The sequence below is a fragment of the Pleurodeles waltl genome, chromosome 7, assembly GCF_031143425.1.
Source record: "Pleurodeles waltl isolate 20211129_DDA chromosome 7, aPleWal1.hap1.20221129, whole genome shotgun sequence".
Lineage (NCBI taxonomy): Eukaryota > Metazoa > Chordata > Amphibia > Caudata > Salamandridae > Pleurodeles > Pleurodeles waltl.
Genome location: NC_090446.1, coordinates 503,808,300 through 503,880,388, shown reverse-complemented (window position 1 = coordinate 503,880,388; position 72,089 = coordinate 503,808,300).

Here is a 72,089-nt window from a genome sequence, read left to right as displayed (position 1 = left end):
AAGGCATCTCCTGCATACACCAAAACCCAGAAAATGACACACACACACACACACATATATATATATATATATATATATATAGCAACAAAGCCGCGGCGTCTTAGCCACAGCGTGTCAGACGGAGACGGAGACGGGGTCGCGACCCCCGCCTATTTCAAAACAGAACATCCGCAACGTTCAGGGCCTGGAACATCGGCGCCCCGAGCGTCGAGAGACAAATCTCCATCACTCCAGAGAGTAGAAATACACACGTTTATTTGGCGAAGTCCCATATATATATATAGTGGGGTGGCGGGTTGTGTAACATGCTGTACCCGACTGAAAAATCTCTTCCTCAGCAACACAGAATAAATGCAAACCCATACCCTTTACTGTAAATCCGCTGTGTTTATAAACAGAATATCAGCAAAGCTCAGCAACACGTTTCTGCAGACGCCTTTGTTCACGCTCACTGGCTCATGTGACAAATACCTCCATAAATGTGGATGATAAGTTTCAAAAGCGGACTAGTAACACAGTCTAGAATGGGCGACATAGTGGAAGGGTTTCATAATTATTCTAAGTATGTGGCTTGAATGATATAATGGCACACTAATTCCAACTAGTCTCATCAAGTCATTTCAAGCATACACCAAACATTGTTAATTTATTGTATATGATTATTTGGTCAAAGTTCTCCAGTCTATTTTAAAAAAAGAATCAATTCAGTAGTTATGTGTGCTAGAAAAATCATCACAGCTGCCTATATTTGGTATTCAAATCTAAAATGAGGCAGGACTCTCTTCTTAAATTAAGAAATCTGTCCCCTCCCCGGGGATCCACCTCAGTACTCTCTGTATCGAAAAAGCTAATGAGGTTCTTCCTATTGCTGAAATGGAACTGTTCAAAGTGTCTTGCCACTAGACTAGATAATATTTATAATTATTCTTTACTCCACGCATGTGTTCCAGCATAATTCTACGTACCCCATGGATCCTACTGTCCACATATATGAGACCACATGGGCATTGTACAACATAGATCATGAAATTAGTACAGGTTATAAATTGTGAACTTTTGTTAGGTTTCTTGGAGAAATGTTTTCATATTTTGGGAATTCAAACAGGGTTTGAATTTGCTACACGTACAAAATCCTTTCAAATCAGTACTGATCTTGTTTACCCCGGTGGTAATGTCACTCATTAACATGGTGTCTCTTAGGGCCAGATGTAGGAAAATCCTGAATTGTGACTTGCAAATTGAGAGTCAGAGAGGCTCGCAATTTGCGAGTCGCAATTCAGGATGCAGGATAGTGTCCCAGACACCATCTGCGACTCGCAAGGGGGTCGCAAAGGCCCACCTCATTAATATTAATGAGGTTGGTCGCTATTTGGGACCGCCTTGCGACTCACAGCACTCACAGGGATGGTGGCCTGCTGGAGACAGCAGACCACCATGTCTGTGACTGCTTTTAAATAAAGCAGTTTTTTTGTAATGCAGCTCGTTTTCCTTAAAGGAAAACGAGATGCATTACAAAATGAAAAAATGAAACGTTTTTGTTTCATTTTTTCAGAGCAGGCAGTGGTCCATTGGACCACTGCCTCTTCTGAAAAAATGTTTTCCATGCCATTCACAGAGGGGAAGGGGTCCCCTTTTACGAATGGGTTACCACCAGTGTGACACTGGTGGTAACTACGATTGCTTTGCGACCGCGTTCGCTGTCACAAAGCAATGCAGCATTGCGCTACAACTCGCAATTAGGAAGGTGAACACCCCTTCCTAATTGCGACTCGCAGTCCCATTTTTCGAGTCGGTAACCAGGTTACCGACTCGCAAAACGGGAATTGGGCATCGCGATGTGGGTTTTGCACGTCGCAAACAGCGAAATTCGCTGTTTGCGATGTTCAAAACCTTTCCTACATCTGGCTCTTAGTGACCTACTTCTGCGACATGTAAACGCAGGTTTGTCACTCACTATTTCTCCAATAACCTTGTCACATTTTAACAGTTTCCAATTTCCAGTCAAAATTCTATTTACGAAGCTGGAGTCTTTGCTGCAAATAGTAACCATCCTAAAGGACCCATCACCATCAGACTTGTCTACCTTGTTTTGGGCTATAATACTTAGAAAGAGATATAGATATATTGAAATCTAAAACTCAACAGCACAGTGCCAGTATCCACCGAGGCGGAAATGCAACAGTTTGAGCAGGGCTCCGGCTGCCCTTCTGATAATGCCAACAACTTTTCTCTCCACGGAAAAGAAGCTCCATCACTTCAGAAAGTGCCCACGTCAATTTATTGTGGCCGCTCCTGACCACAGCAAAAAAAGGTCTAGAGGGATCGAAACACGTCAGGAGAGGCCACAATAAATTACCGTTGGCATGTTCTGAAGAGTTGGAGCTTCTTTTCCTTGGAGGGCAAAGTTGTGAGCATTATATTGAAATATAAATGTAAATGCTTGTAGATATACATATACGAATAGGTATTATGCACACATACACACACACACACACACGTTTGCTTCAAATGTTTAAATCTGACTTTGTATTTATTTCCTACATGTAGATTTAGATATGAATACACACATACAATGTCAGGTTAAAACATTTTAACCAAACAACACTGCTTCGCAATGAAAGGTATCGGAGAAAATACTGTGTTTGCAAGGTTCAGTGTTTGCTTTTTCTGTCACTTCCTGGTTCAGAAGCAGCGGTGGTGGGCGCAAGACAGGGCAGGAAACACTGGGGCCTGATCCCCACCTGACCACGCTGGAGACACCAGAGAAGGCTTTGGAGACAATTAACACAATCTTGGGGGCTTGGGACTCAGGGTGAGAACCAGAGGCGCGAAGGGTAATGAGAGCTCAAGATGAAGATTAAAACTTTTCTAGCTATCGCGTCAAGAATTTTATATTCTATTAGGGACACGGAGGCAAGGATTATGCTTTCTCTTACTTTACTGACCAAAAAACAGCAGCCAATAATAAACCTTAAAACTTAAAACTACCATTCCCATGATGCTAAGTCCACCAATCACAGCCCCACCATGACCATAAATAGTCTGTGTGCCAAAGTCCGTCCTCTTTCTTTGCGAATCCGACCTGACGCTGAAATAGTTTGCCACCTTGAAATGAAACTCCTCGAAACCTGAGGGACCAACACTTCACTCCAACCTAGAACAGAACTGGAATCCGATTCTTGATCCGAAAAGATGACTTCTACACATTTGTGTTATTTGCTCCTGTGAATGTAAAAGAATAAACTAATATCCATGTACAGTTTAATATAATTGAAATATGTACAAAAATTAACTGTAAACATTGACAATATTCATTATAATGAATTAATGGGTGGGATAATCCTCGCCTCCGTGTCCTTAATAGAATCTAAAATTCTTGACGCGATAGCTAGAAATTTTTAAATTCTATGTCAGGACCGGAGGTTTCGGATTATGCTAGTTTAAAGTCTATCCACCACTTCTGAAACCACGTCAACAATAGGTTTATGATAGAATACCTTGAAGGTGGAATCATTTGACCAATCTGCTGCCGCCATAATATCTTCTAGTCTGGCTCCAGTATCAAAGCCTTCTGAAGCCATGGCTCCTCTCACAGAGTGAGCTCCAAATACAGTTATGTCAATACCTGCTTCAGCTAATAACCATTTAACCCACCGAGCTAAGGTTGCTGCAGTGACTGGACGAAATGGTTTTTGCACAGAAATCAATAATTGACCAAAAACATTCTACCTGAATTTGCATGTACAGTCTTCATACACTTTCAAACATTGAACAACACAGAGTTTCTTATTATGAGGAAAATATGGATAAGAAATGCATTTCAATAGGGTTTTAGTGCGTCTGGTAATAGAAAAAGATACTCCCTCTGGAGTAAATACTCTACCTGACAAATCCAGAGCTTTAACATCTGCCACCCTTCTGCATGACAGTAGGCATAGTAACATTGTCAATTTAGCCGATAATTGCTTGCAAGATAATCCCTCATTATCTGGCCAATTTCTGAGGAAACGTAAGACAATATTGACATCCCATAAGGAAGTATATTTTGGTTGAGGAGGTTTAACCATACGTGTACCCCTAAGTAGCTTACAAATCAAAGGGTGCTTACCTACTGGTTTCCCTTGAATATGCGGGTGCCCAGCAGAAAGAGCGGAACAACAGTTATTAATTGTCCTGTATGCCAAACCTTGGGAAGCCAATTCCGAAAGAAAATTGGCTATGACATGAATTTCTGACCCCAGGGGATCCACACTCCTTGTATTGCAGCAACATATCCACTTTCTCCAGGCCTGCTCGTATCTTTTCTGAGTGGAAGGGGCCCAATATTGGGATAAGAAAAACAATGCCGATTCCGAAACTCCATGCACCTGCCATCGTCGCCTGAAAGTTTCCACGCCATCAGGGACAACAACCCCTGCAGAATTAATGGGTGAAAATTGTTCAACGGATCCGTGAGAAGGTCCACAGTCAGTGGAACTCTCCCCGGAAAATCGCAAGACAGAACCATCGCAGAAGGGAACCAAGGCTGAGCACTCCAACACAGAGTTATCAGAATGACCTCTGAGCGTTGGTGACGAACTTGTGCCAAGACGCGAGGAATCATCACAAAAGGAGGGAAGGCATAAAGGAGCCCCTTCAGCCATATTTGTAGAAAGGCATCTGTCCCCTTCCACTGAGGATCCGGTTTCCAACTGAAAAATCAAGGAACCTGACTGTTCAATCAGGAGGCAAATAAATCCAGTCGATGCCGTCCCGAAGGAAACGAGAATTCCAGTCTGCTGTCGTGTTGACCCGACCTGGAATATATTCCGCTATTACCGAAATTTGCTGACTGAGGCAATAATGCCAGAATTCTTTCGCTATCTCCGCTAGGAGACGTGATCTAGTCCCCACCAGGCGATTGATGTATCTGACCGCGGAGACATTGTCCATCCGCAGGAGAATACAACAATGAGCCCGATGAGGGGCAAGAGATCTGATGGCAAAAGCTCCTGCTAGGAGTTCTAGGCAATTGATATGGTATGTCAGTTCTCCCGGGGACCATTGTCCCCCCGTCTCCACCGGACCGCAACGAGCACCCCAGCCCCATAGGCTGGCATCCGACTCTATGACAACATCTGGACTGGAGGGAAAAATCGCTCTGCCGTTCCAGGCGTCCATGTGAGAGAGCCACCATGACATCTCTGTCTTGGCTTCTTCTGACAGGGGAACCAACTCTGAGTATTGAAGACCCTTCTGAAGATGGACAATCTTCAATCTCTGAAAGGCTCTGTAATGTAAAGGGCCTAGGAAAATCACCTGAATGGACGATGCCAAGAGCCCGACTAGGCAAGCTAACGTCCTCAATGATATAGTCGGAGAGGCAAGCACTCTCCTCAACTCTTTCTTGATCAAACTGCGTTTGTTGGCCGGAAGAATTAACCAGGTCCTTATTGAATCTATTTGAAATCCTAAGAATTCTATATTCTAAGTCGGGATTAAACAAGATTTCTCGGAATTGATTACAAATCATAGATCCTGTAACAATTGTATTGTCCAATTTAGGTGAAGGAGAACTAACTGTTTGTCCTGAGCCATGATAAGTATATAGTCTAGATAAATAATCAGACGCACCCCTCGCTCTCTCAAGAACTGGACCATTGGGCGCAAAAGTTTGGTGAAACACCAGGGAGCTGAGGAGAGACCAAAGGGAAGGACTTTGAACTTAAACCATTGGGAGCCCCATTGGAATTGCAGGAATCGCCTGTGAGGAGCAAAAATCGGGACTGAGAGGTAAGCATCTTTGAGGTCTAGACGTACCATTCAGTCTTTGTTTCTTAGAAGATCTCTGAGAAGGTGAATACCTTCCATCTTGAAATGGCGATATATCATCCAAGAATTGAAAAACTTGAGGTTTAGGACTAACCTGGAACCCCGCCTTTCTTTTGGACTAAGAATATTGTGCTGGCGAACCCCGAGGGTGCGGAGAAGATTGCACGATTGCCCCATTTTTTTATAGAGAGATAATCTCTTTTTCTATGAAATCGCGATCTGTGAGGGAAAAAAGGAGAAGCATAGGAGGAGTCTTCTGAATGGGGGAGGCGTAGAACTCCAGCTGAAAACCCTGAATAGTCTGAAGAACCCAAGGATCCTGAGAGATTTGCTGCCAGGCTGGAAAAAACTATTGTATCCCGCCCCTCAAAATGACCTCCAAAGGGGAAATAATTCTCACCTGAGTTTGAGGTATCTTGGTTGGAACCACCTCCGCGATAACCTCTGGAGGAGCGACCAGGCCCTCTGTAGCGGTTGGGGTAGAAGTTTTGTTGATCTGCCGAACCACCTTGGTGAACCTGAGAGGCGTATCTGGAAGCCTGTTACCTGTGGCCTCACGCTCGGCCTCTGAAGCGCCCGGCCCGGGCAAAAAGAGCGTTGTTGAAAACTTTCTTGATATTGGACTGGGCCTTGTCTAGAGCTGTAAATGTGCCCTCATATTTGCTTAAATTGGAAATAAATTTGTCTCCAAAGAGCATACCATTGGCTGAAAAGCCCACCTATTTGTAGCCAAATCCGCCAATTTTGGATCTAAGCGAATAAGGAAGGAGCATCTGCGCTCTGTTGACATGGCGCAATTGGCATTGCCAAGAAGACAGATAGCCCTCTGAGCCAATTGCAATACCGCCTCGGTATCTATGGGCATATCCTATTCTTTAGATTGGATAGCTAAATCCAAGATCTTAGTCAAAGGGCTGGAGACGTCCAGCAATTTGTCCTGGCAACGTCTCCAGGCCCGATCTAGACCTTTCTTAGGGTCCTTGGCAAATTTGCGAAGGAAGGTCGCCATGCTGGGATTTAGCTCAGGCGGATCCGCTACTTTACCCAGCAGAGAGGGACGAGGGCAATCGGATCTGAGGGTGTTGCACACCTCTTTCTCAAAACTTTTACGCAGTCTGTCTTGGACATAGTTGGCCACTTCCGGAATAGGCACCCATTCAGTGGAGCGTGGGTGAATAATATCTTCAGGTGTGAATAAGAGATTCTTACCCGCTGGAGGCGTGGCTTCGGACATAAAATGTTGGGACTTACGTTTCTTTTTACGTGGAAGGGAATCTGATTGAGATTCATCTGAATCTGATTTGGAAGAAGAGTGTTCTTGATAACTGGAATGGGAAAAAGAAGATTGTTGGAAATTTGAGGATGCATCTTGTGGAGGAGGAAAACCTCCATAAGCGTGGTCACGCAATACAGAGGTTGCAATTTGTGCCAATATCTCTGCAGAGGAAGAACCTACTGATCGTTGCAGAGGGAGTCGCAAATTCACTTTGGGATCTCCTGATTGTAAGCGAGGTTGTTGACTGTTCTCGCCCAAAAACTATCTTTTGGCAAAATTTGTCAAAGGTTGGGTAAAAGGCTTGAGGGCTTGAATCAGAGCCCAATTCACGGAGTCCTGCACATGATGATCAAGTGCCTCCACAAGTCTTTCCTCCATTTGATGCTCCACAGGCATCTCTTGCAGCTCTTGGTACTGCTCGTCTTTATTGGCGTAGTACGCCATGATATAGATCTAAAAGGTTGCTGGAGGAGTTAACTGGGGGGCAAAAAAAACCTGAGCAGGTGAATAGAGAATTCAACATAAACAGCTAAAGCTGTATAACCGGCAGAATTTTAGAGTGGAGGGAGCCACCTGCTAATCAAAATTCAATATCTGGTAATACACCAAGATTGGCCCCTGAGCAGAGCTCTAATAAGTATTATTTCAGTCCCTACGGGCGAACCCAGGCCATTCAGTAGAGATTAGACGCCGATCGGTGCACACGTGCTGAAAACCATCTGGAAAAACCTCCGATCGGCTTACTGCGCGTGTGCAAACATCGGCATAGGAAGAGGACAGTGTCCTCTTTATACCAAGGAAACTCTCGTTTACTGGCCTGCTCCCGCTCCACACCGGTAATTAGGTACAAGGAAATACAATAAAATTAGCAGAGCCGAAGCTTCGAATCGCGTTAAAATACACAGAAAACTGAAGCGCTAAGACTATGTGCGCTCGTTTAAATCAAATACAATAGCATTAAACATTTAAGCACTCAGCGCGCAACACCTAACTGGCTGCTGGAGCAGCAAAGAAAGAGGACGGACTTTGGCACACAGACTATTTATGGTCATGGTGGGGCTCCATGTCCTTTCTAGGTTACATCACAGCCGTGGCTGCAGCGTTACTGGAAGGCCAGTCTTTTCATCCAGATGCCTTGTGCCAGATGGAGAGAGAGCCTAGGTCTAGATGAGAAAGCACTGGGACCAGGAACCCAGGGGTACAGTTATCAGTGGTGCAGTCGCTGCAGTGACACTGCAGCCCAGAGGCAAGAGGTGGGCTTGGAGAGCATTGCACCAGCTGCAGTTTAAGAGTCTGCCCTTCTGATTCAGAATGTCTAATTTCATCCTGATTGTCTCCGGCTTGGATCGTTAAACTCTTTCTGGGGGTGGGGGGAGTAGAATACAGTTATGGAGAGTGAGACTGATATGGCTCTACACAACCACTTCAAAAGCCGGAAAGTAGAGCAGAGGTGGGCAGGCATTCAGAGATATGGGGCTCAGATTGAAACAGAAAGATGATTTTTATAGAGAAAAGAAGGCGAAATTAAAGTAGACAGGGTGATAGTAGAGAAATGAAAGAAAGCAACAGTGGGAAAGAAAAGGAAAACAGCAAATGATATACCATAAGCGAAGAGCACAAACAGCTAGAAAAATAGAGCAAAGGAAATTGGAAAAGCATAATAGAAAGATTGCGATGAGATGAGAGCGAAGAAGTAGAAGAGGTGAATGACAGGTAGAAAGGAAAGAAAAGGACAGTCTGGTTGCTGTGCTTGTATCAGGCTTTAACATGACAACCTTGCTACACCACTTCTCTGCATTGTAAGGAAACCACACCTTTCACTAGAGGAGACCCAAGCCCTGATCCCAGCTGGACTACATGCAAACAGAATGTGTTTAGGAAAAAAAATGCCTTAGAAGCTGTGGGATAACAATGGCCACAAGATGCAAAGACAAAAACTAACAGCCAAGCATGTATCAAAGTTTACACATGACAGAAGCTCAGCCTGCAAGGTGAACATGCGGGGGGTGTTCCAAAGTGAGTATGTCTTGGACTCACAGGGCAACTTGCTCTCTTACTGCATCTTTCTTACTACCTAACATCATTTTTAAGACCTACCATGGCACTCCTTACCGGGTTTATAGGCATAAGGTTCTAGGGCAATGTGCCAAGGCAGCAGAAAATTCACCGGCCTGCCAGCAAGGGGCAGTAGGGTGAAGAAAATCATGAAACATTGAATGTTCAACAGGGGAAGGGCTGGAGTCAGTAACAGAGAGGTCAGTTTCATCCAAAATGGACTGACCTTTATGAAAAACCCTAGGTTTTCCACAGCATGCTGGCATTTCTGAAAGGGTTGGAGTCGAGTCAGTCATATCTAATAGATACTTCCTACATATAACTTATTTTGCTCCTGCCCTAGCAGCACTTTAGGGTGCTAAATCTGCAATGTCCACAAAACCTATAGGAGAATTACCAGTAACGCTACAAGACAGTGTGGAATACAAATGCAAATAACATACATATCTCCAAACTTCAAGATATGCCAGACTTCTCCATCAATAGACTTGCCATGCTTCACACTCATTCTTCAGTAACTATAGGAAAGTGACCAAAGACCTGCTAACACTTTCTCTACCTCAGGTCTACAGGCAGCTGATTATGCTAAAATATTAAATCATTCCTCGTTGGCGAGTGATAATAGAACTGTGTCATCTGATGCATAATCAATGACTTTAAAATCCTAAAAGATAAGAGAGAGTGGGCACATTAAATACATTTCCATAAAATAAAGGTCACTATGTTGGAGATATTCATATAATATTCACAAACATTATTATTAAATGTCTCCATGGAAGATGTCATGTCTCCACACCCCCAGAAATGCATTTCAGGAGACTATCCTATACACATCTATTTACATGTTCTTATTGAAGTTAGTGAGAATAGCTGTGTGGTAACAATGATACTCATTTAGAACATGATTGTTCTTTTTACCCAATTAAAAAAAACAGTGAAATAAAAGCAGAAAAATACAAAATGTAAATAGATAAATGATGTTGTTTAATTCTTGGCCCTGACATCAAAGTCACAAGCTGTCTGGTCTGTTCCTCCTGTCCTCTTTCCAGGCTGGAGGAGCTTAACAGCTCCAGATCAGTCATAAGCAATACCTTCTCCATAAGTCCCCCCTTTCTCATGCAGTACAGAATGGATATGTCATCAATGTTGTTTGAGTCTCACTACAACAAGTGACTAGATTAGACAATCACTTGTTTCTGGGAGCCAAAAAACAATGACATCCACACAAAGAGAGTGTTTTCCTGTAAATGGAGGCCAATGTTGATTTTTCCTGTCTGGCATGACAGACCCTCGCAGAAGCCTGCATCAAGAAACCCACTTAAAATAGGGCTGACTTCCTTGATGTACTGACGACAGGGACAGTGTGGTGGATAGACCACCACCTAAAACACACTCCCAACAGACTGGAGCTCAACCTTTGGTACTCATAAAAGCTACCACTCATAGTTACTGGCAACACTTGCATTAGTAACTCAAGGATGTGGAATTATCTGCATTTTCAAGCGCGACACCCAGGCACTCAGAATAAGAGCTTAAATGGAAATTGGAACTGTCGGTTTCATCAAATGAAAGCTCCACAAATTAATGGTAAATTAACCTGCTCTGCCAAAGTATAAATGCCATGCTGAATTTTCACCTTTTGGTGGTTAAATGTAAGTTGTATCTGCACATCCCTACAAACCTACTCTCTTATTTAAGAGTCAGTGGTGGGAACAAACACTCAGCACCTAAAGTTCAATTTTGTTAATAAAAATAATAATAATACTTTTATTATAAAAATATTTTAAAATATGACACAACTTGGTTTTCACTGTACATGTATATTCAGCATTCTCATCCTACAAGGATAACTTTTTACTCTTTGAGCTAAAAACATCATGGAACACCTGTTGATGTAATGTTGATGGAGGTGGCAAAGGTGATATACTTCTATGGGGTAGTTGTCGACAGCAAGAGTATGGCATTGTGAGGAGCCCACTAAGGTTTTGTTACGACACTGATCCTTATGGTGAAGTGTCTTTTCCTTCAAACAAGGAGGGGATGGTGGAAGATCACCCAATGGATATTCATGATTTTCTTTAAATGTGGAGCATTTATAATGTCAAATTTGTTATATTTATTTTCTGATTAGCTCACTGTTATTCATTATGAAGCCTTTCATTCTTTGCATAACCAGATTTGTGGATGACATTATTACTTTAGTGGGATAGGGATAATATATTACACATTATAATGCTATATTGTGATTTGTTGATAAGTTGTTATATTTTCTCGTCTGATGCTGACTGTACTACTTCCACTGCTTTTGTGGTGTAATTCTCTGTACAAACACATAATTCTGAACATGAGCCAGACTTCTCTGGGTCTCTACCAGAAATGCTGCCCCTCTCTCTTGTCGATTTGCTGCACAATCTGGACTAGTTTAGTTTTCAGACGTTGCTCTTGCTGCATTTATTTAAATTCCAAGGGCCTTCATGGCAATTGATTTCAGAGCAATATGACTGATTTATTGAGACTATGTTTTGGCTTTCTGTATTGCACATGAATATTTTGATAAATATTCATGGTTTTCCTAATTTACCTGTTTCAAGTCCTTTTGAGTGAGTCCTTTTTACTGACTGTTTTTGATTTGCTGTTTTGAATCTTATCGTCAGGGACACATTGCCTCATCTATTGTTGAGGACAACACTGTCCTGGATGCGACACTGGGCGCTTTGTCTCAATCATGCAGACTTTCAGAGAAATAGTGGCCAAAAAATACAGAAACTCCTTGTGTTCTTCTATTTTCAATCAGAGTGCTATGAGTGCATGGGTAGTGGCTCCAGAAGTGATAGGAGAGACACTGACATTGTGTAGTTTTTTAGATATTGTTTCAATGGCATGGGGTGGAGTGTTACTGATCATAACCTTGGGCCCTATACTTACCAGTTTGGACCTTGAAGAATGTTGACGGCCACGGTTGCAGTAGCTCATACCAACTCACCCAAAAGAAACAAAGGAAGGAAGTAGCAGGTATGGTGCATTGGAGGACCTTCATTTCTTATTGAGGACAACAACCAACATCCTGGTTCATAGTTTGCAGATTAAAGGGCCTTAAAGCTCAACTACCAACCTGGGTTCTGAAAATGGGGCAGATGATGAGAGACGTATGTTACACAGTGGTGCTGGAACACATTTCAGAGTGGGGTGCTGCCATCAATGTTACATCACTGAAATCATAGGGATGGTGAGAAATCAAAGCTTCAGTAGCACACAGTCTTTAACAACAGCTCTTTTTCAATTTAAATGGTGGCAAAAATTGCACACAGTGCAGTTTAACTGAGAAAACTATGCAGTGTTCAAATGATAATGTTTGGAAATTGGGTTTCAGCCAATATTATCATTTGCACATCACCAAGTAAAGTGCCTTGATTTGGTTTGATTCTTTTACCATCTTTGTTCAACAATGAGCTTTATTTGAACTTTCCTAAATGAAGAAATAGTTGCAAACATTTGTACAGTTTGGTTCAGTTATTCACATTTTGTGTGTGTTCGAAAAAACTGACATCATACGGCAGCCCACCAGAACATAAAATAAAGTACTTGGTGGTGCACCTACCCCTTCTAGGGGCACCACCAAGCTCCATAATTATTATTTGAAATCTCTTCCAGAGAATTTCTGGGTGCTCCTTGGACGGATCAATGAATAATAAATTAGTGGTTCCTACTACCTATTTTTTATTCTTTGTATTTTTTATATGTAATATTAGGGTCCCCCAGGCCCAACCTGAGGCACCCACAATGTAGCCAAAGTTGGAGGCCATGGGGAAAGCCCCAAGGCCCCGCAGGCCCTGCTGGCTTCCCACCCATCAGCCATCGTTGGTGGCGGCAGGAGTGAGCTATTTAGCTGTAGTGGTAGCCCTGGTGACCACCCAGGGGATCCACAATGTAGGGGTCCGTGGTGAGAGCTGGCATTTATAGTGGGTGCTCCAGTGCCCACCTTGGGTACCCACAACTGTCCAAAGCATCAAGGTCATGAGCGGTGACCCTAGGCCCAAGCGCCCCTACACCCCTGCCAGCTCCCCATCCAGCACCAATTGTGGTGCTGACAGGAGCCAGCTGTCTTAATTCTTTCTACCCCGGGCAGGAGCAAAGTTGTGTTTTATGCCTGGGAGAGTATGGGAAAGTTATGTCCTGCACTCTCCTTAGCAAGGAACACCAGTGTCACAAGGGATTGGGCTTCCAGGATACTGCAGCTCTATCAGGCCCCAGGGAGTGGGTCCCAGGCTCTGTAGGAGGCTCAGGTATAGGGGGGCACATTTCCCCTTCCCTAAAATTCAAACTGGTGTCCCTGGGGCCTTCTTAAGGCTCTGGTGGTGAGCACACCCTCTCCCCCAAAAAACTAATTGGCTCTGGAGGATGTCCATGGTCTTACAAAGGCTCTCCTAAAAACAACAATGTGCCAATCCCCCAAAGGGTGGACTGTTTTAAAAAAATGCAGCCTGCGGTCCTGTTTAAAAAAATCGTTTTTTGGCCCTCTGGGGACCCCCCGCGCATTTGGCCTAAGGGGCAGGGTAGCGCTCCCAAGGCCCTATATTTTTTTACTTTTTGATCAGGACAGGGGACTGAGGTCCCTTAGATCCTAAAATGGCTGCCGCGACATCTTTGTTGATGTGATGGCAATCAATCAGATTTTATCTTGGGATCTGTTGACTTCAGGGATCCTCTGTAGTGTGAAATATACATACATTTTGAACTTTCACTTTTCAAAAACAACCACACATATTCACATCAAATCACAAAAGCAGGTTTTCTGGACCAAGATCTATCTTTCTGCCAGTTTAGGTGTTATTCCGATCAACCTTTGTATCACTGTTCAATTTTTCTATGAACAAATGAATAGAGAAAATACATTCTGGCCCCCTTCTCTTTTTCTCGACCCTCCCTTGACAAATTACCCCAAAACTGAGTAGAGCCTGCTGCCCCCCACGAGAGCAAGAAACACACATTTTCTTGCAGGCAGGATTATCAGGACCTGTACAGTGAACAATGACACAGGCAGAGATCTGAGAAATTTATGAAGATTCACATGAAATGGCACATTTTAGAACTTTGAAAATCTTAAAGGGATCTGCCCCCACTAGCTACTGCAACAGTACAGACGTGTTTCTCTAACAAATGAGAGAATTGTAACATTGTAGGCCAAATCAAAGGGGTGAATTCCTTTTAAAGAGCAGGAGCTTTGTAGGTCATACTTTCCATACATTCACATGTGAGCAGCTTGCATATTCAGCCCTTTCCCACCATTTACTGACCAATGCAGTGGCGTAAAATCTAGAACATGTTGAAGAAATGACATTTATTTTAAAAGCCATTTGCATGTTGGTTTAGGATCAAGGTGAAGAAAACAGCAGAGTGCTAACCGTACAGGTGATCCCTTGCCACAAGAGGATGATCTCACTTAAGGATTCTTTCCTTTTGAAACCTGAATGTAATTGCATGAGCTCAGTGTGTACTGCAAGTAGTTCTTATTAATGCCAGTGGTTGCAGGTAGGTTGGTGCAGCAATCGTTTTTCGGTCCAAAACTTAGTTTTCATCATCAGGCTTTCACCCAGAGTAAAGGAAAAAAAGGCCAAAAAAGGGATTAAAAAATGGCGGAAGAGAAACATAGGAAAGCAATAACCAAAGGAGAAAGCAGGTTTGAAAAAGAACAGGCAAGAGTGAGATAAAGAGGAAGAGCAGGTAGGGTGATGGAAGAAAGAGGCATTAGATGGAATCAGAAGTAGGCAGCTTTGGTATTACGATACCCCAGTATACCTCAGCCCTGGTGATGAGCTTGTAAGAAAAACGATGGGCCCCTGCACTTATTTTATTTATTTATATTTAAATTAAGCACTGGACATGAAAGTACATCATAAATACCAGACCCAATGACACAGCTTCTTAGTTGGGCAGCTGTAACTAATTGTTTCATGAAGGAGCCCTTTTTCATGCTTGATTGGTGGATTTGTGGGACCACGCACAATGCTGAAATATTAATGAGCATAATATCCATCTGGGAAAAGAGAATAAAGTTTTCTTGCTTAATTTATTCAAACGTTGAAATATGATTCTACATAAGTTGAGTGTTTATATTTTGTGAAAGTAGTTATTTTACTGACAAAATGCTAAAATACCTTAAAGTTATGCATAAAGGGGGCATAGCTTAGCTGGTGACCATGGTGGCCGCGTGGCACTAAAGCTTCTGTGGAATTGGCCTCGATCCTTTGCAGGAATGGGCCATGCCATGCAGGGGACATGGGTGAGCCAGAGGTACTGAGGCCACTGGGCCTCGCTGAGTAGCCCGCCTCCCAACACCAGTGGACTGCTGCACCTACCTTCACAAGCGCCTGGCTGGAATTGCTGCTGACTGGTGCCTCACGGCCCGCTGCAAAATGTTTGTGCCGCTGCTGTGTTCCTGGAGCCAAGTGGGCTGTGGAGTCCGTGCCCATCAGGTTGGTGCAGCTACCGGGGATGGGACTGTGCCTACTTGCACCCTCATGTCTAGTCCACCTCCTTGGTCCTGCCCACCAACTCTACATTGGGCCCACGTCTGGCATTCTGAGGGGGCCCGGTGCCACCACATATTGGGCGAGGACTATGTGAGACACCTGACGGAGACCCATGGCCGAACCCTGTCTCTGAGGTGCCCTTCTACACCTTTATGACGTATTAAACGGCGGGAAAGAGGGACCACTTGGCCGCATTGGGTACCACTGCATCGCGCAGCCTCTCAGCTGGAGTCAGGCTTGGCATCTGCCCCGCCAGATGCTGGGAGTGATGTCACAGCAAGGAGGAAGACTCCAACATCTGCCCTAGGGATAAGCCGAAAAAATATTTCCTGGAGTGTGCTATTATCTCCTGAGCCATCAGCAATGACCATCACCCCTGCATGACTCACCCCCGACCTGCACTTCCATCACATAAAGACTATTGACATAAGGGCCATAAGACACACCCCTTCTTTGGAATACATTACTTGGCCCAGTACCAGCTGATTTCTGCCCCCCCACCACTTGTTTTTCAATGACTGGGATACAAAGTGACGGAGCTGAATACATCTGCCCCCCCCATATTGCTTACTTTGAATGAAGCACACTCACCCACTGGCCACTGGCCACCCATTTGCAGATGATATTGGCACATCACGTGCTAATATTGTGGTGCCGGCTTGGGTGCCATTTGGGACGGTGGCCTGCTGAACATACGCTGTCCTCCCAAGAGCCACCGCTCCTGGTCATCCATCCCCTAGACACGGTGAGAGGGGATCCAAAGCAGAGGAGGCTCAAATTTAACAAACACAGGCAGCTGAGTGCTGCAGAGCCTGTGCCCATGGAGGAGCCAGGGGCTACCGGGGGTCTAGAACCGGAACATCTGACTGGTGCAGTCGCTATGGTGATGGAACTCAGGGCAGGCTTCTGAGCCATCGACAGTGGGTTTGACGCCCTTGCTGGGAGCCTCAACAAAAAGGGTGAATGCCTTGGCTGAATAAATTCTAGGTTGGACGTCGCAGCGGAACGGATCTCAGGTCTTAAGGATGGACCCACGCAGACCACGAAACACCTGGAGAGGTTGGAATGGTTGCTGAAATCTGTGGCTATTAAAAATGAGGACCTGGAGGCACGGGGACGAGGTAACAACCTGCGTATCATGCAGGTATCGGAATCCATTAACAAAAGGCCCCTAGATTTATTTGTTTAAAGATTACTGGCTGATTTGCTCTGCAGGCAGATCTTTACATCCACCTTTTTTGTTGGAACATGCTCACTTCTAGCTGGGCCCCTAGGTGCCCGCCGAGGCTGATAAATGCAAGGCTTCTTAATTTCTGGGACCACAATGTACCTTGAGGTTAGCCCAGGAGAATGGGCCACTACAATGGCAGGGGACACATTTTCATTATTTTTTTCCTGATTTCACCATGGCAGTGCAGGAAGCCCGCTGAAAATTCACTAACGTCAAGTCAACTCTCCATAGGCTGGGTTTCCACTATGGCGTGCCATTACCTGTGTACCCCAGGGTGTATGTGAATGGGAAGGTGCACTTGTTTTGAGACAAGGGCATAGGCACAAGACTTTTGCAAGCAACATCTGCTGGACCGTGCGCCCTAGCAGCATTCCACTCCCGAAAGATCCCCCCGAGATCTTCATTCGAATGCCAGTGTGGACCTGTTCCCCGTGGGATAATTACTGCACACCTCTGTCTGCTCTTGATATGTCTGCCTTAGGGGATGCAATCCACTATGTCTCCAAGTGAACACACCATGCTCCGCATTAATCTGAGTCATCTACTACACACCAGCTGGAATATGGCCCATTCCACTGACTGCTTTAAATAGATCCGCCCGTGGACTGGGCCACCCTCCGCAGCATTGCCACCCCCGTGCTATACACTGTTATGATATTTGTCCTTGTTTGTTGTGTTCCTGGGAATGTTTGTTTATGGATTCACTGGGCTAATTGCTGTCTGGTGTGGTTGGTGGAAAGGCCTTATGGGGTTGTTTAAAATTAAATTTTTTGTTTCCCTGCTATTTTTGCTTACTGATCCCAAGGGTATACATGCACTATAACACAATGTGTGTCCCATATAGCGGCGGCCTGGAAAGGCAATAGCACTTTTTCCACCATGGTCCTACAAGATGTACTCTTCCACTCCGAAATGCAAGCAGTGGTGGTAGAATGCTTTTAATTTAACAGGGCTCGGTGGTCACACAGGCTACTTTGTGGGAGGGATTCAAAGCATATATTAGAGGCATCTGCATTTCTAAACATTCAAGAGTATTAAGAGATATGCGCAAGGGGGTTGGCTTGCCTCGAGGGAACTTAACTGAGCGGAACATTGTTAATGCCTAACACCATGGTGACCCACAGCTGCTTAGGTGGTCTCCAACCGTCTTGCCCTCCTCATGGAACAATTAAAATACTCCGCCCAGTCTGGATTCGTTCCCCACCGCTCCACTTCTCTGAATCTATGCACCGTTTTCTCTGTTTTTTACAGAACGTTTCCAGCAGTGATTGCCCTCCTAGATGCAGAGAAGGCTTTTGACTCCCAGGACTGGCCATTTTTACATTCTGCGTAACCTGGTTGTCCCCTGTGGCTTCTCCTTGCTGGTCAAACCTCTATACACTGACACTATGGCTCACATTAGGGCCAATGGATAGCTGACCCCATCCTTCCCTATTATGCAAGGAACGAGGCAGGGCTTCCCCCTCTCTCTGCTACTTTTGATACTTGACATGGACCCTTTGGTCCCGCACCTGCAGGAGGGCCACCTGCATTGACCAACCCTATGCACATCACAGGCCACACATGAGACGCCATCTTGACAGTCAGCAACAGAATCAAATACAGCCACACCACAAGCTCACCGGGTCAGACCACACCATTGTCCAGTTCACCTTCACTCCAGCCCCCAGCTGAGCTGCCATACCAATCAGCAGCACTCACCGCAGTTGGAACAGAATATCTGAAATCCAATGGACAGACACCTTCAACCTCTTCCCCCGACACCTCATCGGACATCAAACAAGCCATCAGAAATATCATCTCCTGGATCTCCGATAGCACTGACAGAATAGCCCCCAGCAAAACCAACAAATCCAACAGACACGCCAAACAAACCAGCTGTTACACTTCAGAAGTAAGAACCTCAAAACGCAACTGCAAACAACTAGGAAAGAGGTGGCACACCACTAAGAAGCCCATCAATCCAACTGCCTACAAGAGCCCACTCAGCCGGTACCACAGACTCCTGAAAGACACCAAAAGGAACACCTTAGCCAACCACATACAAACCAGCTCGAATCACATCAAAGAACTCTTCAGCATCGTCAAGGAATTCTCCAATCCCTCAGCTTTGTAAAACAGCGTCACCCAATCCCAAGACCTCTGCGACGCCCTCGCCGACTAATTCCATGACAACATATCCACCATCTACAGAAACTTCACGCTCTAACCTCCCACTGCCAATATCCTAAACCTACTAGAACCCATAGACACACCAGACAGCAACAAAAGTACCTGATGGAATCAGCTCATCACCCAAAGCACCACAGACATCATGTGCTCTGTCCACTCAGGATCACCCATGAACCCCTGCCCACACCACATGTTCAACTTCAGAATTAACACCATCAGCAGAAAATTCACCAACATCTTCAACATTTCCATCACTTTAGCCACATACCCAGATGACTGGAAACATTCCAGAGTCAAACCCCTCCTCGAGAAACCTTCTGCTGACCCCAACAAACTCAAAACTAACAACTGATCTCTCTACTCCCCTTTCCTGCCAAAGTCCTTGAGAAAGGTATCAACCAACAACTTACAGAATACCCAGAGAACAACAATCTTCTGGACACTACCCAAACAGGCTCCCGCTCCAACCACAGCACCAACACCGGCCTCATTGCCACCACGGACAACAGCAAAACCATCCTGGACCAAGGAGAATCGGCTGCTCTCATCCTCCTTGACCTCTCTGCAGCTTTTAACAACGTCTCCCACCACACACTAATCAAGAAGCTCCACCAGCTTGGCATCCAAGACAATGCTCTCAAATGGATCACATCCTTCCTCTCCGACAGAACCCAAAGAGTCCTCCTACCTCCCTTTTTATCAAAACCCAAGAACATCAACTGAGGCATCCCCCCAAGGCTCATCACTCAGCCCCACCTTCTCCAATGCCTTCATGACCCCCTTGGTCAACATCATCAGGATCCACTGACTCAAAATCATCTCATAAGCCACTGACACTCAACTTATCCTACTGCTATCCAAAGACCCCTCCACTGAGAAGGTCAACCTACACTTCTGCATGACCAGCATTGCCAACTGGATGCAAGACAAATGCCTTTGACTCAACGCAGATAAAACGGAAGTCATGATGTTCAAAAGCACCACCTCACCATACAACGACTCCTGGTGGCCTGCCACCCAGGGACCCCACCCACAGTCCAAGCTTGAATCTTTGGCATTATCCTGGACAACAAATTCTCCATAATGAGCCAGATCAATGCAGTCTCCGCTGCCTGCTTCCTCACACTGCATTCTACACAAGATCTTCAACTGGCTTCTGGTTTCCACCAGACACACCATAATACAAGCGATCGTTACCGGCCAGCTGGACCATGGCAACACTCTGTATGCCGAAATCACATCAAAACTCATGAAGAGACTACAAATCATATAGGACTCAGTGGCTAGACTCACTCTGATCCTCCCCAGAAGGAGCCATATCACCCCCCACATGAGGAAATTCCACTGACTCCCCGTACACAAAGATGCTGACTCAAACCCCTTTACAACCAAGGACCAGCATACCTCAACCAATGCCTCAGCTTCTGCCTCCCCTCCAGGCTGCTACGCTCTGCCTCCCTCTCCACATCCACTGTGGCAATAGTGGAGGTCGCTTTTTCTTCTACCTTAGCGCAAAAGGTTGGCACAGCCTCCCCATCCACCTCAGAAAAGCACCCTCCCTCCAAGAATTCAGAAGAGGGTGCAAAACCTGGCTCTTTGACTGAAACTCCAAGCAGCCAGACCCAACACCTGGATATCCTCACGGGTGATTAGCACGCTACACAAATCTTGATTGATTGATTGGTAGATTACAGTTTATATCCGGTTCCTTTCTTGTTTCCTGGCATGCTGATGAAATTGGTCCAATATGGTGGCCACTCGGGCCTCCTAAATAAATTTGTCTAAATTAGAGTTATTTCCTCTCACAGCCATTACTACTGCTTCTCATTGTGAATTTCCACTCACTTGGTGTGAGAGCCCAGTGAAATATTTAGGTGTCTTTTTACATCAGGACAGGGAACAAGTGATATGGTTGAATAATGGTCCACTAACGACAGACTAACTACACATTTGGAATGGTGGCTTCATTTACCATTGTCAATGGCCAGACAAATCAAAATCATTAAAATGGTGGTCCTCCCTTACTTTCTTGTTGAACATTCTCGTCCCACTCACTAATGCATTCTTTGCCACATTACGCAGAAATGTACTTAAATTAATTTGGGCTGGTAAGAGCCCTAGGGTAGTCTGGGATACATTGGTACATCCCTACGAGAGGGAAGTGTTTGGTGTGCCACACCTGCAGTTGTATTCCATGACTACGCAATATCAGTATGCCCATCACTGGTTTCACGCTGATGCATGGCTACCCTATAACAAGCCCGAAATAGACCTGGCCGCACCAACACCTTTGCCCTCCATCCTAGCAGAGGACATCTCCCACGACCCTACTGACATATAGACGTTATCCACCATGTGTTGGGCATGCACAAACTCCACTGTATACCAGGGGGCACGCTACTCTACTCTCACTCCTTAGACTCGCCGGACAACCCGTGGCTCCCTATCATCCAGGAAACCTGGGTCAAAAGCACTATGGCACAACTTGCTCTTCACACATTCGGGAACCTTTTTATAGATGGACACCCACTTGTGCACTCTGCAGATACCCATTTCGCCACTGCCTCTACCATGGACCACTTCGTCATACATCACATACATAGTGTGCTGACTAACAAATGTACTCCTTAACTTTAGTAACCCGTGATGTGGACAGGGGCCACCTAGTTTTGAAACTATATCATGCATGCATGGTTTTATTGCCTGCCCAGGATGAGAATCTTAGGGATACTGGGAGAGAGACCTGGGGCACCCTCTGACTTACTAGATGTGGGTGGCCTGCTGCACCCAAACACACTTAGTTTCACCTAACTACCTCCACAAACTCATACACTTTAAATTCCTACAAAGAGCCGACATCACTTCCAGTGATCAGCATAGGTTTGACCACACAAGTGTCACAACTTACGTGCTGCTTTACCCTGGAGGCCGCAGAGCGAGTGGCATGGATCCTGTTCTTGAATGTTCGGCCTTGGTCCAAGTAGGGGCGACTCTTTCTGGTAGCCACGGTGCTGCAGGCAATGGGTACGCCAAGAGCAGGCCGTGTCCCTCAGAAGTAGCGCCAGAGGAAAAAAAACCAGAAAAGGGGAAAAGATATGTTCCTAAAACAGGAACAAAAAGGAAGAGATATCAACAAGAACAAATACAGGAAAAAGTATTCCGAACTGTCGAGAATCAGCACAAGAATACGAGAAGCAGGAGAGAAGACACCATCCAAACAGAAAGTGTTGCAGCGCAAGAAGAGAAAGAATCACAGCACTGAAATACCAACAAACAGGAAACGACCAACAGGAAGTAAAAGGACACCATCTTAGATAGGGAAAAGTACATAGAACAGAATGGAATAGGAACCATAGAGAATAGGGAACAAGGAATGCTGGGAAGAGAAAGGCAACATGGGAAGGGGGAAAAAACATAAAGGAAGGCACAACCAGATGTCCCAGAAAAGAAGAAAAGAAGAAAGAGAAGAAAAGAACAGGTGAGTGGGGGTCAGAAATGCCTGAAAACGCGGTGCACAACAGAAGAGCGAGGCCCCATTTGGGGCCTCGGAAAGCACACAGCAGACTGGGGGCGCGCCGTGTCTGGGAAACGCTTGTTGCGGCCCGAGCCAAATGTTCAGCTTGTGCCGCATGCAGCGGCACGACAACAAGATACTCTGGCTGCCCCAAATGCCACCTCGCAGGAGCTGCATGGACATGTAGACACATTGGCCCTCATTCTGACCTTGGCGGTCGGCGGAGAGGCGGCGGTCGGACCGCGAACAGACCGGCGGTCCAAAAAATGGCATTCTGACCGCGGCGGTAACCGCCGCGATCGACCGCCACTTCCCCACTCCGACCGCCACGGCGGTCATGACCGACGGGCTGGAGTTTGCGCACTCCGGCCCGGCGGTCGCCCCAAGACCGCCACCCGTATCATGACCCTGCTTACCGCCGCGGTTTCTGGCGGTCGGGAACCGCCATGCGAACTATGGCGGTAGGCACTATCGGGGCCCGGGAATTCCTTCCCTGGCACTGATAGGGGTCCCCCCCACCCCCACTGCCCCCCCGAGTCCTCCCCCCACCCCCTCCACCCCCCTGCCACCCCCCAGAGGTGGTACGAACCCCCTCCCCACCCCCACCCCGAAATGCACATACACGCACCCCGACATGCACGCACCCCAACATGCACATCTGCACACCCCCATGCACGCACACATCACACAACACCCCCCCACCCCCTCCCCTCACGGACGATCAACTTACCTTGTGCGTTGGTCCTCCGGGAGGCGACGGGAGCCATAGGGACGTGACCGCCGACAGCACACCGCCAACAGAAGACCGCCACACAGAAATGTGGGTCGTAATTCTGGGGGCGGTGTTCTGCTGGCGTGGCGGTGGAGGTTGACCAGTCTCCACTTTCCCGCCGACCGCCAGTCTGGCTGCCGGCGGTTTCCCGGCGGAACGCTCCCAGCGGTCGGAATGCGCACAGCGGCATACCACCGCGGTCGGCGGTCTTCACCGCGGCGGTAACTCGGCGGTCTTGCGAAAAGACCGCCGAGGTCAGAATGAGGGCCATTGTCTTATACTGATGTGGGATATTCTTCATATTGGCCCAGATGACTGATATTGATCCAAATCCAAACCCGCTTCCAGCCTTGCTGGGATATGTGCAAGATCTCCCAAAGAGTGTTAGATGCTTTACTGCCATGGCCTTTCTACTTCCCAAGCTCAAAATCGCACTACACTTCGGTAGAGAGCACCCAGCAACAGTCAAGAACTGGACTGACAGTTTGATGTATTGTGATACCACCAGCAAATTGAATGCCCTGCTCCAACCCCTAGGCCGAAGGATAAATGTCAACCATTATGCAATTACTTGCTATGTGTGGACGATGCATCCCAGGGCACACATGCCTCAGAAACCGTGGTACACTAACTTGTCCCACCTTCCTCTCCCTCCACCCATCACTCCACTTCTCTCCCCAAGGCCCCCTTTGATGTCCCAAACATGACATACGCAAATACATATACACAGTGAGATTCTCGCCCTTAACCTTGCTGCCGGCTATTATACGTTACTACTTGAACAGTGGGTTCACTAAAAATATACAGCATATCACTTCCTATGCAGAGAAACATAGAGACAGGTTTAAGAGCCCCTTGCGCCACTTTAGCTCCACTGTTAGAAATGGGGACTTTGGTTGACAGTTAGGTTACCCCCTGTTCAAGCAAGGACCCTCACTCTAGTCAGGGTAAAAGAGAATCACCCTCAGCTAACCTCTGCTTACCCCCTTGGTAGCTTGGCAGAGTAGTAGGCTTAACTTCAGAGTGCTTGGTGTAAAGTATTCGTACCAACACACACAGTAACTTAATGAAAACACTACAAAATGACACAACACAGGTTTAGAAAAATAGGAAATATTTATCTTAACAAAATAAGACCAAAAACAACAAAAATACACAATACACAAGTCAAGTTATCAATTAAAAAGCAAAGAGAGTCTTTAAGTAGTTTAAAACACACACTAACACTGCTAGTGTGAAAATGTACCTTGGGTGCGTTAAAAATAACCCTGCATGGGCGAGTGTGTGTCAAAAAGGGCTTGTGATGTGGTGATTCCACTCACGATCCGGACCTTGTGTTGTTTCTCCTTTCATCGGGTCGGGGTGCGTTGTTTCTTTTCTCCGCAGGAGTGCGATGCGTCGATCCGGTCAGCACTCTTGGGTCCGGGCAGGCGTTGCGTTGTTTTTACACACCCAACGGTACTTGAGTCTGAAATCCAGCCACACAATGATCCGAAAACCACGCAGCACGGGTTGCGATCTCCCAGCCTTCGTCAGCGATGCTCCACGTTGTTTCTCCTGCTCTGTGCGTCGATTCTTCGGTCGCGTTTCTGGTGAGTGTTGATTCTTAGCCGCGGAGCCGGCGGCGCGTCATTTCTTCAGCCACAGATTAGAGTTGCGTCGATCTTTTCCCCGCACAGCGCTCTGTGCGTGGATTTCATTTTATTTAGGCTGCCAGCTTCTCCTTTCAGGGTCCCAGTAACTGGATGGGGCACCACAGGGCAGAGTAGGAGTCTCTCCAGAGACTCCAGGTGCTGGCAGAGAGAAGTATTTACTGTCCCTGAGACTTCAAACAACAGAAGGCAAGCTCGAAATCAAGCCCTTGGAGATTTCTTCTCAAGATGTAAGGCACACAAAGTCCAGTCTTTGCCCTCTTACTCTGGCAGAAGCAGCAACTGCAGAATAACTCCACAAGCACAGTCACAGGCAGGGCAGCTCTTCTTCCTCAGCTCTTCAGTTCTTCTCCAGGCAGAGGTTCCTCTTGTTTCCAGAAGTTATTTCTAAAGTCTGTGGTTTTGCGTGCCCTTCTTATACCCAATTTCTCCTTTGAAGTAGGCCTACTTCAAAGTAAAGTGTCTTTTGAATGTGAAATCCTGCCTTGCCCAGGCCAGGCCCCAGACACTCACCAGTGGGTTGGAGACTGCATTGTGTGAGGACAGACACAGCCCTGTCAGGTGTAAGTGACCACTCCTCCCCTCCCTCCTAGCACAGATGGCTCATCGTGAAATGCAGGCTACACCCCAGCTCCCTTGGTGTCACTGTCTAGTGTAAGGTGCAACCAGCCCAGCCCAACTGTCAAACTGACCCAGACAGGGAATCCACAAACAGGCAGACTCTCAGAAATGGTTTAAGTAAGAAAATGCCCACTTTCTGAAAGTGGCATTTTCAAACACACAGGGCCTGATTCTAACTTTGGAGGACGGTGTTAAACCGTCCCAAAAGTGGCGGATATACCACCTACCGTATTACGAGTTCCATAGGATATAATGGACTCGTAATACGGTAGGTGGTATATCCGCCACTTTTGGGACGGTTTAACACCGTCCTCCAAAGTTAGAATCAGGCCCACAATCTTAAAATCAACTTTACTAAAAGATGTATTTTTAAATTGTGAGCTCAGAGACTCCAAACCCCACATGTCCCTCCGCTCCCAAAGGGAATCTACACTTTAATCAGATTTAAAGGTAGCCCCCTATGTTAACCCATGAGAGGGACAGGCCGTGCAACAGTGAAAAACGAATTTAGCAATATTTCACTGTCAGGACATATAAAACACATTACTATGGTGGTCATTCTGACCTCGGCGGTAAAAGGCGCCTACCGCCGGTCAGAAATCCTCCATAATCCCGCCGCGGTCGCGGAAACCCGCCACGGTCATTCTGACCCGCAGAAGGCAAACCTCCGAAAATCCGACCGCCACAACAGACCGCCAGACCAGCGGTCGGCGGAAAGGTGGAGGTGACAAAACCTCCACCGTCACGCCAACAGAAATACGCCCATGCCATTACGACCCACGAATCCACGCGGCGGTCATTCAAACGCGGTATTCCATTGGCGGGACACACCGCCGCGGTCAGAATACACACAAACGAACAAAACCCAGCCACATTGGACGATTTGAATCCCACACACCTGATACACATACACACACCACTCCCACACACACAATACAATATAAAACACCCACCCACATCACCCACAAACCCCTACGCTAAAAAATTCGTAAAGAAGGCAAGAGCGAGACACCAGCATCCAAAAAATAACAGCCACAGCCACTCAACACCATCACCCACACACTATCCACACACAAAACAAGACACACCACCACACTCAACTCACTTAAATACACATACTCCACCCCACACATCATACACACCACCCCATGGCACCCCAAAGACAACCCCGCTTCACAGACGAAGAACTCAGGGTCATGGTGGAGGAAATCGTTCGGGTAGAGCCCCAGCTGTTCGGCACACAGATACAATACACCAGCATTGCCCGGAGGACAGAGCTATGGCAGAGGATTGTCGACAGGGTGAACGCAGTGGGACAGCACCCCAGAAATCGGGAAGACATCAGGAAGCGATGGAACGACCTACGGGGGAAGGTGCGTTCCATGGTATCCAGGCACAACATCGCCGTGCAGAAGACTGGCGGAGGACCCCCACCTCAACCCCCACAATTCACATCATGGGAGGAGGAAGTCTTGAACATCCTGCATCCTGACGGCCTCGCAGGAGTCGGCGGAGGAATGGATACTGGTAAGTTGAAGCTTCAATACTGCTTCCCCCCCACCTGCATGTCAAATCAGACCCCAACCCTCACCCCCATCCTCGAACCCCACCCTCACCCCCATCCTCACCCCCACCCTCACCCCCACCACCATCCTCACCCCCACCACCATCCTCACCCCCACCCCCAGCACACCTATTCCCCGCCAATGTCTCACCATCACAACCCACACATCCCAAAACCTAGGCCTGCATGCGTCCACTAAGCATGGACACCCATCACCAAAGCATGCCCAATGCATATACACATCCCCCCCACAAGCCACCCTCACCAAAGCCCCCACACACGAATGCCAGCACTTGGGGACACGAGAACCCACAGATACACCCATATGCCACACATTGAAACTATAACCATACCTCTATACCCCTGCAGGACCCGACCGTCAACACACCGCGGCGGAGGGGCCAGAATTATCCACACCCCCCACCCAAGAGGCCGTCAGCGATGACAGCAGCTCTGTCGACCTGGACACCGATGACCAGCCCGGACCATCGGGGACCTCTGGACAGTCGGTTCCCCTCACACAGGCCCAGGCCACTACAGACCCTAACCCCTCTGGGAACACCAGCACAGCTCCCACCCAGCGGGCCCATGCCTCTGTCTCCAGGGCGCGTCAATCTGCGGTGTGTCTACCACTACAGGGCACCCAGGATAACCCACCACCCCAACAACAACAGGGACCTGGGGGCAGTGGTAGTGGGCACACCGGCCAGGGGGCAGAGGCCCAGGGAAACAGGGGAACTCGGAGGGCAGCTGTGCGACAGGGGGGGGAGGAGAGGCCCAGGGAACCCACTCTCCACGAGGTCCTCACCACCATCATGGGAGCATACAACCGCTCCCAGGAGACGATGGCGACGGTACTGGCCCGGTTCCAGGAGATCCAGGCACTGCAGGAGGAACACTATCGGGGGTACAGGGAGGACATCAGAGCCATCAACACCACCCTGGTTACCATGGTAGGGCTGCTGCAGGACCTCGTAAACACCAGGGCGGACACTGAACAACACCCAAGGGCCCCTGCCACTAGCCTGGACCAAGAACAGCCAACCACCTCCGCCGGCGCTAGTGGACAGGAGGCCCCCGCACAGCAGCAGCCCACCAGACCCCCACCTCCTGCAGGAGAAGAACCACCCCGCAAGAAGGCCCTGAGATCTCGCAAGAAGACAGAGTAGGATGTCAAGACCCCCGCCAGCAATGGATACCACCTGATGTCATCCCACTGTCCCACATTGTCACCCTGTCCATCCTTGAACTGCCCATGCTCCATCTCTCCACAGGCCTCTGGACAATGCACCTGTGTGACTGTTACTCTGGACTCTGCCATGGACATTCCTTCACCATAGCCCCCACCCACTTGAAACCACCCATCCCATTTTGAGCACTTCAATAAACACCTATTTTGCACCAAAATATCTGGAGTCTGGCTGTGATTTCAATAGATTGTAATTGACATGACAGTGCAAATATGTCCTTGTACATGGTGAAGTCAACAAACAGCTGCCACAAAGCTGTAGTCCATGGGGAAACGAAGCACAGGACTCGTAGTGGGGACCCCAGATCTGAAATAGGGAGGGAAAAGCCAAAACTCAGTCATCATACACTGGGGCAAATAGACAGGCAGCAGAGATGCTGGAGAGTAGTTAACATTTACTAAATTATCTTTGAAATGTTACCTGTGTCCTATTGGAAGTACTGTTCAATGATTCTGTCCCTGTTGTCTGTTTCAGCCCCGTCGTCTTCCTCCTCGTCACTCTCCTCAGGTTCCACCGCTGCCACAACACCACCGTCTCGACCATCCTCCTGCAGGAAAGGCACCTGGCGGCGCAAAGCCAGGTTGTGAAGCATGCAGCAGGCCACAATGATGTGACACACCTTCTTAGGTGAGTACATTAGGGATCCACCTGTCATATGCAGGCACCTAAACCTGGCCTTTAGGAGGCCAAAGGTGCATTCGATCACCCTCCTAGTACGCCCATGGGCCTCATTGTACCGTTCCTCTGCCCTGGTCCGGGGATTCCTTACTGGGGTCAGTAGCCACGACAGGTTGGGGTACCCAGAGTCCCCCACTAGCCATACACGGTGTCTCTGTAGCTGTTCCATCACGTAAGGGATGCTGCTATTCCTGAGGATGTAGGCGTCATGCACTGACCCTGGGAATTTGGCATTTACATGCGAGATGTACTGGTCAGCCAAACACACCACCTGGATGTTCATTGAATGGTAATTTTTTCTGTTCCTGTACACCTGCTCCCTGTCTCTTGGGGGAACCAAAGCCACATGGGTCCCATCAATGGCACCAATTACGTTGGGAATATGTCCAAGGGCGTAGAAATCACCCTTCACTGTAGCCAATTCGCCCACCTCAGGGAAAATGATGTAGCTCCTCACGGATTTCATCAGGGCAGACAACACTCTGGATAACACCTTCGAAAACATGGGCTGAGACATCCCAGAAGCAATTCCCACGGTTGTCTGAAATGACCCACTTGCCAAGAAATGGAGTACTGACATGACCTGCACCAGAGGGGGAATCCCTGTGGGTTGGCGGATGGGGGACATCAGGTCGGGCTCCAGCTGGGCACACAGTTCATGGATAGTGGCACGGTTAAGACGGTAGGTCAGGATAATGTGGCGTTCTTCCATTGTCGACAGGTCCACCAGCGGTCGGTACACGGGAGGATTCATCCGTCTCCTCGGCCAACCCAGCGGACGGTGCCTAGGAAGGACAACATGGAGCACACAGTCAAGCAACCCACAGGTACGTACTCACAGCTAGCACAGTATACGATTCTCTATGCAGTGAATGGCGTGTCTGAGTGGCTATGCAAGGCCTAGGCCTGTGTGACGCAGTTGAAATTGAGCCATGTGGGCCCTGGAAATGGCGGCTGCCTGACCTGTGAAGTGTGACAATGGGATGTGAGGTCAATGCGCTGGCGTGGCACACCGCGGCGGGCGAAGACCGCGGCGCAAAGCCGCATTGGTTAACATTGAAGCCTATGGGTTTCAGGAGCCAATGGCGAAGGGCGCCGGCGGTGGCGGGACGCACCGCCGCGGTACGCACCGCCGCGGACGTGACCGCCATTTTCTATCTACTTATCCACTTGCGACTTGAACTTTCACAGGAGAGGACCTATACTGCAAGTGTTGCTGTGACCTCGGTCTGGAAGGGACAATGGCTGCTGCACCTGGGGAAAGGGCCCCTGCCTTCACTGGAGAGGAGTTGGAGAAACTCGTGGATGGGGTCCTCCCCCAGTATGCGCTACTCTACGGTCCTCCAGACCAACAAGTGAGTTTAATTCAATCTGGATTTGGGGACACAGGCTGGCTTGGGGGCCTGGCGGGGGGCCTGGCGGGGATGGGGGGCATGTTGGGCCTGGCGGGGGGCATGGCGGGGATGGGGGGCATGTTGGGCCTGGCGGGGGGCCTGGCGGGGGGCCTGGCGGGGATGGGGGGCATGTTGGGCCTGGCGGGGGGCATGGCGGGGATGGGGGGCATGTTGGGCCTGGCGGGGGGCCTGGCGGGGGGCCTGGCGGGGATGGGGGGCATGTTGGGCCTGGCGGGGGGCATGGCGGGGGGCCTGGCGGGGATGGGGGGCATGTTGGGCCTGGCGGGGGGCATGGCGGGGATGGGGGGCATGTTGGGCCTGGCGGGGGGCCTGGCGGGGGGCCTGGCGGGGATGGGGGGCATGTTGGGCCTGGCGGGGGGCCTGGCGGGGATGGGGCATGTTGGGCCTGGCGGGGGGCATGGCGGGGGGCCTGGCGGGGATGGGGGGCATGTTGGGCCTGGCGGGGGGCCTGGCGGGGGGCCTGGCGGGGATGGGGGGCATGTTGGGCCTGGCGGGGGGCATGGCGGGGGGCCTGGCGGGGATGGGGGGCATGTTGGGCCTGGCGGGGGGCATGGCGGGGATGGGGGGCATGTTGGCCCTGGCGGGGGGCCTGGCGGGGGGCCTGGCGGGGATGGGGGGCGTTGGGCCACTGGCAAGGAAAATGCTGACAAACTTGAACGTGGTATTTCTCCCTCCCTGTACGTGTCACATAGGTCCGCGCCCATGAGAAGATCAGGATTTGGCGTGCCATCGCCAAGGAAGTCCGGACCCTGGGGGTCCACCATCGACGGGGCACCCACTGCCGCAAGAGGTGGGAGGACATCCGCCGCGGGACCAAGAAGACCGCCGAGTCTCTGCTGGGGATGGCCTCCCAACGTAGGCGGGGTGCCTGCCGTCAACTGAGCCCCCTGATGTTCCGGATCCTGGCGGTGGCCTACCCTGAATTGGATGGGCGCGTGAGGGCAGCACAGCAGACACAAGGGGGTGAGTACAAGCATTATCTACTCTGTTGTCGCGCAGTGGAGGTGTCTGGTTGGGGGAGGAGGGCTGGGGGTCCCCCTAGGCCAGGGCGATATCTGTAGGCTGGGCACCCCCGTAAGCCCCTGTGTCCCCAGCCACCACCCTCAGTAGTTTGTCAGTACAGCCATCCCTGGGCCGTGTCATCCATGGGTGCAGTTGTCAACTCTAGGCGTGTAGGGCATGTTCCACGGAATGCGTAGCGGACCCCAAGTGCGCAACTTAGTGCAGGGGGCATCTGTGTCTGTCATGTCCGCTAACTGTACCGGAGATCCATGTACTCAATATCCCTTTATTTCTCTCTCCCCCCCCCTTTTTGTTTGTCTTTCTGTGCTTGTGTGCATCAGCATCATCAGGCGGAGGAGAAGTGGCATCGGGGCAGGAGGGAGCTGCATCTCACATGGCCCAGGAGGGCCATGCCACAGAGTCAGACTGGACCAGTGAGACGGAGGGCGAGGGGAGCTCCACGACGGGGACGACTGGACCCTGCAGCGACACGGACACGTCCTCGGAAGGGGGCTCCCTTGCGGGGGTGGCACCATCCGTGCCCCCCGCCATTACAGGTACAGCCGCCACCCAGCGCAACATCTCCGCCCTCCCAGCAGCCCCTCAGCGTTCGCCCCGTGCCCGCTCTGCCAGGAAGCCGGGCATCTCCTTCGCCCCAGGCACCTCAGGCCCTGCCCCTGTTACCCCCGCTGCCCTCAGTGAGGAGGTCATTGACCTCCTCCGAACGCTCATTGTTGGGCAGACTACCCTTTTGAATGCCATCCAGGGGGTGGAGAGGGAGGTTCATCGCAGCAATGCGTACCTGGAGGGCATTCATTCGGGTCAGGCTGCCCATCAGCGATCGTTCCAGGCTCTGGCCTCAGCACTGACGGCAGCCATTGTCCCTGTCTCCTGCCTGCCTCTACTAACTCCCTCCTCCCAGTCTCCTGTTCCTCTGCCTGTCCCACCCACACCATCAGACCAGCCTGCACACACCTCAACACCCAAGAGAAGCTCATCCAAACATAAGCACCACAGATCACGCAGACATTCACACACGCAACATTCCGATGCAGACATGCCAACAGTCACTACCACCTCTGTGACCCCCACCTCCTCGTCTCCCTCCTCCCTCCCTGTGACGTCTACACTCACACCTCCATTCACCTCACCATCAGCCAGTGTTTCCATCACCAGCACACCCTCCACTCCAGTCCGCACACGTGCAGTCACCACCCCCACTGCCATTTACACGTCCCCTGTGTCCTCTCCCACTGTGTCTGTCACCCCCTCTTCCACACCACACAAACGCAGCCACCCACCCACCCAACAGCCATCCACCTCACGACAGCCTATCCCTCCTGCACCTGCACCCAAAGACAGCAAACGTGACTCACCTACAACCACATCCTCTCCCTCCACTCCCATTCCCACTGTACCTACCACTCTCCATTGTCCCAAGAAGCTCTTCCTCGCCACTACTAACTTCTTTCCTGACCCTGAGCCCCCCCCTCCTTCTCGTCGGGGTAAGAAGAGCACCTCAGCCACCACCAGCCCTGCAGCCCCCTTGACAAGGGTGCAGGGGTATTGGAGCCCGCCAGCCCGCATGTCTGGATCTTCGCCCAGCAGCAAGGGGACAGGCAGCCCACCCCCTGGGAAGAGGAGCAGAAGGCGGAAGGGGCGCCGCAGGAGCCCGCCTTCTACATCCCCCCCGGACACCACCCAGAGACAGTCACCAGCCACAGCTCCAAAGGGAGGAAAGGGCCACAGGCCCACGACTAAGGAGGGCAAGGGCAGCAAGTCGGAGAGGTCAGGCAGCAGGCCTGCTGCCCAGGAGGAGCCCACAACCCCCATAGCCGCTGCCCCGGGAGGAACCGGCACAGCTGCCCCGGGAGAGCCCACCACCCCCATAGCCGCTGCCCAGGGAGGACCCAGCCCAGCTGGCCAGGAGGGCCCCACCACCCACAGCCCAGGTGGGCATTGAAGGAGCACCATCCCCGCTGCCCAGGAGGGCACCACCAGGCAATTAGCAGTTGGCCATAGACCGGCCGCCGTCTCAAGAACCGCTGAACTGGGCCCCGCCGTCTCAAGAACCGCTGAACTGGGCCCCGCCGTCTCAAGAACCGCTGAACTGGGCCCTTCAAGGCAAGGAGCGCTGAACTGGGCCCTTCAAGGCAAGTAGCGCTGACCTGGGCCCCACCGTCTCAAGAACCGCTGAACTGGGCCCCACCGTCTCAAGAACCGCTGAACTGGGCCCCGCCGTCTCAAGAACCGCTGAACTGGGCCCTTCAAGGCAAGGAGCGCTGAACTGGGCCCTTCAAGGCAAGTAGCGCTGACCTGGGCCCCACCGTCTCAAGAACCGCTGAACTGGGCCCCGCCGTCTCAAGCACCGCTCCGCTGGGCCCCGCCGTCTCATGAACCGCTGAACTGGGCCCTTCAAGGCAAGTAGCGCTGACCTGGGCCCCACCGTCTCAAGAACCGCTGAACTGGGCCCCGCCGTCTCAAGAACCGCTGAACTGGGCCCGCCGTCTCAAGAACCGCTGAACTGGGCCCTTCAAGGCAAGGAGCGCTGAACTGGGCCCTTCAAGGCAAGTAGCGCTGACCTGGGCCCCACCGTCTCAAGAACCGCTGAACTGGGCCCCGCCGTCTCAAGAACCGCTGAACTGGGCCCCGCCGTCTCAAGAACCGCTGAACTGGGCCCTTCAAGGCAAGTAGCGCTGACCTGGGCCCCACCGTCTCAAGAACCGCTGAACTGGGCCCCGCCGTCTCAAGAACCGCTGAACTGGGCCCCGCCGTCTCAAGAACCGCTGAACTGGGCCCTTCAAGGCAAGGAGCGCTGAACTGGGCCCTTCAAGGCAAGTAGCGCTGACCTGGGCCCCACCGTCTCAAGAACCGCTGAACTGGGCCCCGCCGTCTCAAGAACCGCTGAACTGGGCCCCGCCGTCTCAAGAACCGCTGAACTGGGCCCTTCAAGGCAAGTAGCGCTGACCTGGGCCCCACCGTCTCAAGAACCGCTGAACTGGGCCCCGCCGTCTCAAGAACCGCTGAACTGGGCCCCGCCGTCTCAAGAACCGCTGAACTGGGCCCCGCCGTCTCAAGCACCGCTCCGCTGGGCCCCGCCGTCTCAAGAACCGCTGAACTGGGCCCTTCAAGGCAAGAACCGCTGGCCCTTTGGCAGACGTGGCAGGGCAGGATCTATCTCGGGCAGGGCTGCAGGATGTCCTCTGGCCAACTTGCCTCCTCCAGTGGCAGTGGGGTCTGTTATGGACTGTATGGACTGTGGCTTTGCTCTCCCCAGGATGGCCCAGTGGGCAGGCCACCCACTGTATGGACTGTATGGACTGTGGCTTTGCTCTCCCCAGGATGGCCCAGTGGGCAGGCCACCCACTGTATGGACTGTTTGGACTGTGGCTTTGCTCTCCCCAGGATGGCCCAGTGGGCAGGCCACCCACTGTATGGACTGTTTGGACTGTGGCTTTGCTCTCCCCAGGATGGCCCAGTGGGCAGGCCACCCACTGTATGGACTGTATGGACTGTGGCTTTGCTCTCCCCAGGATGGCCCAGTGGGCAGGCCACCCACTGTATGGACTGTTTGGACTGTGGCTTTGCTCTCCCCAGGATGGCCCAGTGGGCAGGCCACCCACTGTATGGACTGTTTGGACTGTGGCTTTGCTCTCCCCAGGATGGCCCAGTGGGCAGGCCACCCACTGTATGGACTGTATGGACTGTGGCTTTGCTCTCCCCAGGATGGCCCAGTGGGCAGGCCACCCACTGTATGGACTGTTTGGACTGTGGCTTTGCTCTCCCCAGGATGGCCCAGTGGGCAGGCCACCCACTGTATGGACTGTTTGGACTGTGGCTTTGCTCTCCCCAGGATGGCCCAGTGGGCAGGCCACCCACTGTATGGACTGTGGCTTTGCTCTCCCCAGGATGGCCCAGTGGTCATGGAGTCCCCTCGTGGATCTGGCGTCGTGTACTCAAGTGGCTGAGGTGCCCCCCCTTCCCTTCCCCCTGAGGTGCCTGTCCGATTTTCTTTCTGATGCCCCTGCAGTGTTCTCTCCGTGGAGTTCTTGTCGTGGGACTGGGCCTTGCCCCTTTGCACAGGAACCCTGTGATCCACGGACAGTGGTTGGACTACATTTAGTAGCTGTATATATTTTGTATATAGTTTATTTATTTATTGGGATTACTGGTGTCCATATTTCAATATATCTGCCCGTTTATGATCTCTTCTTTTGGTCTTTGCATTATTTCGGAGGGGGGTGGTTTGTGGGTTGTGACAGTGATCTGTGGGAATGCATTGATGTGTGTGTTGTAGTGGGTGTGGGTGGGTGGGTGTGTGCCGGTAATCTTTTCCCTCCCCTGTGTCGTAGGTGCAGTACTCACCGATGTCTTCCGCGCCGCCGGGCGTGCTCCTGGTATATGAGCAGGAATAGGAGTGCGGGGATGACCTGCAACTCTGGTTCCATGCTGCCGGAATCTCGCGTGGAGTGCGTAGAGGTGAGCGTTTTCCCGTTCGTAGTCTGTTTCCGCCGTGTTCTTATCGGCGGTGCTCCCGCCCCGGAAAAGGTGGCAGATTGGTGGGTCGTAATAGGGTGGGCGGTACATTGTCTGCCGCCTGGCTGTTGGCGGGAACCGCCGCGCTGTTTGTTTGTACCGCTGTGGCGGGCGGAGTGTTAAGTTGGCGGGCTGTGTTGGCGGTTCCCGCCAGGGTCAGAATTGCATATTTTAGACCGCCGGCCTGTTGGCGGATTGGCCGCCGCTTTATCACCGACCGCCAGGGTCAGAATGAGGGCCTATATGTCCTACCTTAGCCATACACTGCACCCTGCCCTTGCGGCTACCTCGTGCCCACCGTAGGGGTGTCTGACATGAAAGAAAAGGGAAGGTTTAGGCCTTGCAAGTGGGTACACTTGCCAAGTCGAAGTTACAAATAAAACTGCATACACAGACACTGCAGTGGCAGGTCTGAGACATGATTATAGAGCTGCTTATGTGGGTGGCACAACCAGTGCTGCAGGCCCACTAGTAGCATTTGATTAACAGGCCCTGGCACCTCCAGTGCACTTTACTAGGGACTTACTAGTAAATCAAATATGCCAATCATGGATAAACCAATCAACAATACAATTTACACAGAGAGCATATGCACTTTAGCACTGGTTAGCAGTGGTAAAGTACTCAGAGTTCAAAAGCCAACAGCAACAGGATAGAAAAAATAGGCGACAGGAGGCACCCTGCATAAGCAAAAAAGTCCAACAACCACCTTCGCGTCATTTTTAATGCTAAGGTGGCCTTTTCCCCACGCCATATTTAGAAAGTGACGCATTGCATGCATTGCGCCTCTTTGTAATTCTTTGTGCCACATTATGCATGCATAATGCCTGCAAAGGGGGCTTTCTAGCGAAGAGGCCTGCAAAATGGCGCAATTAAATTCACAAGATTTGATTTGCCATTTTTGGCATCATTTTTAACACCTGCTGATTGTCATCAATTGGCCTCCTTTCACTTTGCTCCACTAGCATCAACATTATTGACTCTAATAGTGCAAATTGCCACAATAGCGCCAAAAATTGGCGCACACATGGTGCTGTTAGAGGTGGTCAGGGGGGCACAAGAAAAGAGAAGCTGCACTTTTGTTTTCTTAAAACTTTTCTTATATTCGGACCATAGTTTGGTATTTGCTTTTTCAATTACTTGGTTGGAAAAATATAAATTTTAGCTTTTCCACAATGACCGCTCTAGCACCCCTATGCCCTAGCGATGGCTGCAACAGCCTCGACAGCCACTGTAATACCCTCTTTCTCATTCCATAATGGGTTAACTAATATGCCCTCTCTCAATTGTCATGATGCTATTTGCTCACTGACAGATCTGTGAACAGATATATGTATAGATATGCCTCCCTATATATGTCATTACCATGGTGTTGTGATCCAATGTATGTATATTATATAAATGACCAATAAAAACATTTTCGAAACTATGGAGCAGGGTCTGTTCAGTTAAGCTATAGGTTCTGATTTGATTTCACCATGTATCACAATTAGTGAGGATTAATACTATTTAAAAGCTTTTCGTTGGGTCCTAAAATATGAATATGTCAAGGTTTAAGGTTTCATGCCTGAGCCCATTCAGACCTGTATTAAATGGACCACCGGTAACACAGAACTTTGGAACTGAAGGTTAAGCATCTAAAACGACCCACTAGGGCATGATAGAACGCACAATCAGATGGGGACTTTTTGAACACATTTGACATCAATTAGGTTTTTGATCCGTTTTTAAAAATAATGTATTTCAGGTTTTCAATGCCTGGAGACATTCAGACTCGTGTTAACACCCTAAGGGGCATGTTTTTGAGCCCCTCGCACCACTGGAGCATCACTTTATGTGACGCTCCAGTGGTGAGCCTTTGCTCCATATTTACAAGGAAGTGTAACGCCACTTTTTGTGAGGGGCGTGCAATGGGTGCCACAGCAACACCCATTGCATTTTAACGCTGCCTAGGATTTACAAGATTTCGTAAACCTGAGGCAGTGCCAAAATCTACCACCACCCCCAGTGGTGGTGTTAGCAGGGCACAACGAGGAGGAACACTTTTATTCCACCTTGTTTTTTGCATTCTGCAGCACACATAGAAAGAGCTAAATGCCTGAAATGATTGTTTATGTGCAGAAAGGTGTCCCTTCCTGCACATAAACAATCATTTGAAAATGACGCTTTGGCACTCCACACCCCTCAATGCATGATGGTGCAAGGATGCCTGCGTTGACGTTGGCAGCTAAATCTAGTGCCGGTGCAGGGGACAACACAGGGGTGTGCCATATTCACTTAAATATGGCGCTTCCCTGCGTTGTGAAAATGAAGGAGCATGGCACTGCCAATTTTGCCGCATCGTTGCACTCCATAATTTTCCCATTAATATGGGCCTAAGGGGCAAATTTATGGAGAAAAGGGGCTGCACTGAGTGCAGCGCCACTGTTTCTGCACCCCTTATCACCCCTTATCACCCCCCTACCACCACCATGTGTGTGCCATATTTAAAATATGGTGCACCATGGTGTAGGCTAGGGGGCAATTATGTCATTTCTCATGGCGCATTGAATACAATGGGACACTATGCACTCTGCAAGAGTGGTGCCAAAATGTTGGCGCTACTCCTGCAGAGTACATCAATAGCAACAAAAAAAAGGAAGCTATTGTCCCCTACCCTAAGTCATGGTGCGCTGTATTTTAAAATACTGCACAGACATGGTGGCGGTAGAGGGGGCACTATGGGGCGTAAGGAAAGTTGCGCTGCACTGTGTGCAGTGCCCCTTTCCTTAAATATGCCCCTCACATTAGGATTTTGATGTTCAAGATAAAAAAACATTGCCTTTTACTTATAATTCTACTGAAATATACCATAGATAGGAAGAGTTGTGGATGATACCTGTAGGAAGTTGGCTCTGTATGCACTATTTCAAAGTAAGAAATAGCATGCACAGAGTCCAAGGGTTCCCCTTAGCGGTAAGATACTGGCAAAAAGAGATCATTCTAATGCTCTATTTTGTGGTAGTGTGGTCGAGCAGTAGGCTTATCAGAGGGTAGTGTTAAGCATTTGTTGTACACACACAGGCAATAAATGAGGAACACACACTCAGAGACAATTCCAGGCCAATATGTTTTTGTATAGAAAAATATATTTTCGTAGTTTATTTTAAGAACCACAGGTTCAAGATTTACAAACAATACTTTAAATGAAAGGTATTTCACTTGGGAACTTTAGGAACTTTGAATTAGCAAAATAGCATATACAGTTTTCACATAAATGACATATAGCTATTTTAAAACTAGACAGTGCAATTTTCAACAGTTCCTGGGGGAGGTAAGTGTTTGTTAGTTTTTGCAGGTAAGTAAACCACCTACGAGGTTCAAGTTTGGGTCCAAGGTAGCCCACCGTTGGGGGTTCAGAGCAACCCCAAAGTTACCACACCAGCAGCTCAGGGCTGGTCAGGTGCAGAGGTCAAAGTGGTGGCCAAAACGCATAGGCTTCAAAGGAGAAGGGAGTGCCCCGGTTCCAGTCTGCCAGCAGGTAAGTACCCGCGTCTTCGGAGGGCAGACCAGGGGGGTTTTGTAGGGCACCGGGGGGGACACAAGTCAGCACAAAAAGTACACCCTCAGCGGCACGGGGCGGCCGGGTACAGTGTGCAAACAGGCATCGGGTTCGCAATAGGTTTCAATGGGAGACCAAGGGGTCTCTTCACCGATGCAGGCAGGCAAGGGGGGGCTCCTCGGGGTAGCCACCACCTGGGCAAGGGAGAGGGCCACCTGGGGGTCGCTCCTGCACTGGAGGTCGGATCCTTCAGGTCCTGGGGGCTGCGGGTGCAGTGTCTTTACCAGGCGTCGGGTCTTTGAAGCAGGCAGTCGCGGTCAGGGGGAGCCTCGGGATTCCCTCTGCAGTCGTCGCTGTGCGGGCTCAGGGGGGTCAACTCTGGCTACTCACGGTCTTGTAGTCGCCGGGGAGTCCTCCCTGTGGTGTTTGTTCTCCACAAGTCGAGCCGGGGGCATCGGGTGCAGAGTGCAAAGTCTCACGCTTCCGGCAGGAAACGTGTGTTGTTTCAAAGTTGCTTCTTTGTTGCAAAGTTGCAGTCTGTGGGGAACAGAGCCGCTGTCCTCGGGAGTTCTTGGTCCTTCTAGATGCAGGGTAGTCCTCTGAGGCTTAAGAGGTTGCTGGACCCTGGGAACGCGTCGCTGGAGCAGTGTCTTTAGAAGTGGGGAGACAGGCCGGTAGAGCTGGGGCCAAAGCAGTTGGTGTCTCCGTCTTCTCTGCAGGTTTTTCAGTTCAGCAGTCCTCATCTTCTTAGGTTGCAGGAATCTATCTTGCTGTGTTCTGGGAGCCCCTAAATACTCGATTTAGGGGTGTGTTTAGGTCTGGGGGTTAGTAGCCAATGGCTACTAGCCCTGAGGGTGGCTACACCCTCTTTGTGCCTCCTCCCTGAGGGGAGGGGGGCACATCCCTATCCCTATTGGGGGAATCCTCCATCTGCAAGATGGAGGATTTCTAAAAGTTAGAGTCACCTCAGCTCAGGACACCATAGGGGCTGTTCTGACTGGCCAGTGACTCCTCCTTGTTTTTCTCATTATCTCGTCCGGACTTGCCGCCAAAAGGGGGGCCGTGGCCGGAGGGGGCAGGCAACTCCACTAGCTGGAGTGCCCTGGGGTGCTGTAACAAAGGGGGCGAGCCTTTGAGGCTCATCGCCAGGTGTTACAGTTCCTGCAGGGGGAGGTGAGAAGCACCTCCACCCAGAACAGGCTTTGTTACTAGCCACAGAGTGACAAAGGCACTCTCCCCATGTGGCCAGCAACATGTCTGGTGTGTGGCAGGCTGCTAAAACTAGTCAGCCTACACAGGTAGTCGGTTAAGGTTTCAGGGGGCCCCTCTAAGGTGCCCTCTGGGGTGTATGTTACAATAAAATGTACACTGGCATCAGTGTGCATTTATTGTGCTGTGAAGTTTGATACCAAACTTCACAGATTTCAGTGTAGCCATTATGGTGCTGTGGAGTTCGTGTATGACAGACTCCCAGACCATATACTCTTATGGCTACCCTGCACTTACAATGTCTAAGGTTTTGCTTAGTCACTGTAGGGGCATAGTGCTCATGCACTTATGCCCTCACCCATGGTATAGTGAACCCTGCCTTAGGGCTGTAAGGCCTGCTAGAGGGGTGACTTATCTATACCTATAGGCAGTGTGAGGTTGGCATGGCACCCTGAGGGGAGTGCCATGTCGACTTAGTCGTTTTATCCCCACTAGCACACACAAGCTGGCAAGCAGTGTGTCTGTGTTGTGTGAGGGGTCCCCAGGGTGGCATAAGACATGCTGCAGCCCTTAGAGACCTTCCCTGGCATCAGGGCCCTTGGTACCAGAGGTACCAGTTACAAGGGACCTGCCTGGATGCCAGGGTGGGCCAATTGTGGAAACAAAGGTACAGGTTAGGGAAAGAACACTGGTGCTGGGGCCTGGTTAGCAAAGCTCAGCACACTTTCAAATCATAACTTGGCATCAGCAAAGGCAAAAAGTCAGGGGGTAACCATGCCAAGGAGGCATTTCCTTACAATAGCCCACTAGGGCATGATCACATATACTGCCAGTTATGGAGCCAAATTTAAGAAAAGTGGCACTGCATCCAATGCAGCAACACTTTTCTTGTGCCCTGCTGCGCACCCTTAAAGACACCATGGGGGTCATTCTGACCCTGGCGGTAATTACCGCCATGGCGGAGGTCGGCGGTAGCACCGCCAACAGGCTGGCGGTGCACCGCTGGGCATTCTGACCGCGGCGGTTCAGCCGCGGCCAGAAACGGAAAGTCGGCGGTGTCCTGCCGACTTTCCGCTGCCCTTGAGAATCCTCCATGGCGGCGGAGCGCGCTCCGCCGCCATGGGGATTCTGACACCCCCTACCGCCATCCAGTTCCTGGCGGTTCTCCCGCCGGGAACAGGATGGCGGCAGGGGGTGCCGCGGGGCCCCCGTAAGAGGGCCCCAAAAAGAATTTCAGTGTCTGCCTAGCAGACACTGAAATTCGCGACGGGTGCAACTGCACCCGTCGCACCTTCCCACACCGCCGGCTCAATTCTGAGCCGGCGTCCTCGTGGGAAGGGTGTTTCCCGCTGGGCTGGCGGGTGGACTTTCGGCGGTCGCCCGCCAGCCCAGTGGGAAAGCCAGAATGACCGCTGCGGTCTTTTGACCGCGGAGCGGTCTTTCGGCGGGAACTGCGTGGCGGGCGGCGACCTCCGTCCGCCGCGGTCAGAATCACCCCCCATGTGTGTGCCGTATTTAAGATAGGGTACACCATGGTGGTAATTAGAACAACAGCCTCAAAAATGTTTATGCTATTGTGGAGCTTTGCTAAACTAGCATCAAAAATGTTGACGCTAGTGTAGCAAGGAGGCCCATTGATTTAAATGGGTGCGTCATTTTAAGGCCTTCTCTGAGCAGGCTTTAAAAATGACAGAAAAAAATGGCTCTGTGAAATCTTTTACATTTCACTGCACCACTGTTTCGGGTCTCCTAGCGGAGAAACGCCCCCCTTGCATACATTATGCCTGGCGCAGGCATAATGTGGCTCAAGGGGTTGCAAAGTGACGCAATGCATGCATTGTGCCACTTTGTAAATATGGCATGGGGAAAAGGTCACCTTAGCACTGTCTTAGCGTAAAAAAAATGACTTTAAAGTGTTGCAAATCGGACCCACTGACTTTTGAACAAATTTGATATCAATTAGGTTTCTGATCTAATTGGCAATATGACATGTTTTATGACATGTGTATATGTAAATAATATGAGTATCTTAAAATTTATTTTTATTGCAAAGAAAATATGTAACAAAAAGATTTTGAATCATTTTGATTACTCAGAAATATGGGAGAATGTGTATATATAAGTTAAAATAGCATTGAAGTTGTTCATGTTTCAAGCTGTCTGATAAAAATACTGATCTCCTGTTCCATTGTTAGCATTTTTTTGGTGCCCTTTCTTTATGTTTATGTATTAAGGGCCTGATTTGAGATGCCCTAGCACTACCTTAGCGCCACCATAGCCTCATTTTTTTTACGCAAAGGTGGCGTTAAAGTGGCTTTTTATCCATGCCATATTTACAAAGTTGCGCAGTCCATGCATTGCGCCACTTTGTAAACCCTTGCGCCACATTATGCCTGCGCCAGGCATAATGTATGCAAGGGGAGCGAGCCCCCATTAGGGAGGCCAAAAAAATGCAGCAACGAAAACTAAGAGATTTCCTTGGGCCATTTCTTTCGGCTCTTTTAATGCCTTATCAGAGCAGGCGTTAAAAGGGGGCACGCCATTAAATACAATGGGGATCTATGTACTCTGCAGGAGTAGCGCCACAATTTTGGCACTGCTTCTGCAGAGTACATCAATAGTGTCAGGAATTCTGATGCTATTGCCCTCTACCCTGCTATGGTGCACCGTATGTTAAATATAGCACACACATGGCGGTTCGGGGGCGCTTAGATGCGCATGAAAAGTGTCGCCGCACTGGGTGCAGCGACACTTTTCTAAAATCCGCTTCTAGGTGCACTATTTGCATTGATTATGTCTCAGAGGCTCCTAGATGTGTAAGAAAGACTGTGTGCCAAAACACATCGGGCCGTTAACTGAGTTCAACTAATAAACACTAGTGTTGCAGAAAAGAAACAAAAAGAAAGTTATGCCCAAAGGGCGTCACACCGTCTCAGTCATTTTGACACACCCCAGAACACCAAACCCTTTCTGATAAATAGAAGCAGAAGTGTGTGTTTGTATTTTCCCCGATAGATTGAATAGCAGTTCGGCTCGCAAATGTGTGATCACAGCCTCAGCCCACAGCCTGAAAAAGATGTCCGAAGATGACGCTCACGTTCTCGCCCATCGTGCACCAAGATGAAATCGCACGGAGAGACCACAAATGTGCAACGTTGATGAGACGTTTCTCGCCAGAGAACAGAAAAAGTGCAAACTCACACCACAAGTGTGGGTAGGCAGTTGGCGATATCCGTGTGAGTGTAGCCTTGTGAAAGTTCCTGCTCGCTGTTCTACCTTGGCTTGGCCTAGCGAGGGTGAGCCAGTGATAGCCCATGGAATGAATGATTGTGAGGGAAAGCATCTCCATGTGCTGGATATGCAAGACTCCCCACATCCATGAATGGAAGGATGGAGGTGAGTGTGTTTCACCCGTGGTTCAATGATTAAAAAGTTTGGCTCTCATGGATGAATCTGATCTAGCCCTGCCTCGCGTGGTTAGCTAAATTTCAGGTTAAGGGGTGGTCAACAAGTATATGTTTCACCATTTTAGCTGCTACAGGGAATTTTGCTGGGAGTGGCAGAACTTTGCACAACAAGTGTGATTGTGTTGGTTTTCTGTAAATCTGCTTTGTGGATTTCAAGGAATTAGCATTTGAAAAAGGCATCAGTGGATTTTAAAGCGTTAACACTTTTGTATACCTTGGCCATTTTAATCCACTGATCTTCCATTGGGTATATCTGAGGACATGGCTGGACTGAGACAGAAAATAGAATGGGGCACCAGAACGAAAGCTGACCTTATTAGTGAATTATAAAGCTAAGAAAGTGAACCTTGTTTGCGAATTGGGGCAGTTATGAATTTGCAAAGACACACTGTGGCCCTCATTCTGACCCTGGCGGTCGGCGGAGAGGCGGCGGTCGGACCGCGAACAGACCGGCGGTATTAAAAATGGCATTCTGACCCTGGCGGGAACCGCCAACACAGCCCGCCAACTTAACACTCCGACCGCCACAGCGGTACAAACAAACAGCGCGGCGGTTCCCGCCAACAGCCCGGCGGCAGACAAAGTACCGCCCACCCTATTACGACCCACCAATCTGCCACCTTTTCCGGGGCGGGAGCACCGCCGATAAGAACACGGCGGAAACAGACTACGAACGGGAAAACGCTCACCTCTACGCACTCCACGGGAGATTCCGGCAGTATGGAGCCAGAGTTGCAGGTCATCCCCGCACTCCTATTCCTCCTCATATACCAGGAGCACGCCCGGCGGCGCGGAAGACATCGGTGAGTACTGCACCTACGACACAGGGGAGGGAAAAGATTACCGGCACACACCCACCCACCCACACCCACTACAACACACACATCAATGCATTCCCACAGATCACTGTCACAACCCACAAACCACCCCCCTCCGAAATAATGCAAAGACCAAAAGAAGAGATCATAAACGGCCAGATATATTGAAATAAACTATGTACAAAATATATACAGCTACTAAATGTAGTCCAACCACTGTCCGTGGATCACAGGGGTCCTGTGCAAAGGGGCAAGGCCCAGTCCCACGACAAGAACTCCACGGAGAGAACACTGCAGGGGCATCAGAAAGAAAATAGGACAGGCACCTCAGGGGGAAGGGAAGGGGGGGCACCTCAGCCACTTGAGTACACGACGCCAGATCCACGAGGGGACTCCATCACCACTGGCCCCAGTCCATACAGTCCATACAGTGGGTGGCCTGCCCACTGGGCCATCCTGGGGAGAGCAAAGCCACAGTCCATACAGTCCATACAGTGGGTGGCCTGCCCACTGGGCCATCCTGGGGAGAGCAAAGCCACAGTCCATACAGTCCATACAGTGGGTGGCCTGCCCACTGGGCCATCCTGGGGAGAGCAAAGCCACAGTCCATACAGTCCATACAGTGGGTGGCCTGCCCACTGGGCCATCCTGGGGAGAGCAAAGCCACAGTCCATACAGTCCATACAGTGGGTGGCCTGCCCACTGGGCCATCCTGGGGAGAGCAAAGCCACAGTCCATACAGTCCATACAGTGGGTGGCCTGCCCACTGGGCCATCCTGGGGAGAGCAAAGCCACAGTCCATACAGTCCATACAGTGGGTGGCCTGCCCACTGGGCCATCCTGGGGAGAGCAAAGCCACAGTCCATACAGTCCATACAGTGGGTGGGCTGCCCACTGGGCCATCCTGGGGAGAGCAAAGCCACAGTCCATACAGTCCATACAGTGGGTGGCCTGCCCACTGGGCCATCCTGGGGAGAGCAAAGCCACAGTCCATACAGTCCATACAGTGGGTGGCCTGCCCACTGGGCCATCCTGGGGAGAGCAAAGCCACAGTCCAAACAGTCCATACAGTGGGTGGCCTGCCCACTGGGCCATCCTGGGGAGAGCAAAGCCACAGTCCAAACAGTCCATACAGTGGGTGGCCTGCCCACTGGGCCATCCTGGGGAGAGCAAAGCCACAGTCCATACAGTCCATACAGTGGGTGGCCTGCCCACTGGGCCATCCTGGGGAGAGCAAAGCCACAGTCCATACAGTCCATACAGTGGGTGGCCTGCCCACTGGGCCATCCTGGGGAGAGCAAAGCCACAGTCCAAACAGTCCATAACAGACCCCACTGCCACTGGAGGAGGCAAGTTGGCCAGAGGACATCCTGCAGCCCTGCGCGAGATAGATCCTGCCCTGCCACGTCTGCCAAAGGGCCAGCGGTTCTTGCCTTGAAGGGCCCAGTCCAGCGGTTCTTGAGACGGCGGGGCCCAGTTCAGCGGTTCTTGCCTTGAAGGGCCCAGTTCAGCGGTTCTTGAGACGGCGGGGCCCAGTTCAGCGGTTCTTGAGACGGCGGGGCCCAGTTCAGCGGTTCTTGAGACGGCGGGGCCCAGTTCAGCGGTTCTTGAGACGGCGGGGCCCAGTTCAGCGGTTCTTGCCTTGAAGGGCCCAGGTCAGCGGTTCTTGAGACGGCGGGGCCCAGTTCAGCGGTTCTTGAGACGGCGGGGCCCAGTTCAGCGGTTCTTGCCTTGAAGGGCCCAGTCCAGCGGTTCTTGAGACGGCGGGGCCCAGTTCAGCGGTTCTTGCCTTGAAGGGCCCAGTCCAGCGGTTCTTGAGACGGCGGGGCCCAGTTCAGCGGTTCTTGCCTTGAAGGGCCCAGGTCAGCGGTTCTTGAGACGGCGGGGCCCAGTTCAGCGGTTCTTGAGACGGCGGGGCCCAGTTCAGCGGTTCTTGAGACGGCGGGGCCCAGTTCAGCGGTTCTTGAGACGGCGGGGCCCAGTTCAGCGGTTCTTGAGACGGCGGGGCCCAGTTCAGCGGTTCTTGAGACGGCGGGGCCCAGTTCAGCGGTTCTTGCCTTGAAGGGCCCAGGTCAGCGGTTCTTGAGACGGCGGGGCCCAGTTTAGCGGTTCTTGAGACGGCGGGGCCCAGTTCAGCGGTTCTTGAGACGGCGGGGCCCAGTTCAGCGGTTCTTGAGACGGCGGGGCCCAGTTCAGCGGTTCTTGAGACGGCGGGGCCCAGTTCAGCGGTTCTTGAGACGGCGGGGCCCAGTTCAGCGGTTCTTGAGACGGCGGGGCCCAGTTCAGCGGTTCTTGCCTTGAAGGGCCCAGGTCAGCGGTTCTTGAGACGGCGGGGCCCAGTTCAGCGGTTCTTGAGACGGCGGGGCCCAGTTCAGCGGTTCTTGCCTTGAAGGGCCCAGGTCAGCGGTTCTTGAGACGGCGGGGCCCAGTTCAGCGGTTCTTGAGACGGCGGGGCCCAGTTCAGCGGTTCTTGCCTTGAAGGGCCCAGTCCAGCGGTTCTTGAGACGGCGGGGCCCAGTTCAGCGGTTCTTGCCTTGAAGGGCCCAGTCCAGCGGTTCTTGAGACGGCGGGGCCCAGTTCAGCGGTTCTTGCCTTGAAGGGCCCAGGTCAGCGGTTCTTGAGACGGTGGGGCCCAGTTCAGCGGTTCTTGAGACGGCGGGGCCCAGTTCAGCGGTTCTTGCCTTGAAGGGCCCAGGTCAGCGGTTCTTGAGACGGCGGGGCCCAGTTCAGCGGTTCTTGAGACGGCGGGGCCCAGTTCAGCGGTTCTTGAGACGGCGGGGCCCAGTTCAGCGGTTCTTGAGACGGCGGGGCCCAGTTCAGCGGTTCTTGAGACGGCGGGGCCCAGTTCAGCGGTTCTTGAGACGGCGGGGCCCAGTTCAGCGGTTCTTGAGACGGCGGGGCCCAGTTCAGCGGTTCTTGCCTTGAAGGGCCCAGTCCAGCGGTTCTTGAGACGGCGGGGCCCAGTTCAGCGGTTCTTGCCTTGAAGGGCCCAGGTCAGCGGTTCTTGAGACGGCGGGGCCCAGTTCAGCGGTTCTTGAGACGGCGGGGCCCAGTTCAGCGGTTCTTGCCTTGAAGGGCCCAGTCCAGCGGTTCTTGAGACGGCGGGGCCCAGTTCAGCGGTTCTTGCCTTGAAGGGCCCAGTCCAGCGGTTCTTGAGACGGCGGGGCCCAGTTCAGCGGTTCTTGCCTTGAAGGGCCCAGGTCAGCGGTTCTTGAGACGGCGGGGCCCAGTTCAGCGGTTCTTGCCTTGAAGGGCCCAGTCCAGCGGTTCTTGAGACGGCGGGGCCCAGTTCAGCGGTTCTTGCCTTGAAGGGCCCAGTCCAGCGGTTCTTGAGACGGCGGGGCCCAGTTCAGCGGTTCTTGCCTTGAAGGGCCCAGGTCAGCGGTTCTTGAGACGGCGGGGCCCAGTTCAGCGGTTCTTGAGACGGCGGGGCCCAGTTCAGCGGTTCTTGAGACGGCGGGGCCCAGTTCAGCGGTTCTTGAGACGGCGGGGCCCAGTTCAGCGGTTCTTGAGACGGCGGGGCCCAGTTCAGCGGTTCTTGAGACGGCGGGGCCCAGTTCAGCGGTTCTTGAGACGGCGGACGGTCTATGGCCAACTGCTAATTGCATGGTGGTGCCCTCCTGGGCAGCGGGGATGGTGCTCCTTCACTGCCCACCTGGGCTGTGGGTGGTGGGGCCCTCCTGGCCAGCTGGGCTGGGTCCTCCCTGGGCAGCGGCTATGGGGGTGGTGGGCTCTCCCGGGGCAGCGGCTATGGGGGTTGTGGGCTCCTCCTGGGCAGCAGGCCTGCTGCCTGACCTCTCCAACTTGCTGCCCTTGCCCTCCTTAGTCGTCGGCCTGTGGCCCTTGCCTCCCTTTGGAGCTGTGGCTGGTGACTGTCTCTGGGTGGTGTCCGGGGGGGATGTAGAAGGCGGGCTCCTGCGGCGCCCCTTCCGCCTTCTGCTCCTCTTCCCAGGGGGTGGGCTGGCTGTCCCCTTGCTGCTGGGTGAAGATCCAGACATGCGGGCTGGCGGGCTCCAATACCCCTGCACCCTTGTCAAGGGGGCTGCAGGGCTGGTGGTGGCTGAGGTGCTCTTCTTACCCCGACGAGAAGGAGGGGGGGGCTCAGGGTCAGGAAAGAAGTTAGTAGTGGCGAGGAAGAGCTTCTTGGGACAATGGAGAGTGGTAGGTACAGTGGGAATGGGAGTGGAGGGAGAGGATGTGGTTGTAGGTGAGTCACGTTTGCTGTCTTTGGGTGCAGGTGCAGGAGGGATAGGCTGTCGTGAGGTGGATGGCTGTTGGGTGGGTGGGTGGCTGCGTTTGTGTGGTGTGGAAGAGGGGGTGACAGACACAGTGGGAGAGGACACAGGGGACGTGTAAATGGCAGTGGGGGTGGTGACTGCACGTGTGCGGACTGGAGTGGAGGGTGTGCTGGTGATGGAAACACTGGCTGATGGTGAGTTGAATGGAGGTGTGAGTGTAGACGTCACAGGGAGGGAGGAGGGAGACGAGGAGGTGGGGGTCACAGAGGTGGTAGTGACTGTTGGCATGTCTGCATCGGAATGTTGCGTGTGTGAATGTCTGGGTGATCTGTGGTGCTTATGTTTGGATGAGCTTCTCTTGGGTGTTGAGGTGTGTGCAGGCTGGTCTGATGGTGTGGGTGGGACAGGCAGAGGAACAGGAGACTGGGAGGAGGGAGTTAGTAGAGGCAGGCAGGAGACAGGGACAATGGCTGCCGTCAGTGCTGAGGCCAGAGCCTGGAACGATCGCTGATGGGCAGCCTGACCCGAATGAATGCCCTCCAGGTACGCATTGCTGCGATGAACCTCCCTCTCCACCCCCTGGATGGCATTCAAAAGGGTAGTCTGCCCAACAATGAGCGTTCGGAGGAGGTCAATGACCTCCTCACTGAGGGCAGCGGGGGTAACAGGGGCAGGGCCTGAGGTGCCTGGGGCGAAGGAGATGCCCGGCTTCCTGGCAGAGCGGGCACGGGGCGAACGCGGAGGGGCTGCTGGGAGGGCGGAGATGGTGCGCTGGGTGGCGGCTGTACCTGTAATGGCGGGGGGCACGGATGGTGCCACCCCCGCAAGGGAGCCCCCTTCCGAGGACGTGTCCGTGTCGCTGCAGGCTCCAGTCGTCCCCGTCGTGGAGCTCCCCTCGCCCTCCGTCTCACTGGTCCAGTCTGACTCTGTGGCATGGCCCTCCTGGGCCATGTGAGATGCAGCTCCCTCCTGCCCCGATGCCACTTCTCCTCCGCCTGATGATGCTGATGCACACAAGCACAGAAAGACAAACAAAAAGGGGGGGGGAGAGAGAAATAAAGGGATATTGAGTACATGGATCTCCGGTACAGTTAGCGGACATGACAGACACAGATGCCCCCTGCACTAAGTTGCGCACTTGGGGTCCGCTACGCATTCCGTGGAACATGCCCTACACGCCTAGAGTTGTCAACTGCACCCATGGATGACACGGCCCAGGGATGGCTGTACTGACACACTACTGAGGGTGGTGGCTGGGGACACAGGGGCTTACGGGGGTGCCCAGCCTACAGATATCGCCCTGGCCTAGGGGGACCCCCAGCCCTCCTCCCCCACCCAGACACCTCCACTGCACGACAACAGAGTAGATGATGCTTCTACTCACCCCCTTGTGTCTGCTGTGCTGCCCTCACGCGCCCATCCAAATCAGGGTAGGCCACCGCCAGGATCCGGAACATCAGGGGGCTCAGTTGACGGCAGGCACCCCGCCTACGTTGGGAGGCCATCCCCAGCAGAGACTCGGCGGTCTTCTTGGTCCCGCGGCGGATGTCCTCCCACCTCTTGCGGCAGTGGGTGCCCCGTCGATGGTGGACCCCCAGGCCCCGGACTTCCTTGGCGATGGCACGCCAAATCCCAATCTTCTCATGGGCGCGGACCTATGTGACACGTACAGGGAGGGAGAAATACCACGTTCAAGTTACTCAGCATTTTCCTTTCCAGTGGCCCAACGCCCCCCATCCCCGCCAGGCCCCCCGCCAGGCCCCCCGCCATGCCCAACATGCCCCCCATCCCCGCCAGGCCCCCCGCCAGCCCCAACATGCCCCCCATCCCCGCCAGGCCCCCGCCAGGCCCCCCGCCATGCCCAACATGCACCCCATCCCCGCCAGGCCCCCCGCCAGGCCCCCCGCCAGCCCCAACATGCCCCCCATCCCCGCCAGGCCCCCCGCCAGGCCCCCCGCCATGCCCAACATGCCCCCCATCCCCGCCAGGCCCCCCGCCATGCCCAACATGCACCCCATCCCCGCCAGGCCCCCCGCCAGGCCCCCCGCCATGCCCAACATGCCCCCCATCCCCGCCAGGCCCCCCGCCAGGCCCCCCGCCATGCCCAACATGCCCCCCATCCCCGCCAGGCCCCCCGCCAGCCCCAACATGCACCCCATCCCCGCCAGGCCCCCCGCCAGCCCCAACATGCCCCCCATCCCCGCCAGGCCCCCCGCCATGCCCAACATGCACCCCATCCCCGCCAGGCCCCCCGCCAGGCCCCCCGCCAGCCCCAACATGCACCCCATCCCCGCCAGGCCCCCCGCCAGCCCCAACATGCCCCCCATCCCCGCCAGGCCCCCCGCCAGGCCCCCCGCCATGCCCAACATGCCCCCCATCCCCGCCAGGCCCCCCGCCAGCCCCAACATGCACCCCATCCCCGCCAGGCCCCCCGCCAGCCCCAACATGCCCCCCATCCCCGCCAGGCCCCCGCCAGGCCCCCCGCCATGCCCAACATGCACCCCATCCCCGCCAGGCCCCCCGCCAGGCCCCCCGCCAGCCCCAACATGCACCCCATCCCCGCCAGGCCCCCCGCCAGCCCCAACATGCCCCCCATCCCCGCCAGGCCCCCCGCCAGGCCCCCCGCCATGCCCAACATGCCCCCCATCCCCGCCAGGCCCCCCGCCAGCCCCAACATGCCCCCCATCCCCGCCAGGCCCCCGCCAGGCCCCCCGCCATGCCCAACATGCACCCCATCCCCGCCAGGCCCCCCGCCAGGCCCCCCGCCAGCCCCAACATGCCCCCCATCCCCGCCAGGCCCCCCGCCAGGCCCCCCGCCATGCCCAACATGCCCCCCATCCCCGCCAGGCCCCCCGCCATGCCCAACATGCACCCCATCCCCGCCAGGCCCCCCGCCAGGCCCCCCGCCATGCCCAACATGCCCCCCATCCCCGCCAGGCCCCCCGCCAGGCCCCCCGCCATGCCCAACATGCCCCCCATCCCCGCCAGGCCCCCCGCCAGGCCCCCCGCCATGCCCAACATGCCCCCCATCCCCGCCAGGCCCCCCGCCAGCCCCAACATGCACCCCATCCCCGCCAGGCCCCCCGCCAGCCCCAACATGCCCCCCATCCCCGCCAGGCCCCCCGCCATGCCCAACATGCACCCCATCCCCGCCAGGCCCCCCGCCAGGCCCCCCGCCAGCCCCAACATGCACCCCATCCCCGCCAGGCCCCCCGCCAGCCCCAACATGCCCCCCATCCCCGCCAGGCCCCCCGCCAGGCCCCCCGCCATGCCCAACATGCCCCCCATCCCCGCCAGGCCCCCCGCCAGCCCCAACATGCACCCCATCCCCGCCAGGCCCCCCGCCAGCCCCAACATGCCCCCCATCCCCGCCAGGCCCCCGCCAGGCCCCCCGCCATGCCCAACATGCACCCCATCCCCGCCAGGCCCCCCGCCAGGCCCCCCGCCAGCCCCAACATGCACCCCATCCCCGCCAGGCCCCCCGCCAGCCCCAACATGCCCCCCATCCCCGCCAGGCCCCCCGCCAGGCCCCCCGCCATGCCCAACATGCCCCCCATCCCCGCCAGGCCCCCCGCCAGCCCCAACATGCCCCCCATCCCCGCCAGGCCCCCGCCAGGCCCCCCGCCATGCCCAACATGCACCCCATCCCCGCCAGGCCCCCCGCCAGGCCCCCCGCCAGCCCCAACATGCCCCCCATCCCCGCCAGGCCCCCCGCCAGGCCCCCCGCCATGCCCAACATGCCCCCCATCCCCGCCAGGCCCCCCGCCATGCCCAACATGCACCCCATCCCCGCCAGGCCCCCCGCCAGGCCCCCCGCCATGCCCAACATGCCCCCCATCCCCGCCAGGCCCCCCGCCAGGCCCCCCGCCATGCCCAACATGCCCCCCATCCCCGCCAGGCCCCCCGCCAGCCCCAACATGCACCCCATCCCCGCCAGGCCCCCCGCCAGCCCCAACATGCCCCCCATCCCCGCCAGGCCCCCGCCAGGCCCCCCGCCATGCCCAACATGCACCCCATCCCCGCCAGGCCCCCCGCCAGGCCCCCCGCCAGCCCCAACATGCACCCCATCCCCGCCAGGCCCCCCGCCAGCCCCAACATGCCCCCCATCCCCGCCAGGCCCCCCGCCAGGCCCCCCGCCATGCCCAACATGCCCCCCATCCCCGCCAGGCCCCCCGCCAGCCCCAACATGCACCCCATCCCCGCCAGGCCCCCCGCCAGCCCCAACATGCCCCCCATCCCCGCCAGGCCCCCGCCAGGCCCCCCGCCATGCCCAACATGCACCCCATCCCCGCCAGGCCCCCCGCCAGGCCCCCCGCCAGCCCCAACATGCACCCCATCCCCGCCAGGCCCCCCGCCAGCCCCAACATGCCCCCCATCCCCGCCAGGCCCCCCGCCAGGCCCCCCGCCATGCCCAACATGCCCCCCATCCCCGCCAGGCCCCCCGCCAGCCCCAACATGCCCCCCATCCCCGCCAGGCCCCCGCCAGGCCCCCCGCCATGCCCAACATGCACCCCATCCCCGCCAGGCCCCCCGCCAGGCCCCCCGCCAGCCCCAACATGCCCCCCATCCCCGCCAGGCCCCCCGCCAGGCCCCCCGCCATGCCCAACATGCCCCCCATCCCCGCCAGGCCCCCCGCCATGCCCAACATGCACCCCATCCCCGCCAGGCCCCCCGCCAGGCCCCCCGCCATGCCCAACATGCCCCCCATCCCCGCCAGGCCCCCCGCCAGGCCCCCCGCCATGCCCAACATGCCCCCCATCCCCGCCAGGCCCCCCGCCAGCCCCAACATGCACCCCATCCCCGCCAGGCCCCCCGCCAGCCCCAACATGCCCCCCATCCCCGCCAGGCCCCCGCCAGGCCCCCCGCCATGCCCAACATGCACCCCATCCCCGCCAGGCCCCCCGCCAGGCCCCCCGCCAGCCCCAACATGCACCCCATCCCCGCCAGGCCCCCCGCCAGCCCCAACATGCCCCCCATCCCCGCCAGGCCCCCCGCCAGGCCCCCCGCCATGCCCAACATGCACCCCATCCCCGCCAGGCCCCCCGCCAGCCCCAACATGCACCCCATCCCCGCCAGGCCCCCCGCCAGCCCCAACATGCCCCCCATCCCCGCCAGGCCCCCGCCAGGCCCCCCGCCATGCCCAACATGCACCCCATCCCCGCCAGGCCCCCCGCCAGGCCCCCCGCCAGCCCCAACATGCACCCCATCCCCGCCAGGCCCCCCGCCAGCCCCAACATGCCCCCCATCCCCGCCAGGCCCCCCGCCAGGCCCCCGCCATGCCCAACATGCCCCCCATCCCCGCCAGGCCCCCCGCCAGCCCCAACATGCCCCCCATCCCCGCCAGGCCCCCGCCAGGCCCCCCGCCATGCCCAACATGCACCCCATCCCCGCCAGGCCCCCCGCCAGGCCCCCCGCCAGCCCCAACATGCCCCCCATCCCCGCCAGGCCCCCCGCCATGCCCAACATGCCCCCCATCCCCGCCAGGCCCCCCGCCATGCCCAACATGCACCCCATCCCCGCCAGGCCCCCCGCCAGGCCCCCCGCCATGCCCAACATGCCCCCCATCCCCGCCAGGCCCCCCGCCAGGCCCCCCGCCATGCCCAACATGCCCCCCATCCCCGCCAGGCCCCCCGCCAGCCCCAACATGCACCCCATCCCCGCCAGGCCCCCCTCCAGCCCCAACATGCCCCCCATCCCCGCCAGGCCCCCGCCAGGCCCCCCGCCATGCCCAACATGCACCCCATCCCCGCCAGGCCCCCCGCCAGGCCCCCCGCCAGCCCCAACATGCACCCCATCCCCGCCAGGCCCCCCGCCAGCCCCAACATGCCCCCCATCCCCGCCAGGCCCCCGCCAGGCCCCCGCCATGCCCAACATGCACCCCATCCCCGCCAGGCCCCCGCCAGGCCCCCCGCCATGCCCAACATGCACCCCATCCCCGCCAGGCCCCCCGCCAGGCCCCCCGCCATGCCCAACATGCCCCCCATCCCCGCCAGGCCCCCGCCAGGCCCCCCGCCATGCCCAACATGCCCCCCATCCCCGCCAGGCCCCCGCCAGGCCCCCCGCCATGCCCAACATGCCCCCCATCCCCGCCAGGCCCCCGCCAGGCCCCCCGCCATGCCCAACATGCACCCCATCCCCGCCAGGCCCCCCGCCAGGCCCCCCGCCATGCCCAACATGCCCCCCATCCCCGCCAGGCCCCCGCCAGGCCCCCCGCCAGCCCCAACATGCACCCCATCCCCGCCAGGCCCCCCGCCAGCCCCAACATGCCCCCCATCCCCGCCAGGCCCCCCTCCAGCCCCAACATGCACCCCATCCCCGCCAGGCCCCCCGCCAGCCCCAACATGCACCCCATCCCCGCCAGGCCCCCCTCCAGCCCCAACATGCACCCCATCCCCGCCAGGCCCCCCGCCAGCCCCAACATGCACCCCATCCCCGCCAGGCCCCCAAGCCAGCCAGTGGCCCCAAATCCAGATAGAATTAAACTCACTTGTTGGTCTGGAGGACCGTAGAGTTGCGCATACTGGGGGAGGACCCCATCCACAAGTTTCTCCAACTCCTCTCCAGTGAAGGCAGGGGCCCTTTCCCCAGTCGCAGCAGCCATTGTCCCTTCCAGACCGAGGTCACAGCAACACTTGCAGTATAGGTCCTCTCCTGTGAAAGTTCAAGTCGCAAGTGGATAAGTAGATAGAAAATGGCGGTCACGTCCGCGGCGGTGCGTACCGCGGCGGTGCGTCCCGCCACCGCCGGCGCCCTTCGCCATTGGCTCCTGAAACCCATAGGCTTCAATGTTAACCAATGCGGCTTCGCGCCGCGGTCTTGGCCCGCCGCCCGCCGCGGTGTGCCACGCCAGCGCATTGACCTCACATCCCATTGTCACACTTCACAGGTCAGGCAGCCGCCATTTCCAGGGCCCACATGGCTCAATTTCAACTGCGTCACACAGGCCTAGGCCTTGCATAGCCACTCATACACGCCATTCACTGCATAGAGAATCGTATACTGTGCTAGCTGTGAGTACGTACCTGTGGGTTGCCTGACTGTGTGCTCCATGTTGTCCTTCCTAGGCACCGTCCGCTGGGTTGGGCGAGGAGACGGATGAATCCTCCCGTGTACCGACCGCTGGTGGACCTGTCGACAATGGAAGAACGCCACATTATCCTGACCTACCGTCTTAACCGTGCCACTATCCATGAACTGTGTGCCCGGCTGGAGCCCGACCTGATGTCCCCCATCCGCCAACCCACAGGGATTCCCCCTCTGGTGCAGGTCATGTCAGTACTCCATTTCTTGGCAAGTGGGTCATTTCAGACAACAGTGGGAATTGCTTCTGGGATGTCTCAGCCCATGTTTTCAAAGGTGTTATCCAGAGTGTTGTCTGCCCTGATGAAATCCGTGAGGAACTACATCATTTTCCCTGAGGTGGGCGAACTGGCTACAGTGAAGGGTGATTTCTACGCCCTTGGACATATTCCCAACGTAATTGGTGCCATTGATGGGACCCATGTGGCTTTGGTTCCCCCAAGAGACAGGGAGCAGGTGTACAGGAACAGAAAAAGTTACCATTCAATGAACATCCAGGTGGTGTGTTTGGCTGACCAGTACATCTCGCATGTAAATGCCAAATTCCCAGGGTCAGTGCATGACGCCTACATCATGCGGAATAGCAGCATCCCTTACGTGATGGAACAGCTACAGAGACACCGTGTATGGCTAGTGGGGGACTCTGGGTACCCCAACCTGTCGTGGCTACTGACCCCAGTAAGGAATCCCCGGACCAGGGCAGAGGAACGGTACAATGAGGCCCATGGGCGTACTAGGAGGGTGATCGAACGCACCTTTGGCCTCCTAAAGGCCAGGTTTCGCTGCCTGCATATGACCGGGGGATCCCTAATGTACTCACCTAAGAAGGTGTGTCACATCATCGTGGCCTGCTGCATGCTTCACAACCTGGCTTTGCGCCGCCAGGTGCCTTTCCTGCAGGAGGATGGTCGAGACGGTGGTGTTGTGGCAGCGGTGGAACCTGAGGAGAGTGACGAGGAGGAAGACGACGGGGCTGAAACAGACAACAGGGACAGAATCATTGAACAGTACTTCCAATAGGACACAGGTAACATTTCAAAGATAATTTAGTAAAAGTTAACTACTCTGCAGCATCTCTGCTGCCTGTCTATTTGCCCCAGTGTATGATGACTGAGTTTTGGCTTTTCCCTCCCTATTTCAGATCTGGGGTCCCCACTACGAGTCCTGTGCTTCGTTTCCCCATGGACTACAGCTTTGTGGCAGCTGTTTGTTGACTTCACCATGTACATGGACATATTTGCACTGTCATGTCAATTACAATCTATTGAAATCACAGCCAGACTCCTGATATTTTGGTGCAAAATAGGTGTTTATTGAAGTGCTCAAAATGGGATGGGTGGTTTCAAGTGGGTGGGGGCTATGGTGAAGGAATGTCCATGGCAGAGTCCAGAGTAACAGTCACACAGGTGCATTGTCCAGAGGCCTGTGGAGAGATGGAGCATGGGCAGTTCGAGGATGGACAGGGTGACAATGTGGGACAGTGGGATGACATCAGGTGGTATCCATTGCTGGCGGGGGTCTTGACATCCTACTCTGTCTTGCGAGATCTCAGGGCCCTCTTGCGGGGTGGTTCTTCTCCTGCAGGAGGTGGGGGTCTGGTGGGCTGCTGCTGTGCGGGGGCCTCCTGTCCACTAGCGCCGGCGGAGGTGGATGGCTGTTCTTGGTCCCGGCTAGTGGCAGGGGCCCTTGGGTGTTGTTCAGTGTCCGCCCTGCTGTTTACGAGGTCCTGCAGCAGCCCTACCATGGTAACCAGGGTGGTGTTGATGGCTCGGATGTCCTCCCTGTACCCCCGATAGTGTTCCTCCTGCAGCACCTGGATCTCCTGGAACCGGGCCAGTACCGTCGCCATCGTCTCCTGGGAGCGGTTGTATGCTCCCATGATGGTGGTGAGGACCTCGTGGAGAGTGGGTTCCCTGGGCCTCTCCTCCCCCCCCTGTCGCACAGCTGCCCGCCGAGTTGCCCTGTTTCCCTGGGCCTCTGCCCCCTGGCCGGTGTGCCCACTACCACTGCCCCCAGGTCCCTGTTGTTGTTGGGGTGGTGGGTTATCCTGGGTGCCCTGTAGTGGTAGACACACCGCAGATTGACGCGCCCTGGAGACAGAGGCATGGGCCCGCTGGGTGGGAGCTGTGCTGGTGTTCCCAGAGGGGTTAGGGTCTATAGTGGCCTGTGCCTGTGTGAGGGGAACCGACTGTCCAGAGGTCCCCGATGGTCCGGGCTGGTCATCGGTGTCCAGATCGACAGAGCTGCTGTCATCGCTGACGGCCTCTTGGGTGGGGGGTGTGGATAATTCTGGCCCCTCCGCCGCGGTGTGTTGACGGTCGGGTCCTGCAGGGGTATAGAGGTATGGTTATAGTTTCAATGTGTGGCATATGGGTGTATCTGTGGGTTCCCGTGTCCCCAAGTGCTGGCATTCGTGTGTGGGGGCTTTGGTGAGGGTGGCTTGTGGGGGGGATGTGTATATGCATTGGGCATGCTTTGGTGATGGGTGTCCATGCTTAGTGGACGCATGCAGGCCTAGGTTTTGGGATGTGTGGGTTGTGATGGTGAGACATTGGCGGGGAATAGGTGTGCTGGGGGTGGGGGTGAGGATGGTGGTGGGGGTGAGGATGGTGGTGGGGGTGAGGGTGGGGGTGAGGATGGTGGTGGGGGTGAGGGTGGGGGTGAGGATGGGGGTGGGGGTGAGGGTGGGGTTCGAGGATGGGGGTGAGGGTTGGGGTCTGATTTGGCATGCAGGTGGGGGGGAAGCAGTATTGAAGCTTCAACTTACCAGTATCCATTCCTCCGCCGACTCCTGCGAGGCCGTCAGGATGCAGGATGTTCAAGACTTCCTCCTCCCATGATGTGAATTGTGGGGGTTGAGGTGGGGGTCCTCCGCCAGTCTTCTGCACGGCGATGTTGTGCCTGGATACCATGGAACGCACCTTCCCCCGTAGGTCGTTCCATCGCTTCCTGATGTCTTCCCGATTTCTGGGGTGCTGTCCCACTGCGTTCACCCTGTCGACAATCCTCTGCCATAGCTCCGTCCTCCGGGCAATGCTGGTGTATTGGACCTGTGTGCCGAACAGCTGGGGCTCTACACGAACGATTTCCTCCACCATAACCCTGAGTTCTTCGTCTGTGAAGCGGGGTTGTCTTTGGGGTGCCATGGGGTGGTGTGTATGATGTGTGGGGTGGAGTATGTGTATTTAAGTGAGTTGAGTGTGGTGGTGTGTGTTGTTTTGTGTGTGGATAGTGTGTGGGTGATGGTGTTGAGTGGCTGTGGCTGTTATGTTTTGGATGCTGGTGTCTCTCTCTTGCCTTCTTTACGATTTTGTAAGCGTAGGGGTTTGTGGGTGATGTGGGTGGGTGTTTTATATTGTATTGTGTGTGTGGGAGTGGTGTGTGTATGTGTATCAGGTGTGTGGGATTCAAATCGTCCAATGTGGGTGAGTTTTGTTCGTTGGTGGGTATTCTGACCGCGCCGGTGTGTCCCGCCAATGGAATACCGCGTTTGAATGACCGCCGCGTGGATTCGTGGGTCGTAATGGGATGGGCGTATTTCTGTTGGCGTGGCGGTGGAGGTTTGGTCACCTCCACCTTTCCGCCGACCGCTGGTCTGGCGGTCTGTTGTGGCGGTCGGATTTTCGGAGGTTTGCCTTCTGCGGGTCAGAATGACCGTGGCGGGTTTCCGCGACCGCGGCGGGATTATGGAGGATTTCTGACCGGCGGTAGGCGCCTTTTACCGCCGAGGTCAGAATGACCCCCTGTATAAGTGTTCCAGCAAGATATGGAAAACTGCATGGATTTAATGCTACAAGCAGGCAATGTTTGTTTTATTATCAGAGAAATCAATAGTAACAACCAGGCCCACAAACAGCCAAAAACCTGGCCCACACACTGACCTGTCAGACTACCCCATTGGGCACTTCCTGATTGCCCTATAGGTCAGTCCAACCCTGTCTGAGGGCCAGCCACAGACTAAAATGAAACAAGCATTTGCAATGCAGTAGGTCTCACATTTGCTTGAGTTAGAGCTATTGGCATTGTAAATTCATATCTGGACTTTTCTTGCCACATAAATGTGGTCACTGCTGCCTCATAATTTCGTCTTTTCCTGTCACATAATTCCAGTGACCCTGCACATAACTAAAGCACTTCCATTTACCTTCTTCTTCTACCTGCAACAAAAATGAAAATGTTGCCATTTAGTATCTTAATTTAAATCTGCCATGCTAATTCCAATAGAATACCACTTTTACCACCCCACCATCAGAGTTGCTGACTGGCTAATACAATTCCCCCCAAAAAGACACAAGACAGCCACAGAGGAGAAATAAACTAGAAGGGTTGCCCAAACATATCAAGTGTTCAAACAGTCATTGTAATAAGGATGAATACATTGGCCTGAAATATGGTCACAATTGTAAGAAGGAGAGATTATTAGAACATATACAATTATAATTTAAACCTTTATCAGAAATAAAAAAAATTGCATTAGACTATAATGCTCAAAATAGCCACTTGAAGGCACCATAACAAAAATATAATGTGTAAGAAACATGGGGCCAGATGTAGTAAAAAACGAAATTGCATTTCTTAAATAGCGAATTTTAAGAAATCGCTATTTAAGAAATGCAAAATGGTATGTATGAATTTTGCGATTCGGTAATAGCGATTTCTTAAAATTCGCAAATGCTATTACCGAATCGCAAATAGAGAATCCGACCCCATTTGCACCTATGGGCCTGTTGCGAATGTTTTTGCATTTCCTAAATTGCGAATTCCAGTTAGGAATTCACAATTCGAGAAATGCAAATCCCAGGGTGTTGGGGGCCTAAGGTCCCTTCTGCTGCACCCCAAAAATATTTTTACGGACATGTGAAGCACACACATGCCTTAGGGGCATGTGTGCGCTACATGTCAATTTTAAAAATGCATTTAAAATGCATTTTTAAAATTTGCACATGGTTACCACCAAACTTTTGTTGGTGGTAATTGCATTTCCTAAATGCCCAATTCGCATTTAGGAAATGCTTGATACATATGCTTAAGAAATCGCAAATAAGGATTCCTTATTTGCGATTTTCTATTTAGAGAATCGCAACTTGCGATTCTCTAAATGGGGTCGCAATTTTAAGGAATCGCTATTTTAGCGATTCCTTAAAATTGCACTGCGAATGCCTTTCATACATCCTGAAAGGCATTTTTGCATTCGCAAACGCCCGAATTTTGCGATTCGCACCGTTTGTGAATGCAAAATCGCTTGATACATCTGGCCCATGGTCATATAACCATATTGTAAGCCCTTAGAGGATATAATCCCATGAAAATCAAAACAGTAGAAAGTACTATAATGCAACCCATATGCTTAGCCTCTAGCGAATGTTTTAGAGCTAGTAGACTTACTATAATGATATTACAAACAAAGCTATTGAAGCAAATCTTCTGCTAACTATAAAACAAAAGTTCTAGCCATGAGAAAGCTTAAACGACATTCAATGGTGGGAGGGGTCATTATTTTGGAGTCCCCTCTAACATAGAGTGGGGGCCTATAGATGATGTAGACTGAAAGAGCACATTATGGCCAATGTTTTGCAGGTGGCCCCATTGTCCTAGGATCACCACAGGCTGAGTTATGAACAAACATATTTTGTAAAAGTTTCAATGCAAAAAATATTTGAATATGTTGATATGACTGTAATGCTCAGAACTGACCCTAGAAAACACCACAATGAAAATAGCATGTGTTAGAAACATGGTCATGTAACTATATAGTGAGCCCCTAGAGAGCATAACCGCACAAAAAGAAAATGACAATAAATAATGCAGAGTAACCATATAAGTAGCTTCTAAAGAACATAGTGCATTACATATTTTCAGGAGTAGCAGGCCTGTAACAATTATATTACAAACAAGGCCCTTAAAACACAAACTACTCCCAGCTACAAAACAAAAGTTCTAACCAAAAGAATACTTTAAAAGAAATTTATAGGTGGGAGGGGTTATTATTTTGGGTCCCCACTAACCTAGTGGGGGGACCCAAAATGACATAGCCAGAAAGAGTGTGTCATGCTGAACGTTTTGGTGGTGGTCCCATTGTCCTAGGACCAACACAGGCTGAGTTATAAAAATGTTGTGAAAATGAATGCTTGCAAAGCGTTATGGGTCAAGTTATCCAGAGTCCATTGAATATTGTAGTATCAGCTCTCCAGCTGTGCTGGGAGAGTCACTTTCGCTTTGAAAATTTCTGTTTGAAGTAAAGCATTTACCAATTTCAAGTGTTTTCAGGGGAGAGCCATGATAAATGACTTTGATTAGGTAACTTTGAACAATATGACCAACACTTCAATACTGCCGATCAAGTTCACGCTGTTCTGCTTGTTCGCGCTGTGACAGCCATGGTCGCCACGCAGCATAAAGGGGAGAGTAAAAAAAAATTGTTCACACACGCTGAAGTATATCGGCAGTCGTACAATAATCCATGTGACAGGGGCAGTCTCCAAGGCGTGACAAAAACAGCCTCAAGGCGGGACAAACGTAAAGCAATTACCAATGACATCAAGTGATTTTTTAAAGGCAAACCAACGAATGAGTGATAGTGATGGGCATGAGGTGGGTGTGGTTAATAGCCCACAATACTTACAAGAGGTCAAATCGCTTGAGCGCTCGACCTAAAAAAGGGCTCCCTTTGGACGAGGGAGTGTTTTGCTCCCATAGTATGTTTCAGGTCCACAGACAAAATATAGAGGCTAACATTTTTTATCAAAAATATGCTCAGAGACATGATGGTCTGCTGCCCTAGCAGGTCACCATCACTGTAATGGCGTTCAATCATAGTGAGTTGCAGTTTGCAACTTATCTCATGAATATTGATGGCGGGGGTTGGGCCTATTGGCTTTGCCAATGCTTGTTTTCACTTAGTTAGAAAGAATCCCGGGATTCACTACGATTTGGAGTTTTGTGAACCAACCTATTAGTACATAGGTTAAGTTTCCTAAATTCCTTTCCATCTTGAAAAAATCAAAGCAGAATTTCCAACCTCTTTTTACAAATTACAATTTCTTTCATCATTCCTGAGGTTATTCTCAGGAACACTCAATACCTGTGTCATTGAAAGTACATTCAGAAGACATCAACTAGGTTGATGGGCCTTCTCTCACTTCTAGTAGGTTGTATGAAAGAATAGTGCAAAGAAGACAAAATATACACAGAAATTAGGTAAGTATATCACATTTTAAACATTGTATTAACTTTATAAAATAATACATTAAAAAATACACATAACACAGAAAACATTTTAAAAAATGCTATAACTTGAAAACATTAAATACAAAATATTCTTGAAAATAAATGCAATAAAATGTATATTTTTAAAATAAATAATAATTGGTTCATTGATTTATCATCTATATTCATCTATAGTTTCTCAAAAGCTCTGGATTCATAGACCCACAGCAAGGTGCCAACATTATACTTTTTTCTTGATCCTCTAGAACACAGCCTGCGAATAGGTTTTTTAGAACCCCTGCCGCTGAGGACTTTGTCAGTATGCCAACACAAGATAGAAAGCCAGTTGAATTGCAACCACCCTACAACCCACTGAACAGTCAATCTTGTGAAATATGACAGGGATTATAATTGAACCCAAACCCTCTTCCATGATAGAAAGGATCACTCAAGAAAACTAGGAAACAAATGTATATGCTTTTAAAGATTTATTTTAAAATTACAACCCTCTCTACTACTGCACAGAATCTGAGTAGTAACTACAATATAAATAAACAGAATAGTAACTGCAATACTTACATGAAGTGGGAACAACAGAAAGTATTCTAACATATGGAATGAGTGATTTTATATCAATCTCATACACATTCCTTTTAAGTTAAACACAGCACCAAAAGAAAAGCCTAATTTGAGATTCAAAGATGATTAACACCTATTTTCCTGTTTTGAACATTAAAATATTGTTCGATTTGGCGGTTTTATCTGCTACTCTTATCTCTGTTGGAATCTCTGTTTGCCTAGCACTGGAAATGAAGACTCAGGGCCTGATTCTAACTTTGGAGGACGGTGTTAAACCGTCCCAAAAGTGGCGGATATACCACCTACCGTATTACGAGTTCCATAGGATATAATGGACTCGTAATACGGTAGGTGGTATATCCGCCACTTTTGGGACGGTTTAACACCGTCCTCCAAAGTTAGAATCAGGCCCTGAGTGGGCCTCCTACTCTGCATGGCCTGTCTCATCTTATTCTTCTGGAAGGAGTTCTTCTCTAATCTCTCGTTGTACCAAATGTATATAGTATTATCTCATCATTATTGAATCTTTCAGAAAAAAAAACAATTAGCAAACAGTGGCCTGATGCCCTTTTGCTTATTTTCATTCTGTAAGATTGTAATAATCAACACAGAATGGTTATCCCTAGATGGGAAAGAACAGTATAATTATAACACAGCCCCTGCAGCACATGACCTTTGCCCAGGCACAGCAGGTTTTGGTTCAAGGCCTGGCCTGCAGTTAGGCTCTGCACTCAGCCCACTGAAGGCAGCCATGCAGGGCTTAATAGACTGATTGATTGATTTGTGTTGATATTTCTCAAAAGAACCATGTTTGTTGGATTTTGGGAGTGTTGTTTGTTTGTTGTTCTTATATTTTAAACCTTTTTTGTGTAAACAAGCACTTTCCACCTTTTTTCTAATGAAACTTTAGATAATGTTCTTCCATCTTTACCTCGAATATTAATTGATTGTGCTCACTGCATCGTATATGCACCTGGCTCTGCATGCAGCAATCTGGAAACTTGAAAATACAGATTGTTCTCCCCCTCTTCTTTTTGCAGGACATTTTCTGGAACACTTTGCAATGGGTCATCCTCCTGTGCTTTTCACGCTCTCTCTCTCTCCATCACCTTGGATGCTCCTTCTTGTTTATGGATAAGGTGTAAGAAATTGGGATCATGGTTGAGGGGGATAAAATCTTAGCCAAGCAGGAACTACAATCCTTGTCAGGGTGAAGACACAAGCAAACATTAAATTCATCTGTGCTCAACCCTCGGGTAGGTTGGTACAGAGCAGTCAGACTTAACTCAGAGGCAATGTTTAAAGTATTTGTGCAACACTTCAAACAGTAACACAGTGAAAACACACCACAAAAGGATCTTACACAAATGTAGAAAAATTGAATAATTTTAAATAAACAAAACAAAATCAAAACAATAAAACTCCAATCAGTAGAACCAAAGATACTACATTTTACAGATTTTACAAAAAATAGCACCAAAAAGCACGAAGCACCAACTGTGGATATCTGGTGATGCCAGACCAGGACAAAGTCAAAGTTCAGACCGATGTGATGGAGCACAGGCCGGCTACAGGGACCCAGTTAGGCCAGCGGAACAAAGTATCTTAAATCCTTGTTTGCGGAGTGCCGCGTGGGTCCCTGTCGCAGATGCATCACACAACCTAGGCGATGTATCAGTTGCAGTGAGGTTGCAGTGAGAAGTCCTGCATCGTCATCGAAGATTCCGTTACCGAAGGTTTGTGATGCAAAGGCTGGCATTGAGGATGTGTCTCGCAGTCAGGTTGAATCAGCAGTTTCCGAGAAGCTGCGAGGCTGCAATACAGAGTTTGGCATCGTCTTCGAAGCTGCCATCGACGAGGGATGCGAGGGCCTGCATCGAGATGCATCCCGCAGCAATGGTTCCAAAGAGGCAGTAGACTGCAATGCGAGGATGGTCTTTGTGACAGAGCGAATCCACACAGCAGAGGTGATGTGTCAGTTCCACAAAGACTGGCAGAGCACCTTAGACCCACTTACAAAGGTCCAGGACTTGAGTGGAACTTCTTAGCAGGGTAGACTCACAGATGGCAGAGTCCAGGTGCTAGGGTCGAAGTTGTTGGAGCCTTCTGTCCCTAGGGCTCAAGTCAGGAGGCCAGCCAACTAGCCCTTCAAGTTACTCTGAGGTCCTGGGTTCAACCGATGCAGGTCCAGTCCTTTTCATAGAGGCAAGAGGGCAGCAGGTCAGCACAGCAGGGCAGCAAACCCTCAGAGCAGCAGTCCACAGAGTGGCAGTTCTTTTAGCAGCACATGAGTCTTTCTTCCTGGCAGAGCATCCACAGGTCCTGAAGTGTACTGAAGAGTTGGTGTCTGAGGTCCAAGATTTATAGCTAGTTCTGGAAGTGGGAGAAGCTTCTGGAGGTTCCCCTTTGAAATAAACAACAGGTGTCCTGCCTTCCTGGCCCTGGTTCAAGACTAACTAGCATGAGTATGCAGCTCTTTGTGGGGAGCAGGACGCATCCTATTCAAGTGTAAGTAGGGCTGTGCCAAGCTCCTCCCTCCCATCCTGCCAGTGATAGCCCATCCAGGCACACCTAAGCTATCTATTTTGTGCAGCTCTCTAGGAGGAACATATAAAGCCCAACTGTCAACTACACCCAGTCATGTAACGCAAAGCCAGGCACCAAATGGAAAAGGCAGGAAAATCCAACTTTCTAAAAGTGTCACTTTCAAAATTGTAATTAAAAATCCAACTTTACCATACGAGAGGATTTTTCATTATTACAATTCCAAAGACACCAAACATAAGCTTGTTACCTGTTCCATCTGGAATTTACAGCTTAGTAAATGTAATAAGGTACCTCTAAAGTTATCTTATAGGAGAGGTAGACCTTGCTGTAGTGAAAAACATTTAATATGTTTTCACTACCAGGACACATAAAAAATAAAGTACATGTCTTACATTTGAAATACAATGCGCCCTGCCCTTTGGGTTGTCCAGACCGTACCCCTGGAATGACATATGTTTTAAAAAGGAAGACTGAGCCTGGCAAAAGGTCTATTTTGCCAGGTCAAAATGGCAGTTTAAAACTGTACACGCTGGCTGCAATGACAGGCCTGAGAGATGTTTGAAAAGGCTACTGAAGTGGGTGGCACAAACATAGCTGTAGCATTTAATTTATTGACCTTGGGTACATGCGGTACCACTTTTCTGGGGACTTATAAGTAAATTACATTTTCCAATTGGGTATAAGCCAATGTTACAATGTTTTTTTGGAGTGAGCACATGCACTTTAGCACTGGTTAGCAGTGGTAAATTACGAAGAGTCCGAAGGTCATCAAAAACAAGGTCAGCAAAAATGGAGGAGGAAGGAGAAAATGTTTGAGGTAAGACCACCCTCGTGCGGACAGGTCTAACATAAAGTCCCTTCTAATTGCTGATGTTCCAAAGGAGCAGTGGTCTAACCTCTACAGCTGAGCTTTGGGTCACAGTTTTTTCACATCATCTTGCACATCAACAGATGTGTGAATAACTCTAAGACACCAGAGTTTTTTCTTCTTTTCTCTCCTTTTACAGCCTCATCAAGGCACTGCACATCTTCTGCCTCCTCTTCAGCCTCCAATGGACTAGGAAGAATAGATTCACCTGGATTTTTTCCAAATATGGAGTAGTGAGTTGCAATAACACCTTGTGTATCCTGCCTCTCACAAAATGGTGCATCTACCTCTTATTGCTAAGGAAACTGTATTTTTTCAAGTGGATGAATGTGAACTCATCTGCCAATCAATCAGCATCTCAGAATGGTCTTTAAAATGTAAAGACATGAAGTGCTGCCCTCATTGCTACTGATGTCGGGTTCACAGTCTCACAAGAGGGACCGTGGACTTAACAAATATAAACAAACATTGAATTGAGTATCCCCAAACTCCAGTGTGATGACAGGGCACACCAATGTGGGGTGGATTTGTATGTACATAAAGTTAAGTTTCTAAACGTTATATGGCCCTCAAATATGTTGCTAGGACTCTGGCTACTTTTTTATGATCTACATACCCAAAAAGGTGGCGGACGTTTGCGGTCTCAACAATAAGGTGGCAAAGTTAATGCACCTAATTTAGCACCCAGAGCCAGTGGTCTAGTTGTCAAAACTGCAGACTATGGATGCCACCTTAGGTGTATCGAGTCCATGACTTAGTTGTCGAGGCAACCAACTGCCAATGCAAATTGAGGTGCATTGAGTCTTCTGCGATCGAGAAACAGTCCACAAATTACAATACAGACTATTTTTTTACATTTAACATATGGAGTGGCCTACTGATGATCCCCTTATTTTAGCCTGGGCATCAGGGTAGGCTCACTCTATCACCTTATAGTGCCTTAAACTTATTGAGGAGCCGCAGGGATGGTTCCCCATGTATCGTCATCTCAGAAGATTGTGACTTGTGACTCATTGTATCAAGTCACTTAATTTAGACATGGGCAATACTGGTCTATGCAAGAGACCAAGGGCCAGATGTATCAAAAAACGAAATTGCATTTCTTAAATAGCGAATTTTAAGAAATTGCTAATTAAGAAATGCAATATGGTATGTATGAATTTTGCGATTCGGTAATAGCGATTTCTTAAAATTCGCAAATGCTATTACCGAATCGCAAATAGAGAATCCGACCCCATTTGCACCTATGGGCCTGTTGCGAATGTTTTTGCATTTCCTAAATTGCGAATTCCAGTTAGGAATTCGCAATTTAGGAAATGCAAATCCCAGGGTGCTGGGGGCCTAAGGCCCCCTCTGCTGCACCCCAAAAATATTTTTACAGACATGTGAAGCACACACATGCCCTAGGGGCATGTGTGCGCTACATGTCAATTTTAAAAATGCATTTAAAATGCATTTTTTAAATTTGCACATGGTTACCACCAAACTTTTGTTGGTGGTAATTGCATTTCTTAGATGCCCAATTCGCATTTAGGAAATGCTTGATACATATGCTTAAGAAATCGCAAATAAGGATTCCTTATTTGCGATTTCCTATTTAGAGAATCACAATTTGCGATTCTCTAAATGGGGTCGCAATTTTAAGGAATCGCTATTTTAGCGATTCCTTAAAATTGCACTGCGAATGCCTTTCATACATTCTGAAAGGCATTTTTGCATTCGCAAACAGCCGAATTTTGTGATTCGCACCGTTTGCGAATGCAAAATCGCTTGATACATCTGGCCCCAAATATCTGGAGTCGCTCTTTCCGATTGTCCAACCACTGTGTTACATAGCTTAATGAATCTATGTGTGTTCTTTGTATGAATCCTTTGAAGATACTGCATTAATATTCTATTTTGAACACTAGGGGGGTCATTATGACCCCGGCAGACGGCAGTAAAATGGAGAAAAGTACTGCCAACAGGCTGGCGGTACTTTTACCCATATTAAGACATTGGCAGTTTGGCTCAAGCCAAACTGCCAATGTACCACAACGACCGCCACGTCGGTAACGACCGCCGGGCTGGAGACTTCAGTCTCCAGCCAAGCAGCTGTCATTTGCCCACCTGCAGAATTATGACCCCACCTACCTCCATGGTTTTTGTGGCAACCTTTCCGCCATGAAAACCATAGAGGTAGGCACTATCAGTGACAGGGAATTCCTTCTCTGTCACTGATAGGGGTCTCCCCCCTCCCCATGTTTCCCCCCACTCCCTTCCCTCTCCAGACCCTCCCTTCATTCATGCACCTTCATTCACTCATTCTCACATTCAAGCATGCATGCAGACATCCATTCACACACACATCCACAGACACTTACATACATACAGGCACACACGCATACACACATCACAACATACACACACTCACACAACTATACATGCACACACACACAACACGCAACACACACCCGCATTCACGCACGCACAGACATACACATACACCCCCACACACACACCGCCCACCCCCCTCCTCTGTCGGAGAACCTGACTTACCATTCGTGAGGGGGTCCTCCGGCAGGAGACGGGACGAGGCGCTGCTGCCAGCAGCAGCATCCGCCAGCAGAACACCGCCAGGTCATATCATGTGTCATGATAAGGTCTGCGGATGTCTACTGGTGTGGCGCTGCTGCTGGCAGCAGCGCCACCTCGCTGGCATGGCCACTGCCGGATTTCCGCCATCCTTCTGATGAAAATCTGGCTGTGGTCATAATCTGTCTGACGGCTGGTAGCCACGGCGACGGTCTTTTGGTGGCCGTTGCTGCGGCGGTAGGCGGTATATACCGCCGATGTTATAATGAGGCCCTAAATGTACACAGTGCAATGGATATTTTGCACAAATTTAACAATGGATATCAGATATTGTAATTCAGATATTTTTGTTTTTTCTGTAGCGTTAATTAATGCTCCCTTGATTTTCTACCAGTACTAGATTAGGTTGTCTGTACTTAAAACAATGACTTACTTCTCAGCTAATGGATCCCCTCTGGTATTTTGCCTTGCACTTTAGACAAAGGGAAAGGGTGTGACTGAATTTGAGGGGCACTAATATGAAGCCCTGTTAAAACACAATCTTTCATTGCAGTTGTTACAGAAAGAACAGTTCGAGGCAAGAACTGGCATGAAATGTCATACCTTGAACCAGTGCATGGAATCCAAAACCCTGGGATTCTTTCTGACTAAACAAAAATAAGCTGTGTGAATAAACTGTGTGAAAAGCCAATCGGTCCGATATCTGCTGCAAGCCTTTTGGCTTTTTTCATGGTTTTTGAAGAACTTTATTGTTGGGCGAACTGCTAGGTCTTCACAAAATACAAATTAATTGCTAAAAGTAAAAATAGTACTTTTGACATAAAAAGCACACACTGAAATTGTAATCCCTTGCACTTTGTGTGTGTCTGTGCTTTTTACCATTAAAATGGCCGATTGGATTAATTGGGGCCACATGTTAATTCCAAAGGGCGAGAGCCCTTGGCATTAAATTATAAGAAACTCCCACATAGGCAAATCAAAACAGGAAAACTCAAGTAGGACAAGAGTAAATGTATAAACCATACTGGTTTATTTGAAAATTAAAGAATTATTACAGAAGGCACAAGGGCATTTGGTTTGTCAATTCAGTTAAGCTTCAATCAAGATTAAACAACTCTAGGAATAAATTTAGCATAAGGATAGGTCAGTAAGAATAAGAAAGAAACTCCCAAAATATTCTAATTTTAAAGTCAAATAACAGATGCTTGATGGGTGTAGGAAAGTACCATCTTGCCTGGCATGTTACCCCCATTTTTCACTGCATATATGTTGTTTTAGTTGTATGTGTCACTGTAGGAGGCTGGACTGGCTTGTAGTGAGTACCAAGGGGTACTTGCACCTTGCACCAGGCCCAGTTATCCCTTATTAGTGTATAGGGTGTCTAGCAGCTTAGGCTGATAGATAATGGTAGCTTAGCAAAGCAGCTCAGGCTGAACTAGGAGACGTGTGAAGCTACTACAGTACCACTTAGTGTCATATGCACAATATCATAAGAAAACACAATACACAGTTATACTAAAAATAAAGGTACTTTATTTTTATGACAATATGCCAAAGTATCTTAGAGTGTACCCTCAGTGAGAGGATAGGAAATATACACAAGATATATATACACAATAGCAAAAACATGCAGTATAGTCTTAGAAAACAGTGCAAACAATGTATAGTTACAATAGGATGCAATGGGGAAACATAGGGATAGGGGCAACACAAACCATATACTCCAGAAGTGGAATGCGAACCACGAATGGACCCCAAACCTATGTGACCTTGTAGAGGGTCGCTGGGACTATTAGAAAATAGTGAGAGTTAGCAAAATAACCCACCCCAAGACCCTGAAAAGTGAGTGCAAAGTGCACCAAAGTTCCCCTAAGGACAAAATA